The 60948-nt window shown below is 34.1% G+C and overlaps 2 protein-coding genes across 2 annotated transcripts; both read right to left on the reverse strand.

Moving 5' to 3' along the window:
* Positions 1 to 26267: 26267 nt before the first annotated feature.
* On the reverse strand, positions 26268 to 31651 carry LOC128669334 (uncharacterized). Its single transcript, XM_053744094.2, has 3 exons — positions 31110 to 31651; positions 30275 to 30506; positions 26268 to 29120 (listed from the first exon to the last, which is right to left on the reverse strand). Exons 1-3 carry the CDS (start codon positions 31426 to 31428, stop codon positions 28763 to 28765), a joined length of 909 nt encoding a protein of 302 aa, XP_053600069.1. The 5' UTR covers positions 31429 to 31651; the 3' UTR covers positions 26268 to 28762.
* Positions 31652 to 32769: 1118 nt separating this feature from the next.
* On the reverse strand, positions 32770 to 60095 carry LOC128669226 (proton channel OtopLc-like). Its single transcript, XM_064435912.1, is given in 16 exon segments — positions 32770 to 34921; positions 35519 to 35686; positions 36005 to 36242; positions 36706 to 36990; positions 37254 to 37470; positions 38269 to 38448; positions 38529 to 38694; positions 38854 to 39014; positions 39177 to 39291; positions 39973 to 40056; positions 40348 to 40589; positions 40775 to 40959; positions 47102 to 47265; positions 48145 to 48309; positions 59867 to 60052; positions 60054 to 60095. Coding segments are annotated over 16 exon segments (2724 nt in total). The 5' UTR covers positions 60081 to 60095; the 3' UTR covers positions 32770 to 34780.
* Between the last annotated feature and the right edge of the window lie 853 nt (positions 60096 to 60948).

The following is a 60948-nucleotide window of genomic DNA, read 5'->3' on the forward strand; positions in this document are numbered from 1 at the left end:
CGTTACTCCGAAGAACACGGGACATATAAATGAATTTAAGCGAGCAATTTTAACCCGCGCTTCACTTTCGTGGTCATTGAGATCGGCCTCCAAATTGTATCCAGGTTTTATTGTAAAAAATAATATTGTAAGCTTTTACTGGTTGGATTCCTGCTCCATGGAATATTATTAATCCAAGCTTCTCCCCTCAATAAACAGAATGACCACTATAACGGACACTATTTTCTTGTTATTTTTCTTTATAGAATATACTACAAACAAAACATTTTGGTAGGTATATAATTTGTGACAAAAAAATTTTTAAAATCCGTGACAAGTTAGGTGACATTAGGTTATTTTTATTTATTGATAAAAAAGAGAATATAGACAGTCAACTGAATTTTAATAAATCAAAATTCATTATACACACATAAGAGTACGGATATTCCTTGTATCTCCGATGCAAGATAAACTGATTTGCATTCCCCTCATTATTTGACATATCGTCGAGTCCGAAGGTTCACTGCATCGAAACCGAATGACAGATGAGGGAACCTCTCCAAGTAATTATTCGCAGTCACGTCCTCAAGAGCGACATCAACTTTGTACTGAAATTATAATAATATCTACGACACAACAACGCAACAGAATATATAGCAAGATCGTGCTTTCCTGTTACATAAATTTTAATTACATCCTTGCATTAGGACAACGTTTCTGCTTCTATTTATACTTGCTTTTAATTTTGTCTTATTTAACATCTAATTTATTTATAAATTTATTTATATGTTGAATAATAGAACCCCTGACGCTTCTATATAGGGCAGCGTTGAAAATTCAAGGAACACTTCGCTGATATTATTTGTTAACTTTATTGACCGAGCGAGCGAAGCGAGCGAATCTACAATTCTACTTGAAGCAAAAATATTTTTTTGTAAGTGATGAAATTTAAATTGTATGTACCTATCAATAGAATTTTTAAGTCCGTGGAGCATCAAAATCGTAAATGTTCACTCTTTCGTAAAAACTCAGATCTAGTTTAGAGTTTGTTACTAGTTATTTAATTAGTCTTATGTTTATCTTTAGGTATCTCATAAAAAAAATACGTTTTCAAACAAAATATTGTATGTTGTGGCGAAAGTATCATGGGCTGAACTAACATTAAAGTGTCTTTACCATATCTATACATTCAATATACAATCGGAAGAAGTTCCAAAGTAATTTACGAAAAATCCGCTACTTCACTCACACACTCAAAATCGTTCAATACCCAAAACGGCGTGAAACACATTCAACCTTGTTTATCAGTTTCCTGGAATCGCATTTATGTGTCCCGGTCTTACCCGGGGCCTAACTAATCGACTGAAAACTGCACGACTATATGCGATGAAGTGTTCTAGAACTGTACCACTTCTTCAGTTTTGACAGGTTATAAGTAACAAATTTTCCAAAGAAGTTTGACGTCAGGCTGGCAGCCGATCTTTAAATTACAGCCCAATGTTAAAAAATGTAAGGTTATTTTTTTTTACTACCAGAGCAATGCTTTGCATACTTAGGATGATATATATTATTATATCGTAAATGTTTGACATCATTTATGGCTGTCAAAAATTTACTTAAAACTAAGCCTAATGCCAACTTCCAAAGCGCAGGTCAAGAAGAAGCGGCACATCTAACTAAATACACCGCAGCCTTTTTTTTCAAAAATGTCAAATAATAAACGCGAGTCTTAAAACTCTTATAAGTTATTTAATGAATACGGTGACACACGCGCTGCTATGTCGCGTTAGTTGCTCACCTAGAACACCGGTCTCAGGTGCTCGCAAGGAAGTTTTCAATCAAATCAGGAGAAACGAAAGGAAACGTCGACTGCTCCTGACTGATTGACAACATTATGTAACTGAAAAATGTACCTACATTACGTGATGGTACGGGGCGGAACTTCCTCCATTTATCAAAATCGTTTTTGTTAAGTGTCGTTTCGAATTTGCACAGTTTGAGTTCTTTTACTTTAATATCAAGACCGTCAAAGGTGGCATAAACTGAAGAAAGCATGCATCCGTATGGTAGAAAGACGCTGAGAAGAGAAGAGAGAATTTAATATAGATATTAAATTCTCTCTTCTCTTTTCAGCGTCTTTATCCCAGATCTGGGATATAAATACTTCGATTACTATCTATTGTATGAATTTTGACAATTGCCGGAGACTTATGAAGAAATGGAGGAAAGACTGCGTGGGATACAAATAGTACTTTATATAATGCTAAAGTACTTTTGAGCGATAGAGGCTAGTTTAAAGTCATGATGAAATAAATCTGAAGCCAATTTGCTTCGATCAAAGTTTACAATATTGATTTCGATGAATGATGAACAAGTAACTCAAATTTGTTCAATATATTTCTTGATACTTTCAGTAAATAGTCCAAACTTTAAACTAATACGTATGCGTCTACTACAACAGGACGACATTATGCATATAAGTAACATACGCAAATAAAATCTGATATCAGAGCTAGCGATTACATTTTTTTCCACAAAAAAACACACCTATACTTCCCTACATATATGAGTACGTACTACAAATGCAAAGTATATACGCCATTCGTGACCACGTCAAGAAGTTAGGGGCACGGCTTGGCCTGACTAAGTTATTGAGTTGGGACGTGCGGCCAGCCTGCGACTCCCAACTTACCCTCAACTTCTAACTGCCGCTTATTAGAAAAACTTTACAATTGATCGCCATTGCAACCCTAAAATTTATGTGACTCTTTCCATGCTAATCAGTAAGAGAATAGGTTTTGTTTCTGTCAAAGTTACTTTTTTTTACTGTTAAAATATGATGCATAGCAGGAAAGTATCAAATAATTAATTGTTTACTTGGGCCGTTACATATTTGTAAATATTTTGGAATATTATTAATTATTTCAATTAGTTAGAGACTCGACATTAATGGTATAAACTAAATTATTAGTCTGTAGGTCAAAGATGCATACGGTACAACGAGGAAAATACTATTAAAATATATAATACTTATTAAAATATTAGATATGATGCAAAATGATGTAAGAATCGCCAATCTTACATCTTGTTTTTATACCTCTCCATAAGTTGTATTAGATTTTTATTACTTGTTTTAATCACCATAATCTTATACCATCAACATAATTTTTTAACAAATGTACACAATGCAAAAATATATAAATTAGAAGATTAAACAAAATTAATAAAATAATTTAATAATATAACTCCTTCCGCTCATACCTCATGAGCAATTATGTACATAATAATCTGTCTCTCAATACGGGTATGATGCTTTCATTAAATCGCAAATGACAGAGTATTTACAAAATAAATTACCTCCAAGATTTAGAAGGCTCGCGCTGTCAGAGGTCTTTGTGGAATCACAATGGATACTTTACTTGGGATTTGGCGAAAGGCTTTCTGCTTATCAAATATTTACCTGAAGTCCCTGGATCTGCCTAATTTCAATTTGAAGAGTGTCGTAAACCTATGGTTTAATAAGTATTGTAGGGTAATCTTGTGCGTCAAAACTACGAATGTGTAATAATGTAGAAACGATAGTATTGTCATATGTATTTACATTGGTTGTTTCTTTCTGAGTAAAAAATGAAAATTAGGCTAATCTCATAGCATGAAATTTCGTAGCAAACTTCGTCGTAGCACTCACAGCTTCTGCTACGAGTGCTACACAGCTACGCCAAATTTGAAGCAGCAATTGTGGCTTTCGTAGCAATGTATCGTAAGTATAGTAAAGAAATTTATTGCAATTTATTACAACGTTTATCAAACAAAACTCACTCGTAGTAGTTAACCTATGCAATCAGGCTGAGACAACTGTCTAAATGACAACTTCCTAAAACGTCTACTGCAAAATAGACAATTTCCGAAAATGAGAACTTACTATGATGTCGTGTGTGAAAATCTATGTATTAGATTTTTTAAGTATAAGCTCGATATCACATCTGATTTCTCATACATTCACTCCCACAACCAGGCATTTAGCACTCCATCAAGATCAGATCAAAGCAATGAAAACCTAAGCGAAATATACGAGGTTTTCGGTAATAAATTTAGACGACTTGTTTTATAGACAGATCAAATTGCCTCCCGGCACGTTGGAACACCCTCATAAACGTCAGGCAGCATGGACACGGGTCCGGGTTTGGTTTCACACCGTCATTCTGTATTAGAACACAGTATACGAAATCATCTCAGGTACCTTTGGGTCCTCTCGTCAGGACCGAAGAATGTGATTACTCATATAAAGAGGACTTAAGTGGGGCACCAATATTTGCTGTTGTTTATTACAACAACAACAATAAATAAAATGAAGCGGCAGAGGATATTGCTTTATAATAGGTAAGTAAGACACTTTTTTTTTGTAACAAAATCCTATGGTTTTGTTACTGTAGGAATTTTCAGATTTGTAAAAAAGTGTCTTAAGTGTCTAGGTAGTACCTAACAAAACCCTATGGTTATATTAAGTACTACCTAGTATGCAATAAACATGTTAAAAAGTATATATGATAATGCCGTGAAAAATTTGAGCATCATAAAAACAAAAGATCGCGATATTTTTAGAATTAGAATCTCCATTTCAGTTTATAAAACTTGTGTTTGGAGACTCTCTATTTCATAGTTAGACCTGACATGTAACTTAAAGATATACTATTTTACCGTTACACCTATGGCACTCAAGCTATGAGCAAGGAGAAACTACATTGATGCTGTTTGATATACTGAGGGTGGGTTGCACCATCAACTACGACGCCATTTTGTCTAAACTTCAGCGCCGGTTAGAATTAACTTCAAAAAAATGGAATTCACCCTAAAGAATTTTACATACTTAATTTTCTTTCAAAACATTCAATTTTCTTAAGTTTTCTGTCTATATAATAGTCTACACTAGTTATCTACCAATAAAGCGATACTAATAGCGAATTATATTTCAGAATTAAGTAATAGCAAACAAGAAGGTAGCGTAAGTACCCTGAATGAGACGAGTATGATTGCTTTTGCGAACTCATCAGTTCGAGATGGGCAAAAATAAACTCAAACATCTTAGTAGTAAACTTAGATCTACAGAGACTACAGGAGAGTATCTTCCGCGCTTCTAGTTTAGTTGTCATTTTTTTCTCCTATGCACAGATCCTATCAACTAAAACAATGTTTCAAAACGTATCCTGCACGGGTTGCATTTTAGACTGATTACATCCCACGTCCTGCTAGCGGTATACTTTTACCGTTTTATAAAATAGTTAAAGCATACTACAAGCTAAACAATGTTTTGTCACTATAGCATTTTGTCAAATACTGACATTGTCAAAACAAGACAAAATATTATATAACTTTTTTATGAATTAGAGAGCTAAAGTTTATCGGCCAGTGTAAGTGTAGTACCTAAATTGACCTATCAATTCCTGCGTGGCCCGTTCTGATGCGATCCTATTGTTATTCAAGGGCTAATTAACTTGAAGTATACAAATTAGCTGTTTTCCGTCCTCAAGTAAAGCAAATAATTACTGCGCACTTATAAAATTACCGTGGTACTTTGCACCACACTTCAAACGTCTAATCAGCACTAATTAACGCAGGAAGGTTATTCTCGTTTATGCAGTTTTAACCGATTAAATCAAATAGTCCTTAACTATACAATAATACTTAATTAATCTTCTGCGATTTTTATTTCTCCACCAAATAGCGTCTTTCTCGGGCAAACAATCTCGTTCAACCATCGTTCCACGAAAAGTTTTCCAGTACTTACTTATGTGAATATAATTACAATATTTTGTAACCTTTTGCGCCAAGAATAATGGTTTTTGTAACAATATTTTAAGTAAAAATTAATTAATAATAGAACAATATTTATTTAATTAATGAAACATTGATAAAAGTACAAGTCACATTAGTAGATTGTGTTTGCAGTTTACCGAGTATTCTCATGTGTTACTACGAGTTAAAGTGCTCAAATCGATATTTATTTAAATCTGTTTGTTTTCTTATATTTAACAGACTTCTAAAAAGAAGAAAGTTCTCGATTCGTCGCGATCTTTTATCTAAACACATAATCATAATATGTAGGTTGGACAACGTTTTTAATTTTTTTAATGCGGAATTCTTTTTTAATTATATATGTATATGCATAGTCGCTAAACATGTAAACTCTTAACACCAATTACTATGTGCTCATATTTTGTGCAAATATTTACTTTATTTCCAAACAAAAAACACAAAGTAACGGGAAACGCATCTCAGCTGTTAGTGTGGAAATTGCATACTTATCTTGGATCTGTCCGGTACGGCGTCCACTGCAAGCGTTATCTCTCTGTCGGTAAATCTTGTAAGTAGATGTGGCCCCGTGAAATATAGCTGTTGAAATTGCTGGAGTTAGGCCATAAAAGATGGGTGCTTAATCGTTCAGTTTCGATCAAATGGAATTGATATCGCGTGTGTGTTTGATTTTAGTTTCAATTTATTCATTTTATGGTGACATGATCATGATTTTAATTCATATATAGGTTATTTTTGTTCCAATATTCCGATCACGTTTACCTCAGGATGTATAATTATATAGATATTATAATATAGATAAATAAATTCAACACAAACAGATGAGAAAGATTACAATTTTGATTTAAATTCAACTTGGAAAATTAAACCAGAGGTGGACCCAGCACTAAACTCTTGCAGTTTAACCACTGACTGGCAACCAATAACTTATATAATACCTACATTTATATTAGAATTCAATACCATACAATTTGATAGTGTTGTTTAAGTCCAATACTTTCATTTATTGCCCATGACTTCATTACATAGTAAATGATAAAATAGAAAGACAAGTACCTACATAAAATTTAATAAGCCATTTCATGCCCTTCAAAAGTCACATGAACACGCATCCCGCGCATCTCGCAAATGAAATGTAAATACTGGAATGTGGACCACATTCAGGAGCTACTCTGTTTATATTATCAGGAAGGGCGCCTCTTTAATTATCTGAGGCTTTCATAGCATTTGCATATTAGTTGTCTTTTGCGAGCTGCTAGTATTAGATGTTGGCAGTTGTAATGATTCTATGAGTATCAGTCCTTATAGAATTATTGTGAAAATTGAACAATCGGCGCAGTTTTTATAGTTTGATTGCTGAGAAATATGAGCTGGCTACGTTAACCGTAAAGGCATGTTTGGGAATGGAAATTAAAAAACAAAAGAATACCAGCCGGCTGGTATTTTTGCCGGCTGCACTGGTCAGTTAGATATAGATAATTAAAAAGAAATAGTTCTAATTTTTTTAAAGTTTTTAGCTAGGTACCTTTAGTTACATATAAAGATAAATCGATAGAACTGATTAAGTAGGTAATAGTGAATTGCAATACTGTAATGTTGAAGAAACCATTCAACACATTTCGAGAAAAGGAAGGAATTTAATAAAAGATATACAAGCGCAAAGTAAATATAAAGAAAAAAATATTATAAAATAAATCAATAATAATGTTAATTTATCTTTAATTGAAGCACTACACTAACTTATATCTCCTTCCGAGATTAGTTAACGCACTACCCACCTCTGTAAAAAATTTAACTAAAAATATTAAAAATAAACATAAGTCCTACTTTATCGAACAATTGTGTTAGATTGCAACTTACTACTAGGTACTTGTTTTGTTTAAAATTGTCTACGTACGTGGTTCCTATATTACTGTTAAGTGATTAATACAAAATATTTTATACTACTGCTGACGTCGATGCTCACTGTGGACAAACCTCTGTGGTTTTTGTCAGTGTTCTTATATTATGTACTATATATATTTGTTCTTTATATGTGAAATAAATATATTAAAAAAAAACTACACTATTTCACAGGTAAAATAAATAATTTTCCCAGCTATTGAAACTTATAACTTGAAACAAGCGCTTATAATGTTTAAAAGGTTTCCGGTTGTTGTGTTAACGAGAGTATCCTGTGTTTAGCAGAAACACGAGGTTTTGCGGAATAATATTAAAATTCCGTTTGTTTGTAACAAATTGAGGAAACGGAAAGGGCTCCTGTAATGAGATAATAACATTTCCGACGCAGGTGGTCCACGGGACTCTTGCCGGGAACACTAGTGTGTAATATACAAATATTGCATATTTTCCCATGTACGTTGTGCCCCTTTTACTGAGGATGTAAATTGCTCTCGAGGTAAGAATCATCCGTGAGATTAATCTAGATTTTTCATAAGACCAAGTTATCACTGAAAAGCTGCTTAACTTTATAACTATTTGTTTTTAGAAAATCTTAAAGAAGTAAGTTTTTAGAAAATCTTTTTATTTTTTTTATGGATTAGGTAAGTAAGTATATTATGAAAATTAAAATTATAAATATAAAATGTACTGAACACAATAAAATTTTCCTAATCCTTATATCGTAACCTCATCATTTTGAGGGTCGTGATTCATATGTGACAACTTTTTCATCGTTCGCATTAACAAAATAAGTAGTGTAAGTAATTAACAAAGTAATTATTTGGATTTAACTATTTTTTGACGTGCAACCACAACCGCAGCGAAAGACAATATTATTCTAAAGTATTGGCTATGAAAAAATCGTATAAAATCGTATCTAGTTCACTAGTAGTCCTGTATAGACCACCACTTGTTTCCGGTGAAGGAAAACATCGTGAGGAAACCTGCGCTCTAGGTTAATCACCTAGTGAGTGAAAAGGAGAAGGCAATGGCAATCATCCTCCATTTACATTGCCAACAGAGTTGTTATCTGAGTTTCATTCCATTAACGACCACGAACCTCAGCTATAAGGAATACGACTGTAAGGAAGGAAGGAGCTTCCCAATTTAGATTTACCGCCACATTTAAATTACATTGCAACTAAAGTAGGTACACCCATAAAGAGTTGCCAATGCGTTCCTTTGACAAATTGCAGATTGTGGGGGCGCGGCTGTAGGGAAGTTTTTATTAAATTTCTATGTGTATACTTGTCTTCAGATTGTCTCCGCACCTGCCGCTGAATTACGTTCTACGTGTTCGCGCAAAATATAGAATGTACAAAACTAAAGCTAATTACATAACTTAATAATAATATGTGAAATGTATGAATTGTAACTATATAAAATAAACTTTTTTTTAAAATACACTTTTATATTTTCAGTGAAGGAAGTCGTTGTGAGGAAACCGGCTTTATAGTTGGTAATTTATCTGCTCTCATGTGAAATGAAGAAGACAATAGCAAACTGCACAGGAAAACGTTGTGCGTGTTACATTCCACAAAATTGCCAGCTAGAAGAATACTCCAAAAGTTAAATTCAATATTTAAATTGCTCACAATATCCACAAGCAATATCGTAAAAACAAAATATTAATATTATTTAAAAACTTTGTTGCACAAAATTACAAAAAATTATGTTAGCCCTATGTTATTCTCTACCAGTCCACAATACCAAACCTACTAAGGTGGTGGTATGATAAAAATATCTGTGATATTATGTATTTTTGTCGCACATATAAGACTATATGTCTGCACTATTTTCAGTTTACAAATGCCCAGTTGGTGGGGCCGTTAAATCCTAGGTGGGAGCCGTGCAAACGGAATGTGTGTTATAAATAGTGAACGCGGATATAAGTTGTTCAAATCTGCAACTTTATGTTAGTTTTAGACATGAAAGGTTTGTTTAGTTTGTGTTTCAAGGATTAACACAATGTACCTAATGGAGCTTGTCTTCTTTTATTATTGAAATAGGATTATACTGCCCTAATTATAGTTTGTATTTCAATTCACATTTGATTTCGGTAGCTGGATTATGTTTCTCATTATTTCTAATTGAATCAAAGTCAGTCCGTCCAGTAGATTGTGCAGAAATTCATACTTGCCAAACTTCCTTTTAAAAAAAAATTAACATTTTATAATAATAGCAGTGTGTATACGATGTATGATACAAATGTAATGACTTTTGATACCGTCAAAAGTTATTAAATTATAATCGCAACTTGCAATATCCAAAGAAAAAGATGTTACCTTTCAGAAAATGATTACTTTCTTAATTTTCTAGCCCTGGCAAACTGATTACAACTTTCGTATATCATACCAAGTAATGTACCTACACAGATGCAGCCTTTCCTAATGATCCAAGTCGAAATCGAAACCAAAATCCATTAAGGTGGCGTGCAATCTTTTTTGTATGGAAACCTCCGCGGGTAATAGAGAAAGTTTTTCCTTCAGTAATTGTGAGGGCTGGTGCTGGCAATAAATAACCTCTGCTAGGACCCTCTGATTGAACTTGCTAATGAATGGATAAGAAATTCGGGAATCGAAACCTCCAGAAGGGGAGACTTGTTTCCTGAAAAATGAGCCAAGTTTCGCGCCTCCCTGACGTTTCAGTGTGGGATTGATGCGTTCGTCTCACTCTGAAGGTAAATTGAAGACTTTAAGGGCATACTTATCTAACGCAGAAAAACTCATGAAACCCCTAAATTGGATTTTTCTCGCCAGATGTTTTCAAACGGTAAGTAGATAATATTTATTATGTATTTTTATTTCAACAAATAACACAACATTAAATATGAATGTGAACCTATACCTATACTTAAGATAATAAATAATTGATGAGTATTACTTCTTTTAACATATTTATTCTTCTTCATGAGCAGACAACCGTAATAAATCCTTTACGCAATAAAATAACAGAAACTACCAATATCCTAAAATCCACTGCCAATATCTTATCCTCAACTTTCGCATCCATTACGAGATAAGACCAAAAGGTTTACAAGATAAATAAAAGCCTCCAATCTGACATCTGTAAAGAAAACGTCAAAGGGTAAATCCAATGTTGCCATCAATAAATAATTCCGATCAAGATATGCATTAAAAAATGACTCCCCCGTCAAAGGCGGTGTTTTGCTAACAAAGTGAGATCGTGCTCTGTGCTACAATGAGACCCTCAACCCTTGTTTTTATAAGAAACATCTCACTTTCAAAACACTGACCGAACTGATACGCTGGGGAGATCTGACTTTTTGAGCTTTGAGCGAGGGTAATGTACGATTCCTTTTTTGGTCAAAAAAACTATTTGATTTCTAAATTTCACTCAAGTTTGTTGTACTGTATTTACAACTATACTGTGAAGACAGTCCATATAATAAACTTAAACTTTAAACAAACAAAAGTTAAATATCTAAAAATATATCATAATATTTGTTGCATTGTTATATGCGTACTAACACAAATACATACTTACAGAAAAAAACTTTTGTTAGTCACTAGCTTGTACCTTTATATAACAAGTAATGTTTCAATAGACGTTTTAGGTAACGCAAAGCAAATACAAAAGTAACGCAATGACAGCCTCAGGTATTACATGTGTTTCGAAGGGTCTTCTAATAGGGACTACTGAACTGTAACAATGCTTGCTAATAAGGCAAAGCTAACAAATATTTGGTCAAAACAGTTTTGGATAATTCCAAACAACTGTTCAAAACATAAATTAAATTTCCAGAGTAGTGTCATCAGTCAATAAATAATTAATTTGCCATACACATCAAAATATCAGACGTCAGATCCATGTCCTGGAATTGAGCTGTGCATACGTTAAATTTCAATTAGAACTTGAATAACCCTCCGCGTGGTCACGTCGGGTTACAAAAGGACAACGCGAGTGCCCGTTATTCCATACCCGGCCAATTAAATATACCTACCTGGATCATTCTACAATGACCGTAAATGATAAGTCTCTATTTTTTAATATGTGATGACCTACTACCGTTAATAAATTACAGTTAAATTAAAACCGATAAAATCCGTTAAGCCTTTTTGTTCATTAGTTTTGTAATGAATACTTGCCTGTTCAAACCTGGAGCTGCATTTTCTTAGCATGGAATAAAGGGTAAAATATTAGATTTAGTAGTATTTATACTTGACTAGTTTGTAGTAATGGAGTGTATAGGAAGCTAGGGAAATTTGTAAGGAACGTAGCAGGTGGAAAACACCTAGACTCAGTCTACTCCCAAGGGAAACAGGTATGATAACTGTGTAATTAGTAATTATTTACAAAATAATTCTGCCAATCTTATGCATATTGGCTTTGACTATATTACCTATTAGTTGCTAGGTAATCGAAAAAAGTAGATTAATAACATCAATCATAATAATATTGTTTTTGGTGTAACTGTAAAATTGTATGGTACCTACATAATAAGTTTAGTATATAAAAGACCAAAACCATGAAAACATATCCACTGTGGACCGCCAGCGGCGCAGTGACTAGATAAAATTGCATCGGATTAATTTACCTGTTCGATCCTGGTGCTGACAGCCTTTGTGGCGGCACTTCATTATTCCCATAACCTTAGTATGCTTCACATAACGTCAATCCTTTAATCCTGATTACGATTTATCTTTTCTACATATATGATCTAGCTAGAGAAATAAGTTAGGACTTATAGGCGTTTCGTATGACTTCCTTGAGATCATAAGACTACATGGCATAAATATACAACTATTTAACTATCTAGGACCGACTGCACTGGTCGGTGATAAAAACGGCACACTAGGGGTGAGTTGCACTGTCAAATTTGACGTTGATTTTAACCGTTGTGCGTCGGTGACGTTTAGACAAAATGGCGTATCTGCTATGCGTTTTTCTGCGCGCGTGTAAGTTAACGTCAAATTGGACGGTACCCTTGGAGTAACCAATGAAGTCCTACTGTGTGTAGTGATTACAGCTAAACCTAGATCTGGATGATGTAAGCAGTAACCGGCTACACCTAAGCCTAGCCGGCTAAACTTTGGTGTGGCTACAGTTCAGGTTTTATCCGTAACATATGAACGCAAATAAATACATTCCATAATAATTACACAAATAGTTACTTGTAGCTAGTTATAAAGGATCATTTTCTGTTCCCCAAACATCTATTGCCGCAAATACAAGCAATCTGGCAATACAATAGTTTGTTATAACAAGAAACCGGCCATCTTTCCACAAGGAAAATATTGGCCAACTAACGCAATAACGAGCGCTGTTAGTTCGGGACTTGCCAACTTTGTCCAACTATTTTTGTCCATCATAATAGCTAAAGTTTGCGGCGCCGACATCGTACAATCTGCTCGCCATTTTCACTATCCAACTGTCTTTATTTTAGTTAGGCTTCTGTCACACTGGTTGAAGCTTGATAGTGAATCTATACTTTCATCTATCGATACCCATATATCCCTACTAATATTATAAATATAAAAGTGCTCTTTTCACGTTGAATTGATGCAATGAAACAATGTATTACTTAATGTAGAGATATTTGTAAGGGTGGAGACCTTGAAAGTGACTTGCATGAATAGTAAGTAGCCTAAGTCACGCGCCAGCTCTCTAACTATCTCCATACCAAAAATCACCCAAATCGAATCGAATCGACGTGAAAGTAGGACAAAGAATCATAATTTCACATTTAAAATATTAGTATGAAGTTACGGAACTTTGTTAAAAACGGTAGCCTGTAAATACGGAATGTCTGTTCTATCTCTGCACCAAATTTCATTAAAGTCAATTGCCAAAATAAAAATTGTTTGCACTTATCAGCAATCTATATGTACATAGCTTCACAACTTAAGTAATTTTAAGTCAAAATTCATAATGTACCCAAATTGCTGTACTATTTCTGCTTGTTGGAGATTTTAATGGCAATTATCAATATTTGTATATTAAATTTTGATTGCATATTTCTCCAATTAAATTTGGTTTACTATGTCAAAATAACTTATCATTACATAGTATAAAATATAGTAGCTTCCCGCTGTCAGTCCCTATGAATGCTTAGATCTTAAAAACTTGTTAGTAACTGATTTTGATGCGGTTTTTTTTAATGTATACATTGATTCAAGGAAGGTTTATATGTATTTATCATAATATTGCACCCGTGCAAAGCCGGAGAGGGTCGCTAGTACTACATACAAACTTACAAGATCAATAAAAAGAAATCATTTCGGAACAAGCGAATGTTATTTCATCTTCAGAAACTGGTTGGATACCAAAACCACTTACTTCCACACAATTGATCCTCTAACTTATCGGTCTCCGGTAAAAACTGGACATTGTTGTCCTCGTAAAGGATATCGATATATCGATATCGGTATTCCGTAGCTTACGGAACCCATTCCGAGTTATTGTGCAGATCCTATGTTCTTTGGAAAGCGTATATTCAGCCAGAAAATATTATTGAGTTGTTCTGAAAGCATAGAATAACTATAACTGAATAGATAAGAAGTTCATTTACTTAATAAGTCATTCACTTTTGTTCAGTTCTTGACGATTTATCTTGATTTCTACACATATTTCAGTATACTTTGTGTTGTATATGACATTTTGCACTCTATTTTTTGCTAAAAATAAAAATCTACTGAAAAGGAGAAGACTGAATATTTTCATGAAACTGAAAACGTAAGTTGTGTAAATGGTTATCTAAAAATCTTATATTGAAATATTTGACAAATCACAGCTAAACCCACTACTTCAAAAGTCATAGCAAAGTTATAGCATCACTGTCCCAAAAGCGTAGACAGATAAAAGTTCTTTTAAATCTTTAGTAGTAGTCTTCATAAAGTAATAAAGAGAAATGCGTACTAGAAATACATGAGAAGAAAGGGGACAAAGCACTATATATTTTGTCCTTCATCGCGTGCTCTGTTTAGCAACACCTAATCAACCGCTTTGTCTCACAGGCCGGGAACTTATATGGAGATGTTCTCTCTTATTTGCCAATGCTAGCTCGTCTTGTTTAGACTCTTTCCGATACCCTATTAGCTCGGTGTCTTGCTGCACGCACCGATTCTACCCGCGCTCTAACAGAACACATACTAAGTCCATTCGAGAGACTCTGTTTACGATATTGCTGCTTGATGTTCCCGCCACGGCTAGCGGTTTACGTCTCAAATAAAACACTGGCTTTAAATGTAAACTTGTAGGGTTATTGGTTTGTTTACAAACCTGTGGGCGAGTCTCCTTACATGAAAACTTATGGTATAAATTAATCCGTCATAATGAAATACATTTTAAGTAATATACCTAAATATATAAAGTTTACTAGGAATATATATTTATTTATGAAGAGAATCGTCAACATGGGAAGAAAAAGCTCATAAATTATGGGATAAGGCCGGAAATTGGCACCTAGATACTAAGCAGCTGGCCTATAATTTGATGGAAATGAGTATAAGACATTTTCTTAGCACTTCGCAGTGCCAAGGCCTACCCAATCTTCACCATTTATCATGTTGTAAGATACTGGGCAGTATTTACTTGCTATAAACCACAGTGCATATTAATATACAATGTGAAACTGTGTTTGTTTGTTGATTTAACTTCTTTCGCGACAAAACAGAGAATTGAGGTGATTTTTGATGTGGAGATAGTTGAAGAGCTGGCGCATTCCCTTATTTTTAAACTACTTTCTATCGCGAGTGGAGTTGCGGGAAATAACAAATAGGTTGTTATAAATCCAACATACCTGGACCTACAAAACTAGCTAAGACGGATTTCAATGAAACCTCGTACATGGGTAGAATATGTCCAGGAATATTTATAGGTACATCTCAAAAACCCGACAGTAGCGAAGACCCAGAGATTAGCTAGTTTAAACATCTTAAAACTCAATTCCTCAAGCCTCGTCTCGTAATTATGCCCAAGTGCGGTTCATAACCATCAGTCGGCAAGCCATAGAGCCTGATTTATAACCTTGTATCCAGGACCCCCGTCACTCACTTCCAGCAATAAATAATCGTTCCACGCGACAACTCCCTGCGAACGGATATTTGCGACTGTGATCTGAATACCGAGCGAATCGACCTCGCTTCCTGCCGTTTGATGCCTTTGCCACTGAAAAAAAATTATGTTCGATTTATCCAATTCAATTTTGGGGATTTCAGAATAAGATTAGAATTATGTGAGGAAAGGGTTTCGCTTCTTTGGTTGCAAAATAAATTCCGATTTGTCATTTTTATTTTTGTAACTGTAAGGAATAATTGGCAAAATAAGCAAGCAAATTACTTTTAATTTAATGTAACCTATGCATTAAAGTTGATTTAAGATTCTTTACAAATCCATCTCATTATAATTTGCCTAATTTAAAACATTTACCTAATTATATATTTTCCTCAGAATAAATATCTTGAATGAGAAAAGAATACAAAGAGATCTAATAAGCTAACATAAATACACGTTGGTATCAAAAGTATTTTATCCCTCACGATATATTAATTACACGGAATGCGAGAATCTCCAGCAGAATATATTCCAATAATTTTCTTTTATACATAAGGCTCGGCAAATGAGTAATCATTTTTCCATTACTGTGTGGTGAAGACGAGCTTTATATAGGGTTATTCTCTATGTGACTGTGAGCTGAACACATTGAAGACACTCCTTACACAGACACTACTTACGTAGACACGTAACAGTTAAAAGAAAAAATTCTGTTAGCGAATGTACTAATAAGAAAATTGTGTAGTCCAATAGTAATTGTAAAAAAGTTTTTAGTTCAAACATTTAACTCACCCGTGATCAGTTTCGTGTGGTCTATGGTGAATAACCCTGTAAATAAATTGCCTCTGCGTACGCTCATTATTTTCTTTTTACCTGTGATGGTAAATATTTATTTGATTATATTTTTGGTACATACTTACCTAGTTTTCCTAGTTAGTAAAAAATAAAATATTCACGATTTGCTTTGCGATTATTGGGGATAAGGAATTAACAACTTAGCTACTTTGATCATAAATTTTGTTGTTAAATAAACTTCAATATTTTTTTGTCGGCATAACAAATAGGTCCCTAATTCTTGGCTTTTGTTTCTTATGCGATCAAAGGAAAATATACCCAAACAGGAATATTACTAAAAGTCAGTATATAACTCACTACGAAGACCAAACTTTTCCTGAAAATTTACTATATTTTGAACCATTTTTCTGAACTTCCCAGACGTTGTTTTATCGGGAATTTCCACAACTAGTGGTACCTCAATAATCACAAGTACAACCTACTATTTTTCTTCGTCACAACTTTCCGGGAATAAAGGAAAACTTGCTCCAACGGACCACAGGAAAATTATTGCTCTACTTTAGTGGAAATATTTATTTTTGTCATACTTGTGGAATAATTCTGTATGGAATCTGAATTACTATAGGTGTTTCACAATACCTCTTTTATGATTCGAAAATATGACGCTACACAAAATATAACTATAGTTACACATTATATCTGGAATTGTAAGAGAGGTTGAGTGAGAAAGTGCGTGTCGAGCCGCGCGCAATTTTGAGATTCGAAGATTCAAATTCAAATTCAAAATTCTTTATTCAATTTAGGATGATATACATCACTTATTGACGTCAACCATACCTGTGTCTTACCTACACAGGCAGGTATATGTACAGATTTAACTGGCTACTAGGCTGCGGTGGCCACTTCTCATCAGTTGGACTGTATCCATGTTTGTCTGACTTGGTATTAGATATTATTAATACATACTATATTTTTGTTGTAGATATAAAAAGCGGACAAGTGCGAATCGGACTCGCCCATGAAGGGTTCCGTAGCAGCAAATAACATAACATAAAAGTTCTAGTTGATCGCGTTGGTTGAATGAAACGTAAATTGCGGTTTACGATTTATGACGTATAAAAAAAAACTACTTACTAGATCTCATTCAAACCAATTTTCGGTAAAACTTTACATATAGTAATGTATATCATATATTTTTTTTAGTTTTATCTATAATTTCGGAAAAAAGTGGCTATAACATACGGACGGACGGACAGACATGACGAATCTATAAGGGTTCCGCTTTTGTCATTTGGCTACGGAATCCTAAAAAATCATCTTCAACGTCCGCCCATTAGTTTAGTGCTTGTGTAAGAGTTGGAATGAGTGATATTCACTTTTGTATTTTAAAGCTTTTTTAAAATTCTATTTGCTACTATACGTATTCACCTCGACTCGACACTGCACAAGGCGCACAACTTTCATATGAGGATTAGGGAATCCTGAATAGTGCATACCAACATACGGAACCACAAATTTCAAATAGCGAGTCAGTTCAAGCCGCACAGGACAAAGTTATGCCATGTGTAAAATCGAGGGCAAATCTAAGGGGCTTAAAAGCCCTACAAAATGGAAAAGTTAATTTTAATGCATCTCTCCACTATCTCGTTATCCGGATCTGCTCGGGACTCAATGCGAATTTCCTAAAGGGATTGGAATTCTCGCTCGGCTGTATGGAAAGAACTTTCTGGAAGTTTTGACTGGAGTTGTTAGGAGTTCATCGGGGTGTTCAATAGTGATATCGTTTTGAACTGGCGAATCAACGTAGTTAGTGAAGTCAACCTGCCTCTAGCGGTAAGTTCTTCGATCGTACTTCGGAAAACATGGTGATTTTATTTACGCTTTTGAATATGCAAGATGACGTTAGACCTTCTTTAGACCTTCTTAGACCTTAGAAGGTCTCTCAAATCTGTTCAGTCAATTTTAAATGTACATATTTTATTCTACTTTTAAAATAAACCACTGAAATCTTTGTCTAAATTCCAATGCTGGGTAAAAGTCTCTACTTCGCTATTTATATTTAAACAAACCCCACCAGTTTAAACGTGCCACCCCAGGATGATCTGGATGCCACAGAAAATACGCAATTAACTGGAATGCATATTATAGTATTAAAGATAAATTTTATACTTATAAATTGAAACGATACTATAACACAAAGGAAAATAAAGCTGACTACACTTAGATGGATTTGATGCTCACTTTATATTGAGCTATCAAGTCCACCGGCGTGACAACCGCATCAGTTTTATCGCACACAACGTCAGGATCTCGTCAGGACTGTTCCAGAATTTTTCTTAACAACTCATCTCCATATTCTCGTCGTCGGCGCAGTAGGTATGCTAATCTTCCTTGCCATTATTATTTTCTTATTCTGCGCTATCTTCTTTATTCTTCGTATATATTATATCTGCACTAGCTTCTCTACGCAGCCTTGCTCGCCTCTCAATCCCTTAACCGCGATAATATATCATTATAACTACCTACTTAGGTATACTTACTATATAATACTTTGTAACTGAAGTATACCTACAGTACAAAATTCATTTTCGTTATTGAATTCTACTGAGTTTGCGATATTGATTTTACCTAATATAAATAAATATTCGATTCAGAAACTTTCGTCCTAAATATACTAAGCAGCATACCTAGGCGAGCACATAAAGTAAATACTTACCTACGCAGGTATTTATAGAATCTAAGAGTGTTAGGTTACACCAGTCAATTTTGACGTTAACTTTAGCCCGCGCAGAAAAATGCAAAGTATGCCGTTTTGTTTAAACGTCAGCGGTGCGCAATTCAAAGTCCGTGTAAAGTTGACTGGTGCAACTCACCCTAAACAAAGGTAAAGCAATAGGGAAGTTTTACCAGTTCGCCAGAATAAAGAGCGTTCTAATCAAAGTTGGTTGAAACACAAACAAACTGAGCACGTAAACATTGCCACTTTTCAATCTACCCACAGGTGCATATTTTGGATTTTCTTAAAATAATAGTAATAAATTTCATTTTATATTTATGTTTTTGTTATATATAATACGCAACGACATATGCTGAGCGAAGACCATTTTGAACATCGATAAGTGATGTGTACTTACCTACTTAATTCCAATAAAAACTCATATTCGAAATAACTATAGGTACTTTTTTTTCTATTAGAATGTTGAGTAGCTGGCGTCACTTTTACTATTACATTAGAAATACTGATGTTAAATATTTAAGTACTAGTACTACTAAACGTTTGGGAGTCTGTGACTTTGTGAGTTTGTATGTTTGAGGCCGGTAATCTCCGAAACCACCGAGCCGATTTCAAAAATTATTTTACCATTAAAAAGGTACATTATTCAAGATAGCTATAAGCTATATTCTATCTCAAAATTGCCATGGGAACGAAGCTCCGGGCAACATCTAGTTTTACATACATTACGTAATATAAGTACTTGATTTCCACAGCATAACTTTTAATAAGATATTTTTATTCTACAAAATATCCTTTAAATCAATTTTCAAGCAAACATATTTTGATCTTCGATCAGCGTTGCCACCATATTGGTACCTCATTAGCATGAATTCGATTTGACGATCTCACTCAATCAATCTAGATACATACCTAATTAGGTATAATTAATTGATATGGACATCAAATACAAACTATAACTAGAAGTTAAGTAATTTAATTGTTATCCATATCTAAACATAATTAACTTAAATAGTATACTATAATAATCTCTTATAATCACAGGGTTTACCGTACGGTCGTTATTCTTTGTTGATCAACGTTTCCAAACGTTACTCAGCAACAATCATCACATAACAGAAATCACAAAAATTTAAGAAATGTTACCTAATGTTGCCCTGTTGTGTTGTTCAAAAAAGTAACTGCGGGGAGGATGCATGTCATTTTAGCACCTCAACTAAAAACGCAGTGTGACAATTTTCACTAAACTTACAATTTGTGTCATCATCAAACAAAAAAAGAAGGTTTGCCCAATGAGCGTCTACAGTCTGTCAAGAAAATAATGATAATAAATGTCTCATATTGGCTGGCAACACTGGGAGTTTATCAACCAATCTTGACCAAAATGCAATGACAAAAAATGTAGTTCAATAAAAATCATTTTTCTTGACAGACTGTACCTACAATTTGAAGTCAGCCACAACATTAATTTACCCCGTCATGTCAGTCTTCGCGCCGTGTGATCTGCGTCCCCCCATTTTCCGTGGCCGGCGCCGCGCTGCGACCGGACGTGTTTATTTTTCATTTCCGCCCGGGCCGGCCGAGCCCCAGGGCGCCGTGCCCGTCAGCCCTGTGCAGGATTCAAGTAATGAAAACTAGGAGACATAACCTTTACATCTTTAAAATCAATTGTATTGTATTCTTGTAATCATCAAACTTATTACATTTGCACCCTGAAAAAAACAAATTAAATGCAATATCTTCTTGAAGATATAAGTTTTCTTGAAAGTCTAATATTTACTTATGGGTAAATATGACTAAATGGGTAAATATGGCAGCAATGTTATTTAAATAAATGGGACAAAACAGGTTAATAAACAATAAATAAATACTTTCATACTCAAACTTTTATGAAAGGAAAATCGAATGGAAAATTTATAGCTATTCCCGCTTAAGTTTATATTTTATGGCAAGCGATTACAAAACACAGCGAGTATTTGTTGATGAGCTGTGAATGTTGGAATGGGATGAATGTTTACTACTTACGTGTTTTTTTTTCTGAACAGCATGTTTTTATTACAAGGTACCTACCTAATATCGACCTCGACTCTGTAATAAGTTTTTTTGTTCAATAAAAAACCTTTAAAATAAAAAAAAATAACTAATTATTATGTTTTGCAAATCAGACAAAGAAATTTGTTCATTCAATAAAAAACAAGTAGAACAGAAACATGTTTATTTAGTAAACAAAACAAAGATCATTAACGTTTGTACAAAACGATCTCATATACTTAGAAACCTAATTAATATCTGCTGATCTGCATTCAAGTCAAGGTTAAAATTCTACGTGTACAGTCAACAGCAAATATCAACCTATTTACCCAAATTCAATGCAAACTCTCTGCTATTACCGCGCCATAAAGGTATGTACCTACATGCAAGGTTACATGATGTAGATACCTACCGTGTGCTGAAAAATTTACTTTGATAGTTTCATTACTTACTAACACTACTTAATAAGTTAATGTCAAATGTTACAATAATGTATTGGGTGCAGTCAGTACCTACCCATACTCAAGACATTAGTGTAAAATTTGACATTAATTTATAAGTAAGTAATAAAACTATAAAAGTATTTTTTCAGACCACTCCGCTTTCCTCACGCCGTTAACACGTCAAGTGAGCTTTTTTCTAACACAAGTGTCCTTAAGTCTGTGTCACCCCTCGCGGGTCACTCTGCACGTGGATATGTTACACACGTACCCACATAACTTAAATCCTTACACACACTAGTGAAGTTTGAGGACCTACAGTCTGATACATAAGTATAATGTGTTTTACTATTATATACTCGTATGCTACTTACTTACAAAAATTTCTCATGGTCATGGCCGACGCTCCTTATTCATCCATGATTCCTCATGGATCCTAAACATTAAAGTTCTTGGTGACAATGTACGTACAAATACAATAAAAACCTTTAATACTTAATAAAAAATTACATAATAACGTAGAAGCATTTAAAAATATAAAATCTCAGGCCGGAAACACGTTCGAAATTCGAAACTTATAACAACAAATTTCCATAGAAAATGTGTTTGGTTGTCCTTCTTTCGCATCAAAAAGAAGAAATGAACATTTTATTTTAGTTAGAAGGGTGTGTGTCACTGTACACACACATAGGCTTTGTTTCGTCGCGTGCTACAGCTGGTTATCAGTATTTTTATCTGTAAAACGGAAAGCCTGTTATACTTTACTCTAGCTTTTGCCCGCGGCTTCGCCCGCCTTTTCCCACGAGAGCAGTTATTTTTCCGGGATGAAAGGTACCCTATGTCTCCGTACTTCAAACTATATGTATGCAAATTTTCAAGAAGAATGGTCTAGTACCTAGATCGCGCGTGAAGAGATAACAAAAAAACTTACTTTCGCATTTATAATAATAGAGGATATGAGTTTGACTGTACTCCACGAATGTAGTGTAAATTATACACGTTGCTTCATACTGCGGTCCGTTTTAGTTTATTTATTTAGGCTAATGTTGGGGATGATTATCTCATTTCTAACGCGTCATGCATAGGTATGTGCCTACCTATTTCATCATTTTGAAGGGAAATTCGAGAACCTCTTTAAATGTACCTACTTACGTAGGTATGCGAAAATCGAATACCTAGGTGACCAAGAAGTCATCACCATCTTCCAACGTAGTATCATTTAGTATGGATATATTTGAAAGCCTTCGAATAATCACCAAAATAAAAATTTGTTATCTACCCTATTCTCAAAACGTACTACTACAAATAGGCTACTGACTGGCAATCTGCGATACAAATAGCCGAACCAAATCCAGAAGTTGTAAACAGAGCGCTAAGAATGCTAAGCGTGTGCGTGCGATCCGGATCCGATGCGACGGTTCGTTTATCTCAATATCGCAGACGTCGCCCGTACGAGGCTGAAATACGAACGCTGTAAAACAGAGCAATTTGAGCGAGATATCTTTCTTTTCAAATAGGTAGGTACCTAGTCATCGTAGCAACTATTTCTATGGCAGTATATAAAATTATATCGAAATATCTACCATAGTACTTAATACTTCTCAAGTTGGATGGGCAAACCCGCACACTAGCGCCACCATTACATTTAGGTTATTTGTTTTATTTCTTAACGAAAAGAAATCTGTACAAATTTTGCTACTATTACACTAGAGTTACAGGATTGTATTATTATAATTAAATACTTACTATAAAAAACCTTCATCTAGTGCAAGAGAGATTATTCTTTTTTGCTATGTGTAATGTAGACAACCCCGGACAGATATTTTTTGTACGTAGCTAATTTCCTGGATAGGAAAATAAGTGAATTATACACTTCTTTCCATTCATTTTGTATTGTTTGATAAAAAACATACTATGTATACATACCTATGTATTTTCGAGAAAAGTTTTGAAGTATAGTAACAATTGTTAAGCATTACTTAATCATAATAAAACTTATTTCTGAAGTCCTCTATCAAAGGAAATGATATCGTTGGAGAGCGTCGACAAACAAAAAAAGAAACTAAAAAATAAAACATTTTTATTTTAAAACTATATCTTTATTAGAAACAACATTGCTGGTACAGACTTGGCTAGTCCCCTAAAGGAACTCTTTCAGAGCGTAGAAAAAGACAACGGTACAGAAGTAATTTATAAATAAGGAGTACACAGTCCCCGTCATATATTTCCAGTGATTACCAATCAAAACAATTAAGGATTGCTCCGAGAATTGACTAGATCTCACTCATCCTAGATTGAACTCAATTAAATTTCTTTTTTCTTAAGGTGCTCCCACACAGTGTTACAAAATGTTATATAACACTTGCTGTCTTTGACACTCTTTTGTCAAGAATGTGTTTAAGAGATAAATGTTTTATAACATTTCGTTTATTATGTAAACAATCTTACCATGTCTTTTTATGATTTTACAGAAATATCAAAAAAGACATTAGGAATATATTTGTATGGTTAATAAATCTTTTACTTTTGAACAAATATTTATTTTAAACAAAATTCAACTTTACAACACAATATTTATTTTGTGAAAATTATTTATATGTTAGGACTCTGTTAGAAAAAACCGAATGTAGATCTCATGTAGATAAACTATCATCAATCACACTAGCAAATTCCAGTTAATTAAAATACGATATACAGTGATATCGAAGAACATACTATTGATCAATCGATGGTATGGGCACTATCCATAGTATTCTTTTTCGTAAAAAAATATTGGTACAATGACCTCATTCAGAGATATCGATACTACAGCCTAACAATTCTATATTATAGTATAGTTATCTTCAACTATCGATAATGTACCGAAATATTGACTCGTAGACTTTTACCGACTGAAACGATAATAATAATGACATCTCCCAGACAACGTAAGTTTCAACTTAAAAATAAATGACGGGCTTCTGCGAAACATCAATTCAATCATTTCCTAACCACCAACCAAGAAATCCATTCAAGTGTAATACTAGGCCTTAAAATCCAAAGCACCGGCCAATATGAACGAAAGTTTAAAAAAAATAAGTCTATGAACAAAACTTTTGCTTGATAACATTTATTGTATAAAGAGTGATACTGACCGGTACTTCAGCCTATTATAGCCAAATATGAACGAGATCCTTCGTAAAATCAACATTAGCCATAAAAAGCATTCACCATCTGTATTTTAAAGGAATCATTTATGGTGCCTATTTTCAAGTTACATTATTTAATTCTGCGGGGTTATTTGCAATAACATGAAAAAAAAACCCTTTTAAAGAAAAAAAAACGAAATTGTTTCGGATTTCGGAGTGTACTTGATATATTTTCAATTTAACATAGTCCCGTTTTAAAACTTTTCGTAAATCTATACTTGAAAAAAAAATCTGTACAACTTGAAAATATGGCACTAAGCCCTCTTAATCGTCGTCTATACTACCGTCTTCTTCATTTTATGACAGTTTATAAAGAGTGACAGATGCAACTAGTTAGATACAATTCGCAAACAATATGAGGATCTCAAAAATATAATCCATATAATAATTTACTTACTCTCTCTTATTATCACAGTCCAAAGCTTTAGTAGTGATAACCAAACAAGGCCTTACGGAATACAGATTAGATTTAATTTTAAGATTAAATACACAACACCGTTTAATATAATTATATGGAAGGACACATTAAGTAAATTAAAATTTAAGGTTCTTATTTAACTTTGCAACAACAAGATGAGCGCTTTTATTTTTTAATAAAAAATATAATTTGTTTCATAACCATTCATTTTTTGTTAATTTTAAATGCAATTAAATTAGGTTAGATTCTTTATACATAAAATAAAGATCGTCGCGAGCCCCGCCTTAACGGCGACGTATCCCTACCATACACGATCATGAGGCAGAAAACAGTGCTCTGAATTTGGAGTACTATCTTACTTTTGACAGCGTTTAGATTTGACAGCTTCATTCTGATTTTTAGCTTCAGTAGTAATACTGTCAGAATGAAGCTCATTTATGGTGCCGAAATAATTTTAAAAGGGCACCCCATTACTCCGTTTCATACCCCGGCTATACCTATATATATATATATATATATATATGCCATACGGCTACCCCGTTCGTTTTCTATGGGGTTTTACATTGACGTGCAATATCTGTGTTGTCCGGCATTGATCCGTCAACAGACGTAAAAACAACGGAGGACGACGCGACGGAGCAATGGGGCCGCGTTCAAAACGGGCTGAATTTAACATTTGATCAATGATAATACATTATATTGTGATCTTACAAAAAACTTACAGTATTTCAATTCCTTAACAATACTTTCCAATAAAGATGTAAGTATTACCTAGTTTTTAACAGGGATATAAAAAACTTCATGTATCATATCATTCATAAAGTGGTGGAATTCCAGTCGCTTTAAGACATGACTTGGTACGATATACAACAAAAAAGATATATTTATTTGATACAAATTGAAATTAGAATGTATTTTTTCTTTTTCATAATTTTTAAGAATGTAATTATAGTCTTTGTCTACGATCACAAGGAATAATTTTTTTTATATGTTCCCACAATACTACATACATATGCCAGTTGAGCGCGCGACCCAGTCTGTTCGTACACAACCCACATTAAAATACACTTGTTTTAAAAGTTTAAAGAAACAGTTCCTTAAAATACTTAGTGCATTTTAATTGTTCGAGGCTAAGCAGAAACTTAAATATTAATAGTAAAACGTAAGCAATATTAAGTTACAGTCTGTCAAGAAAGTAAAGAAAACACATTATTTGCCATTGCAATACCAAATAGAATGGTCAAGATTGTTTCATAAACAACTAGTGTTGCCAGCCAACAGGAGACAGCGCCATTAATTTCTTCACTTTCTTGACAGACTGTAGTTTTAGTTACGATTTAGGTTAACAATACAATATTATCGAAAAAATAAGTACATTTACATAAGTAACAAACATATGAAAATATAAAATGACAAGTCTATATTATTAAATATATTTGTTTTCACTGATATGTCTCAGTTTAACTGAACAAATGGAGATATTAATTATTTAATTTTTTTTAAAGAAAGGTGTCTTGTAAAGCTAAACGACGCTGAATATATGGAGTCCGTCAAGAAAGTAAACGGATTTTTTGACATTTCAATATTGATGACATTTCAATATTGATGACATTTCAATAACTGTCAAGATTGGTTGATAAACACCCAGTGTTGCCAGACAACAGATGAGCGCCCTCGTTTCATTTCTTCACTTTCTTGACAGACTATATATAATTTTAACCTAAGAAGTCATGTCATGCAATCAATGTAAGAGATTTTTTTGAAAATGGCACTTATTTTAACGACGTCGGCATATGCACATAAAATATATTTTTTGGTCTATAATATTAGTGGACGTGATTCTGATTTATGTACTACCTACAGGGTTATTTTAATTTCACTAGTTTCATAAGTAGTTTTATAAATAAATATCCAAACCGGAACCAAGATTTTGTTGTCAAACATATTGACCATTAGGCCATAGAGTCGTCAGAATATAAATAAATTAATAGAGTTGACCATAGGTGGACTATGCTAGTGAAACGAAAATAACCTGTATGAGATTCAATGGAACCATTCAAACGTGACTATATGGACACAACAATTGGACCAATACTCTAAAAGCAAATGTATTTAGAACAGCGAATAAGAACATTTTAGAGAATATTTGGCAGTATGTACCTAATTAGAACAGGCTTGGTAAATTCGCGCGTTTATTACATGCAAAGGTCAACTATAGTGTAAAGGCACAAATACACTAGACTAGGAAACATGATGCGCAACATATCTTTCTTTCCTTTTCATTACAATTTACACGAGTGAGATCGAATATGAGCTATTTCACTGGAGACAATGGAACAGCGATATGTTGTGCGTCAAAAGACTCCTACTATATTCGTGTCTTAAGGAATGATGGTAAGGAGACAAAATGCAAAAATAAATAATTTTCTCAATTGAATTTACCACATTGTGTTAATTCTATTAACAGTGAGACATTATCAGGTCTTAAAAATAGTTCTTATTTCGAGTTAATAAGAACTACTATAGAAAAACAACCTTACGGTTAATAGTTTAACGTTAGCAGATTTTACACGGGTGTTATCTGAGAACGAATTCGCTGATATTAATAATCGTGTCTCAATGTTTATTACAATAGTAATGTTAGTTTACATTATAGTAGCATGAAAGCTTTTCTATTGAAACACGAATAAGAGACGACTATGATGTTACGTTAATAGAATAGACACCTAGGTTTGGTGTTTTCGAATTTCTAATAAAAAAGCTCATACTGTATGGAAAATCTAGCTATGTACATCTAAACCGCCAAGGCGAACTGCCATTAATGTAGTACCAGCGTTACTAGTACACAATTAGTTCTATTATTAATTCAAATGTATGTTCTCGGCAATACATGAAGGCACGCGTGCTATGTTTCATCGAGCCCGACAGTTTCTGTAATATAATATGTGCCAGACGTGAATATGAGTCAGAATTGGTGGATCTTAGATGATTTTCTTACATTTTACACAACTAAATAGTGTCGGTTTAAAGCGCCAAGTAGACTCACTGCGAACACTGCTAACACGCATGCTCCCGCGCCTTCGTTCACACTAACCAGGTTTTTCTCTTTGTTTCGTATTATTTTGTATCTTCTTCACTCACATTAATATCTCGCTCTATCATTTTTAACGCAGCGAATTCACGCAGCCTATTTGGCGCTTAAAATAAACTGGAAATTTTAACTCACAAATTTATGCAAAATAAATGTACTTATATATAAAAAATACCAACATCGATTAAAACAGTAATAGCTATCATTTAGAAATCGTAGAATAACCACAAAAACAAAATTAAATGCGTATAAAATTTTACAGGCCCTCAATTGGCGACCATGCGGTTACGAATGCATCAACTCCTAACTATGTAGAAATTATAATATGGACTTGTTACCATTATTAGACCAATTCAACATATTATCTAAAGATGCGTCGTCAATGTCTAACAATAGATTGTCTTTGTCATTTTCGATGTTATTTTCTGATGAGTTCGGAAACACGACGTCCTCATCGTGAGTTTGCAAGTTCACGTAGGAAAGTGACTTTTTCTTCTGTTCCAGGTCAAAGATCTCTAAGTCATCTTCTTCATCCTCATCCGACTCCATGGTTAGCGGCACTCGAGACAGCTCCAAGTTATCTCTCCGGTCGTCCGACTGAAGGATACCATATCGGAACTGGTTCGCATCATTTATTCCATGAGTGCTATTCATGTCATTATTCTTGCCCTTTCTCCTGAAAAAGTATAAAATGAAATGTTTTAAATTCTATAAAAATAACATGTGGTTCCTAAAATGCCTGCCGTGAATTTCGATGACGAGACTAAGAGATAAAAAGCCTTGACAGCTGAAATAACAGCATTCACAAAGAGGTTAGTTATCAATCAGGTCGTAAAATTAGAACCGCAACTACTTGTCCAGGTTACATTCACTCTGTTTCATTGAATTCCATCCAGTAGATTTTGCGTGATTGAGTTACGCGTTGACTCTGGGCTTCACAGCGTCACATCACCGGATGAAACTGAGAACACGCAAAGATGAGGGAGAGGAACAAACTTCCTTACTCACATCCAGACTATGGAATTTTTTTACAGTAAATTAATAAGAAGTATAATTCTTATGATTATTTTACATAATAAGGACTTTTGACTTATCACAATGTAAATTTATATGACTTTATGCATTGATAAAAAATTATGTTTACTTTTTGTTATCAATATCCTCAGTTATTCCAATACAGTAAAAGACAATAATTAATAATACAGTAAAAGACAATAAATAATTCAATATACATTGAAAACTGAAAGAATGGAGATATTAGATAATAGGCATATTGACAAAACGGTGTTTCTGTCTTTTCCTGCTGGTTGACTGGAATAGATCCCACCATGGGATAAGTCACTGTGGTTAATGCTAATTAATGTATTTTATTAGGCAAGTAAGTTATTAAAGCAAACTGGCTTCAACAATAAAAATACACAAATAAGAACACATCAACTTATAATGTAATTTAGTCATTACATAGGGAAGTGGTCATTATTTTTAAAAACATATCCAATAGCTACCTTCTACTTTAGTGTACAAGGCCTTCTAGTAATTTATGTTGTAATATTCAATCTAAAGAAAGGGCTATTGACTGGAGATTTTTAAAATTAGCATTTGGCTAGCAAGCTGTCGCTATTTCAGAATCTAAATTCAAACAATATTCCCAATAAGCAGCTAAATATCTCAGGGAAATGGGTGAAAAGGTACTTGGGCTGGTGTACACAATCAGGAAATAATAATTATCAGCTAAACATAGTTTTGTGTCTCTTGACAATTATACCTGTCTATTAAACTTGTAGGTTGCCAGATAAAAAGAACTATATATTTGAAAATATTAGCAAATACCTGTAAAATATTAAATAAGCCACGGCCATAATTCCAAACCCTCCAAAGACGATCAAAGCTCGAGTCAGTACTCCAGGATTGTTTTTATCAGCTGGTATTGTTTTGGCCGCAGTTTCATTGTGCATAGTTTCATTCCCAGGCACCAATGGCATGTCAACTGTTTTATTTATAACTGTTGTATTCTGTGATGCCTTTGAAGTTTTAACAGTCTTGTTGTCAATAGTGCTGTTTCCTGTAGATATTAAGTATAGGTATTTTAGAATTCATGGAATGATAGGACACAATGTGTACCAAGCAATAAAAGTCAGAATTAGGAATTCTTCTGAAAAATAAAGTGAATTCAATACAAACTCAAGTTAGCTATTTTATTATTGATTACAATCATTGTTGGATGGGGAATAATCTGTAAAGAGCCTGAGACTTGTTATAATGGCCAACTAATGGTTAAGAAACTAGCCTGTGATTGCAAGACCTAAGTGTCTATTCTGTTGAGTGTTAAGTTTAACATAATACTGCATTTCAATCATAGTTCTTATTGACATGCAATAAGAACTACTATTAATACACAATAACAAATTACTGTAAGTAGTAACAACACCCCACATCAAGTTTTAATACCAATCTGGCTAAGTTAACAACAACCACTTTCAAAGAAGGATAACATAATGAGAAAACCTATGCAGGTAGGCTGTTTACTCAACTAGCATGAAGTGTCTATACTAGATTTCTAAACACATAATGAATCATGTATCCATTGCATCATAAAGTCAAATTAATTAAGTTCATTGACAATGTAGTTAGGATTTTAAATTAAACTATTAAAATAAAATTGAACCTGGGGCAGGCTTGGAGGTATCTGATCTTGTGTTGTCTATTTTATTGGTTTCATTATTGGACTGGACTGCAACCGGTAGAGGTAAGGTCGAATTTTCATTCGACTTTACGTCACCAGCCTCGTTTAAAACCTTTGGCTCCTGAACTTGCCGTTTTCTTAATTTCATCATTTTGGCTCCATTGTGTAAGGAAGGCCAAAATGAATACGAAAATATTCTGTCCAAGTCATTGCTCACAACCACTTCATTCTCATGAAAACCAATCTTGTTCGACTTCACACAACTCAAAAACAATAACATGAGCCCGCAACGAATTATCATGATTAGATATTTAAATGAAACTGTATATCTAGAATGCCACTCATATATAAAAGCGTATCGTATGAAATTATCAAATAGTGTCTAATTATTCTATTTCTTCACATTTCACCCAAAAAACAATAAGATAACCAAATCCAATAGAACACAGGGCTGACTGAAATGCTGAAACGAGTGAAACAAGCAAGCGCAAAGCACAGCGCAGTACTGTCGTCGCGTTGACACTGTTTGACATTATGTGTGACACTCACTATTTTATTTGACAGTGACATCAACATTTCTCGCCTCACCTGCCACTGGCATTTTATCCTTTATGACCCGTGGAACACCAAAATTATGATGGTGCTCCACGGTTAACTACTTGTATTGTGTGCACTACAAAAATTTTGAATCCTTATCCAAAATCTTATGAATGTCAAAATGACTCAATTTATTTTGCATAGAGGATATCATTTCTTTTTTATAACTCATTCATACCATTTGATACCTTAACTTATAATTTTCGTACCTGCTTATTTTAGATAATATTTGATGTAAATGCTGATTCCGCCATTCTGACATGTCAAGATGGCGGGATCAAGTTGTTACCACAAATCTATTAACCATTTAATTAAACTGTATAGCCTGTGATTTAATACTCTTTTAATATCTCCTGGAAGTCGTAAAACGTTTTTGTAATTGCTTTTTTTTATATATTTTAATTAATTCTACAGCTTTCACGCCTGCTAAATTGTTAAGAGCACAAACTCAAAGTTGAATTAATTTGCCTTTGTTTGGCAGGAGGCGTAGTTCGTCCGTTATATTTTTTGTAAATCCTTATAATAGATCAAGATTTTGTGGCTTAACATATTCATATGCTAAAGTTTACTAGGTAGGTATCCTAAACTTCGCGTTGCGCCATAGTATGGAATATTTTTTATCTATTGAAATAAATGTTTATGATTAATTCTAGTTAGAAGTTTAGGATACCTAGTAAACTTTAGCATTGTAGGTACCTAACATTTGTGATTAAAATTTATATTTTCAATTACTGGTTTTATTGTTACTCTTATTTTATATATTGAGCTTAAAGATATTATTAATTAAAAATATATTTATTTCTGCATCCTACTTTATATTACATCCCAGCACATCACATATTTTAAAATTAATTTGATTTTTTACAAGAAAAAAAAAATTAAGTTAAAAATTTCATTTCAATACGTCTTAGAGAGTTGTAGGATAGGCACCCTCTGAGAATAAATCAAGACTAACCTCGTTTTATTAGGATCCTATTTATGTACCTATAGGTACTTATACCAAAACTTATCTGTGTTATTTTTTGTACTTAAATGAAACAAACAATCACATATATTGTATTATTTGATTTATTCAAATAGACATTTACATAATATTAATCATATATTTTAAAGTAGAATTTCCAAATTTTAATTTTTGGTATCTCTATAATAACACTGATTGAGTATCCACAGTATGATAAATGTTAAACCTAAAGTTACAAACATCGGTACATTTTGTTCCAAACATTTAAGGTACACAGTAAATATCACCTACAAAATTGAACAAGTTAGAAATAGTATAGTTTTTATCAAAGGACTTACTAATAATTTTAATGTTGTTAAAAATATCGGCAGTGATAAAACAAGCCAAACGCCCTCGGTTCTATTTCACGATGCTCATTCGTGTCGACACTAGACACCTTCAATATCAAGTTGCTGATTTTCTGGGTCGCAAATACTTACTAAATTTGCATGAATAAAATTACCATTTCAAATATAAACCAGTCAAAAACTAACTACATTCACTCGAAACTCACGTTGTAAGCACACATTTCGCCCAGACCCCTAGAGCAATAAATTACAAATTACCTTATGTTAATTTACAAAATTAATAAATATTGTAATATAAATAATAGAATATGAGCTATTTTATACAAAATTTATAACACTGAAATGATATCACGTGCTAAACGCGACGTTAGTGACTCCTACATGTAAATAAGTCAGCCTATAAAAATAGATTGCACATAAGACCATTAAGAAAATATTTTGCAGAGAAGTTCTTAACACAATAAAAGGTTCCTTAACTTATTTGTTATAAATATTTATTTTACCGCAAATGCCTTACTCGTCAAAAATCTTTGTTGAGATTACGATAAGTTCAAACATTCCACATGATATCTCTAAGGTGTGTCAACCCTAACTTGAACCCTATGTACCTCGAGTACTCTAAAGTCAATGCTACGTACGAGTACAAAAATGTGCATATAAGTGAGGAGTGTTTAAAGTTTCGATAAATAATGGCCCCTTGCAAACTGAAACGTCCAAAGAATTCTCCCAATCCAAGCTACTCTGCAGCACAAGCAGTATATCTAATCTCGTATTCGTCTATAGTTAAGTACATAGAATTAATGTATTACCTCCACGACCCATCTACTTACCATCTTAACGAACATCGTATTTTAAACTTTTAAATATCTCTACTTGCTTATATTAAATTTATGTTGGCTAATAAATCTTCTGAAACTTTAAATATAGCAATCAATATATTTACTTAAAAAATAAGATTTAACACTTTGAAATAAGTGTGTCGTGAAATTGAATTTTTAATAAGTATCTAAGTATAACTTGCGTTCTGTGGACTTTAATTTTGTCAAAATTGATATTTGCCCCCACTTGAAACAAAGTTGAAATGTAAAAATATTGTCAAATTTTTAATTAAGTCTTAACCCTAAAACCATGGCACACAAATTACCTCTAACAAAGGAGGGAACGCTTCACAACTGGGGATTAACATCTATTATCGAGATTCGATTACATGGTTTTAAAATTCATTCATCAAAATATTTAATCAAGTAGAAATCTGAATAATGAGCAATTTTACGTATGCATTACAAAAAATATGTTGAAAATATTATGTATGTTTTGGTCGCGTTAGTCTCCACAGTCAGTCTTCCAAGAAACATAGATTTGATTGGTGAAACTGTAAAATTAAAATGGAATGTGAAAGGAAAACATGACGTAAAGATAAAAATGAAAAACAAAATAAATAAATCAATGTAGTAATGTAGTATTTCTAGGGTACAATTGTGTGTTATGTTTTGACTAGGTACGCTTTCTCGGACAGATCTATCTTAGCTATACAAATCAGAATGTTACCATCTAAATTCGTCACACGATCCTAGTTATATCTATTTAACGTTTTATAAGTAGGTAGCTGATGATTGTGGAACAAGCAACAAATTCAATTATTTCTAACTACAAAAATTGCTGTCCCGGACAAGGACGAAATTGGTAGTTTCTCCCGAAATCGGGCATACTGAAATTTGACGGCTTTCCCTGTGTCCCGAAGGTGCTCACTCCAGACGCGCTTTGTAGCTAGTCTTCCATATTTCAGCAAGAGTCACAGCCGAGTGGAAACGATGGAAAATGCAAAGGGGCAGAGTGAAACGCTGGACAAGGGACCAGGCGACGAATCCGTAGAAGTCAAGTTGCACCTGAAATTAAAGTATGTATATTGCTATAAAGATTTCACAAACTTTTTGTTAACAAAATATTTTCTCAAAGACAAAGGCAAAGATTATTTATTTGCAGAAACATGAGTTTACATTTTTTTACAATGTGGTGTTAAAAGAACTACTTAATCCTACATGTTTGAGAGGATGCTATGCATGCTATTCGATTTTGTTTTGTGGGATGACCCACGAAACAAAATGGAATAAATAAAAGTAACTAATTAAAAATAGTTCAAATTAAATATAATAACATTTATCAATCAGCAAGGACCTCAGGTGCTTTTTAAATAAATTTAAATTCTGATCTTTAACTTGTTGTGGAATTTTGTTATATATTTTAAGTGCCATACTTATATACAATACTTTTGCTGAGTAATGCCATTTTAGAAAGATGTAAACATAGTCTGCTAATTAAATACATAATTTAAAATACATTTGGCTACCAAATCTATTTTAAATTATGTATTTAATTAAATGAAATTGTAACCATGCCGAAATTAAATAAATTTAATTGGTCAAATTCTTGCTTTATTTATATTCAAAGAAAATTCAGTGTTTTCCATAAATACCAATACGTACCGGGTTAGCAAGAACTTTCTGGGCCTCGAAAGTGTAGATGAGCCACATGGTGACATTGCAGATGAGGAGGAAGGTGACGGCCTGGCGAGCGGGCTTACTTCTCTCTTGTTCTGGGAGGTGGACGCGGCGGCGGGACACGTCGGCGATGAACAGCAGTTGCAGCACCACCTGGAGGTATAGAACAAGAAGGTAATGATTAAGAAATACCTACTCCTGAAAATTTTGAAGGGATATATAGGATAAATTCGGTATACAAAATATCTATGTTTATTATTATTTTTGTAAATTGCTTCATGTTTAAAAGATTTCTTGAATTTCAAAATATCATGTCTATTGTCTATCCAAATAAATCAGTATTTGGCTGTTTAGGGTCTGTCTCTCATTATTGGAAGCATATTTTTATTCATTTTTATATTTTTCTATGGGGAATCAGAAGCTTAAATATTTAGTAAAACAGGCTTATGTTTGAGAATAATACGTATTTACCTGAAGAACGCTAAGGCATCCAGTAATCATGACCAGCAAGTTCGGCTCGTGGGTGAAGGCACCCATTCCACCAGCAATGACGCTGAACACTGCATAGACGAAGAGTCCAAATGCGGACACACGCAGCAAGATGTCGTTCAGATCTGACTGTTCTTCGGAGCGGAACTTCAGAGATTGGACCCTGCGGAGAGGCTCGGTACAGGAGGGAGGGCTCGAACTCCATTTCATTACACGACCACTGGTCGATTAACAGAACAAACCAAAATGGTAACAAAACGGAAGGGTAGTGTTGCAAATACGGAAATTGTGAAGGGTGATTGAAATTAGGTGGTTTAAAGAAACAGCGCGGATTAGTGCGCAAAAGATTTGGAGATATGTGGCGGAGTTTGGAGAGGTGATTGTTACGGTATGGGAACAGGAATGGAAAAACAAAAATAAAAACTAATTAAGAAAAATGAGATAACTAAATTCTACAAACAAAAAGGGTGTAAAATAAATTGTTAAAGCAAAATCTACACAAGTTTTAAAATACGTAGGTACTATTAGTGGTTTAACTTCTAAAATTAGTTACTTGCATGATATAAATATAATAATACATTTTTATATTTTAATTTTCAGTTCTCCACTATAGTAAAATACAGGATGTTAATTTTTTTTATTTTCGTTTAAGCTAGTGATGTGTACCACTAATTTTGACTTACCGTATAAATCCGATCAAAATTGCCAATATAGAGAGCACCATCAGAGCGCAATGAGACACGTCAGCCAAATAAATGGAAAGGCGCTTCAACTCCTGGTGTCTTATCAAAACGAAGAAAAGGATCAAGCAGATCAGTGAGGCGACCAGCAGGAGGAGGCCGCAGAAGAGTCCCTTCGAGGCTCCAGCGCAATCCACTCGGTTGCCACGTTGAGCCGCTGCGAGTGCCGCTGCCCTGCGGGATAGAACAGCCTCCAGACGTCTTTCCAGATCTTCATCGTTGGCCACACTGCAACCAAATGCAGGAATCAGCCATACCAGTTCGCGACTTTGCATTGTCTAGATTTGCTCATGCATGCACTAAATAGTTGCTACTGATTTGATACAATTATTGATGGACGTGCTTTGCATAGGAACATTATGGGTTGATAAAGTCAGTATGTTAATTACAGATGGTTGGTAAAACTCTATATTTAAATTACAATCTAAATTTAATATTTACTGTGTATATAATATGATATATGAATTGAATAGATAGGTATGTATAGTTACCTGGGATAGCGACCAATATGCTTCCACATGACGTAGATGACGGCGGCTCCAATAAGCGAATACTCAATGATGAACGGGTAAAGATAAGGTGCCGAATCAGATACGATAGTGCCCATTATTGGGTTCCTTCCACAGACGGTTGTGTTATCAATATTAGCAATCAATGGAGCTGGATTCAGCGCATCGAATGATTCAAAAATCTCCAAGGAATTGTTAGCTAGAAAGATAAGAGATATTTCAAAGGAAGAACTTCATATAAATCAAAGATATATAACACTTTTTAAAACTAAAATACCTAAACTAACATGCAAGGATATGACAACAAGTAAATACTAACAATATAAATGTGGAAGATATGATATGAGATTGCTATTAATTTACAAAATTATATAGAAAACATCTATAAAACTATGTCAAAAAAATATTATTATATACGGAAGACTATTTGCAAAATAAAAGTGCGATTGCAAATAATGAAACGTGATTCAAAACGACACTCCGACAAACCTGAATGTGGTGGTTCATCTACGCGATATGTATCGACACTATTGCCCCACTCATCTCTATCAGTTACATAAGATCCAGGAGTCGAGGTGGGTGCCAAAGTCGTAGAATACATAGAGTTAACAATGGGTTTGAAAGTCGAAGAGAGCCACTGGAATACTTCCAACATGGCTGTCTGAGTTTGAGTCACTTTTTCTGCCTCCTTCGTTAGTGGTGCAAATGTGGAGGTAGTAGTGAAAGGGTTGTCGTTAGGCCATGAATCGTGAGATTCGTGACCAAAACCCACATTACCATATCCTACAGTGGTTTTTATAGTGTCTATCAGTTTCGATTTGGGAAGATACCCACCACCACCCATGTTATAATATGGTGAAGGAGTGGTCGCTGAAAAATTATTCGGAAAAACTTTAAATGTTAACACATACATGCATATAAAATTAAATGTTTCCACAGGGACACCGTGTTAGTATTAGTAAACATGAGTAATATATTTAATTGAATGTAAACTTACTTGTTGTAGTGGATGTAGTGACGGTAGTAGGGGCAGCAACAGTGGTCGTGACAATGTTTAACATTTGTTCACCAGCTGATTTTGCTGTAGTTATAGCACCTGTTGCTATAGTGGTAGCGGCGGTGGATGCAGCGCCAAACACTTTACCAGAATGTCTCAAGGTATGTTTTCGGATGACTTCTGACAAAGAAATATGTTTTAGAATATTCATACGTAATTGATATAATACCAAAAAAACAATCTTAATACAAATAACTTACTTCCAAGGACTCCTTCACCAGGGATTCCATGTGGATTCTTCACGTGGTAGTCTGTAATTTCTTTCAGAGACTCTAGTACCAACGTTCGAATCCAAACGCAAATATTGGTCGCTACCACGTGCATCAGACCAAAACGAGCAATCACTTTAAATCTATGGATATTTAGCTGAAAAAAAAATAAAACGATATACCGACTTAGATTGATTAAAATTTACGTTTAACTCATCACGCAACCAAGTCTTGCGTGATGTAAACAGACAATACGTCTGTATTGTTTTACAAATTCAAAGTAAGTAGGCGTATTTAAATAAAAATTGATTCTCACCCGTGAGTTCATGAAGATGAAATACATTTGCATAAAAGTAAAAACCATTTGTAGAACAGGGTTGACACCTTTCAAAATGAGATAGCAGGGTGACTCCAGCGGCAATTCAAAGAATGTTCCAAACTCAAGACCATTGTAGATCATTGTACCGAGACCAAATGCTGTAAAAAGGATTAATTATTTAGTTGAACATGTTTATATTACAAGAAAATAAGTCCTGGCAGTCAAACAGAGAAAAGTAAGAAGATTTCAGGAAGCCAAGACAGACAAAGATAGATAATTTATGTTCACAGACTTATATATTAACCTAAGGTTTTACTTACCAATAGCACCAATTCGAAGGAAAAAGCTGCCATGGCTATGGTCGTTTTGGGATGTTTTGCGTCGACGCACCGGTCTCGCCACTGGTCCTGACTCCAATTCCACGATGTCTTGTTGCTGAATAATAATATAATTAGCTATTTGAACGCGAGTTCTGTAAGATTTTTATCATTTTATACCATAGGTCATTGTTGTGCAATATAAGGACTTAAGTCGATTTTCAATTAAAATTGGTAAGTTTTAAGAAGAAGACAGATGCCTTATAAGTAGATAGTAAATACGCCACGACGAATAACAAGGTATTGTTAATATTTGACAGTATACAAAAAATATTTATGCAAAATCTGGATATGAAAATTTAAAAACTTATTTGTTACTTCAGTAGAGGATCCAGGGCAGGATACGTAATTTATCTAAATTTTAGTTATGACTTTAACTAGTAAGTATTCTAATTTTTAGCAGAAAACAACTCACTAAGGTTTAAACAAATTAAATTATTAGTGCTTGCTTTTTACTTCAAACCGACTTTGTTATAACCTAGCCTTAGAAGGGTCAAGCCTTTCTAATCAAATTTATAGACTAGCTGTGTGAATTCTTTCTTACTGAAATCCTAGATCCACTACTGGATTACTAACACACAAACCTGAACATGTGAAAGCAAGATGACAGATAGCAGACAACGACAAAAGCATGTATCAAATGAATGTTCTAAATACAACAGCACATCCAAAGCTCTTCATAATGATAAATATGTAGGTATACGCAAGTGTTGAAGCGAGATGCGTCATGATACCTCACCTGTTCAGGCGCATACAATTGAGCCATTTGAATTTGCAATTGTTGTTGACGAACTTTATCACGCATCTTACGGGGATACACCTCCTGCCCAAATGATATGGAAAAAACAAAAAGTAGGCAGCGTAAACAAAAAGAAATCATGCGGCTTGTTACATCCTTGATGATGACAAATTCAAGTGAGAGGCCAAATTATAAACTTGCGTTCGTGTGCACCAAAATAAAATCATGAATATCAAATAAATTCAAAATTAATGACAAAACAAATACGTGGTTATCTAAAACAGGACGACACGAATAAGCGATGAGAACGTGTAAAATATTAAGAACAATAACGATAATGGATGTGCTGTGTACAGAGATAAATGATGCACTAACCTGAAACTGGCTTTGTTTCTTGGAATCTTTGGTTGCTTTTTCTTTAGCAGCATCCTTTTCCTTGTCTTTGTCTTTAGATTTTCCATCCTTTTTGCCATCTTTCTTAGCATCTTTCGGTTCTTTGCCGTCTTTTCCATCTTTTGCTTCCTTATCTTTGGTTTTCTTTTCTTTTTCTTTTTTCGGCTTCTTCTCTTTTGGCGGTGGTTTTGGTTTTGGAGGGCTGCCACTGCAGCAAGCGCTCTCTAAACAAATAATATTTCAAAATTAAAAACCTATATTAAGATGCTTCTGAAAATAAGGTGTGATGTACTTTATGTTAAGATTTTTTTTTATTACCTTGTTAAAACTTTACGTAATTACTATGTAATTTAGTTTTAAAAACCGCCCATACATAGGTATACATTTTTAATTGTCAACTATCACTTACCTTGGAGTAGGAAGCAGAAGACGTATAACAAAAACAATATGCTCATGCCATATAGGTACGTGAAGAAGCCCTCATAGTAGTAGAGGGGTAAGTTGTGGGTGATGACGTCGCTGATGACGTAAGCAATGCATACCACTACTAAAAGCTTCGCGTAGATGAAACTTGATATGATGAACAGCGATGTTCTGAAATGAAAAAGAAACGCAATGATTTTATAAATGAAGCCTTGAACCAGCTAAATACACAACTAACCATGTGCCGTAAATTGTCCGGAAATATTCTGAGAAATTATCAACAATTTTTTCCGATCAAAATCCCGTAAAATTACCGATGAGAAGTTCTCTTGGAAATATGCGGCATTTTCGAACGAGGGAATTTCGCAGAACCAAGAATCTCTCAACGGTACATCACAATTCACGGTACTATATACAACACCATAGTGCTCGTTCATAATTATCTTTGTTTTATTTTGAGCTAACTATGCTACCGTGCTCTAAACTCCAGATAAGTTTTTGCAAAGTAGTTCAGCCGGATACATAGGTACTTCCATAGATAAAAGAAATATATAAAGGTACTTCTATAGACATATTTAGTATGGTTAAATGTACCTAAGGCTTGTTGAGCTTAATTAATAACTAAAACTGGATTATGGTTTAAGGAAATTTTCATACAGAAATCAATCAGTCTACGAATAATATTTTCATTTATTAGTAATACAAGAATTATTGAACAAATTATTAACTAAAATAAAAATAATTGGCGCGTTTGAATAATAACCCACAGGATGATATTTAAATTTATATTAAATATTAAATTTTAAATTATATCATGTAGTAAATAACTTCATTCGAACATAAACAATTACCTATACTCGAAGTACTTTTGAAGTTATTCTATTATTACTTACGTCCGTCCTGGCTTTACTCAGGTAAAACTATAAAAACTTAGGTATTATACACCTAAAACCTTCCTCAGAAGCAACACTATTAAAAACCCATATCAAAATCTGTTTGCAGCATGTACATAGGGACAGACAGACAGCAAGCGGCTTTGTTTTATACTATGTAGTTATTTATTAATCACCTAAGGAGAGGATTTTTAAAATTTTACTAGCAATAGGTATCCTCATGTGTGTACATGAGGTACCATTGCTAGTAAAATTTATGTATAAACTCACAACAGAGCAACTAAAATATGAAGCTTTTCCTTCATCGCCAGCCGATACGATGGAATTAAGTCAATATTTAGTTTGTCCTTTAAATTGCGCAATTTCTTTTTGATTCTTTCGCAAAATTAGTATACCTTTCTAAGTGTGTAATAGGTCATATATTTATTTAAATTTACAAAATTATTCATAATTTAGATCTGATAATACAGAACAATGAAAGAAACCAGACATACTTCTTCGACGGCTTCGGTTGTACGCATTTGAGTTCCATCTCTTTGTTCGCAGTGTTGTGTTTCTCTGCGATGGCGATGTCGCTACCCTGCTGCCGATGCTGCCCCACCGGTAGAGTCGCCATGTTGTCCACGGTTTCGAGGTCTACCGTGGCCACCTTCACCTCAGCCTCCGTGGGCTGGTGCTTATCCTTCCCCATCACTAACACTTTACGAACGAATGGTCACTAGGCTTGCATAGTAAGGGTCAGGGTTAAGGACGAAGGTTGAGGACAGGGTTCTTTCACAAGGAGTTTCTTTAGCGCAAAAGGCTCCGGAAGTGCGAAGGTGCGGCACAAACCCGAGATTCTGGCTTTTGTGCGCCGAGAGTTGCGCAGTAGCGGATGCTGCGCGACTGATCTCGCAGGGGCGGCAACGACCCTCCCGGCCGCTCCCTATTTTGTATAAATTGCACTTGGAATGGCGAGAGGGTCGTAATTTTTGTACGGTTTGCGATTAGTAGGCTTATTGGAGGGAGAGGGGAATGCATGTTGACTGCACTTTGATGTTTACAAAATACGAGGTGTTACCATCGATATTATTACTTTGAAATCGATAAATAAATATCACAATTAAGATTTCTACTAGCCAGTGTTTCAAGTAACGGCTCGTAAGCGCTACAGATAGTATTATTAACAGATGAATTACGGCTCAAGAAACGCTACCTGCCCCATGCTTTTTTTTATTATTTGCATAGAAGATACAACATCATTACGTAAACACGTAAGTTTGACAAAAATTACGTCCCAATAAATATATAGTTAATTTCCGGATATCAGATTTTGGACAGCCCTAACAAAATTGGCGGCAAGCGGTCGATAGAGGCGCGCTTCTCCCGCCGGGCTTTTGGGAGGCTGCGCGCGCGACCCACTGACCCGGGCCTCTCCCTTCGAAATAGGAGGTAAAGTACCACACGGAGAACCCCCTGGTGACAACCCTAGCTGTGCACATTATTGCCCTTGCAATTAAAAATAAACAGGGAGACTAAGAATAGAATGAATAGCTCACGTGAATGAAGGCGCATGCCCGGGTTCTATGGACAAGATAGGTACCTGCTATGGACGACCTACCGTCTGTAGGTCGATGAACTATAGTGCCTTTGCATCTAGATTTTACGCAAGTTTACACAAAACTTTTATGTGAGTAGATACATCAGTCATGTATTTCATTGCATGTATTGACATAGGTGAGAGTAAAAAGAAACAGCCAACAATACATACATTATGTACCTAGTGTTTTTTTTTTCTAATGAAAAAGTTTAGAAGTGTGTGAGGATACATGTACTTTTCATTCAAAAATGTCCACTGGAGCAAAACCACGGAACGCAGCAAGTTTTTAATAAAGGTCTATTTTTTACATCAAACCGTTTACAATAAAAAATTCATCATTAAATGAAAGCCATAAACATCGTCCCGATTCTTGCACAACTCAGTTTTATTTGCCAACAGTATTTTTATACACAATGGCTATTAATTTGGCTTATAGACTCTGTTTTATTGTAAACATAACATAAAATAATGAACTCAATAGGTCAATGGCTCTTTTTATGACCTCGTTAACTTTACAAGTTTAAGTTTTACCAATATATTAACCTTGTTTTTTATATTTTCGAAGACACTATCGACTATTTAAATTCCTCGTGGCTTAAGTTTTTTTTTCGCAACATGCCCAGATAATACTATGTTATAGCCCACGATCAAATAATGGTCTCTCTTCAGTGACATTACTTTTTAATTAGACAAGTACTTAAATAGTATTAATTTGCCAGAATGTTAGTCGTTCCATTAATACCTAAAGAAGAACAGGGATATTGTTTCTGCAATTAATTAAATTATTTAATTAATTCAGTTCAATGTGAATAATAATATTTCTACAAAAAAAATTTGAAATCATTTATGCAGGGTATTAACGTGTTACTGTGCCATCCAGACAAAAGGTTGCGACATTGCAATTAGTAGTCCACCGCTACCGAGCTTCGTTAAAATCGTCGTATGTATTCTAAGTAGAAACTGCATGGTCTTATTGTGCAATACATATTGTTATTTATCGTTACACTAAACGGCTGCAAGTCACCGAATTATCATTGCATCTGTAACTCAGCTCAATAAGGATGAATAAGGAAACAAAAATAACAATTAAAAAGATTTTGTCCGTTCCGGCTTCGCTCATGTAAAATCGAAATAAATTAACCTTCCTCAGGCAAGATTCACACTAGCTTATAAAAAATTTCGCATTAAAATCCGTTGCGTAGTTATAAATGTACATAGGGACAGGCACCGGGAAGCGACTTTGCAAACTGTGTATGATTGTGATTGTAGGTGAATGAATTCCCATTAAAATCCTTTACAATGTTTTTATATAAATAATCACAGAATTATGCCACCTGCAGAGACGCTCTTTTTAAATAAATATGAGATTATGTATTGCCAAAATGATCACGTTTTACCCATAAACCTTGAGGAAGCCTTATCTAGATATATAAAGTTTTGTAAGCATACCTACGCGTCTTTTTATGGTTAACTCATTGCAAAATTGGTGGACAGTCCAAATGGCTGTCTCGTCTATTGTAATTGAGTCGTCAAACAATAGAACATATTGCTGAAGCCAAAATTTTGAAATGCGCCGATGGAGTCTCATTGACGCATTTTTTGACCTTGAGTCTTCCTCAAGCTTGCATCAAAATATTTCTTAATATAATTTTCTGAATATTTATTTGGATTTAATTGGTCACAGAATGTTTTGTTAATAAGATAGACATAAGAAAGTACATAAGCACTTACGTGTTGAATAAGAAAGGATGACTTTAATATAAAGACATATAAAAGCATTCCAGAAAAAATCATGCTTTCTCAAACATGTATAAATGAGTCAAATATATGTTTTGTTCCCTATTTATAAAAACTACAACCTTTAATGTATATAATTTAGATTACTTCAGTCATGTAAATAACAAACTATCTAACGGCATCCTTCCATTATAAAGGGATATCCACATCCGATGCCACATCGGGCGAGTGCCTCTTGACCGCACTAAGGACCTTGCTCCACCATCAGCGATAAGCAAAAAGTTGGCTGATTTTATATATATACATTTTTTTGTTGTAGATTATATAGGTATAGATTTTGAAGTTAGCTTTTAAATGTATACTGTAATTCCCAAGGAAGGTTTAGGTATATAATTTATTATGGTTTTACTCGTGCAAAGCCGGGACGGGCCGCTAATACCTAATAAGAAAGAAGTCATTAAGATTACGTGGAAATCTATCATAGTCTCTGATGGTCCCTCCCTCACTTCAAGAAACAGGCGTGACACAAGAATTATAATGTAAGAAATTAGAAAATTATAATACACATAAATAAATAACACATTTTCAAATGTGTTCGATGAAAATCTTTGGAATATACTTACTTACTATCTGTTTAATTTTATGTTGTTCTGCATTCAAAATGTATCAATAATAACAGATACCTATCGGGAAGTAGCTTTACTCCGTGGTGAAACAACTTCCTGAAAGGACCTTAAGCCTTAACAAACGAATACCAACATTACGACGAAGGATTCAAGATCTATAGTACCATATATGCAATAAACACGTAGGTAGCCTTATTCAGGAGAATCAATGTAGGTATGCGTACCATAATCGATAGTCCATCCATGCGACATGGAAGCGCTTTGATTATACCTTTCTCGGTCCCCTTTATTTATTTTTAAGTTGGCCATTGGAGCTTTTTTATATAGCCACGTGTCATTATACTTCATCAACTAAATAAACCGTCAATGACCTAATTAGCTGGCAACGAGAATGTGGCTTGATTGTCATTAGTTGCCCCTGTTCCACAATAAAACATTGGTTTTTAAAGTTGAATCAGCATTCGGTCCAACATGATGATATGATATCTATTATCATGTACCTAGATTTATATTGAACCGAATTCCTTGATTCAACTTTAAAAAACAATATTTGCATTTTAACTTGTTACGCAGGAGAGTTGGCTTCATTGTGAAAATGCGAATCATTTTGTTAAATCATTGGAATAAAGTTCCTGCAATCCATAAAATGATATTATATCGCGATATTTGCAAAGAAGATCGTAAATAATTCATTGACCACTTCTGAAGTTATACGTTACATTTATTCATGTCGACTATGGCCTCCCAAGTATGATTGTATTTCAATATTGTTATTGGAGTGTTAGGTGTAAACGATTTAGCAGTTGTCAAATTATCATAAGCTGAACTGTTTACTACTTTATTTTAAATTTAGTCCTCAGAGTCAACACTCGAGTCTAGACAACCGCGCAATTCATTGAATTGGTTTAGTGCCGCTTCCAACTAATAGTAAAATCTTAATTACTGCCCGTTTTCATGACTATTTGTGCCAACCAATTCCCATTAAGTTATAATTATTTTGTACCGACCAATTGACTCAAAATCACCGTGAACATAAATACAGTAATATTTCGTGGTTGAGTTTTCAGTAGGATCATAATAAAAGTTATGGTTCAAGTTAATATGAGTTGCAGCTGGAATTGTTCCTGGGTTAATTCTGACTGCGCCCTGCAACCCTGTTCCGCATTTGTACGACCATATAAACGTTGTGTAACGGGTTATTGTGGGCTATCAAACGAATAGGAATTTCATTGTTCCATCGAGACACGTCGTTGTGCCCTAGGACTACGTTTATCATCTTTGTGCCGTTATTTAAATTGATTACTTTTTCTAAAACTATAATGAATGTGGTTTGAAAACATATTAAAATTATTGCACATTTTACGAACAACTAAATTGATTATTCAATTGAATAAAATAAGTTTCTGTTTAGAATTTACTGCTTATTAGTACTTAACACTGATTGGACAGTATTATTAATCGCAAGTGTAGTAACTTACTTGGCATTCTTGGGAGTAGTCTCAGGCTGACAACAAGCCCGATACCGAAGCACTGCCTCAGAAGGAGTCAGGGCGTCGGTCTCGTCTGCCGGCGCCTCGCACTCCTCAGCTACGAGGGGCGCACGCGCCGGCGACGTGTGTGATCCATACCCGTCGGAATTCAGCTGAAACATACTGCTTTTTAGAACATTGTTCTAACACAGATCTATTTTAATTGTTAATGTAAATACCTGTACAAACGAACAATATACAGTCATTCATTGCAAACTCGCCGCTATTAGCGCGTCATGCATGGTAACTTGATATGATGTTGACTGTATCTGATTAGGTACAGTCAACTTACCTAATAAATCTAGTTACCTTGCAACTCTATAACGGCTACTAAATAAGTATTTTTTTCAAATATTACATTTTTGACACAAGCTTTTATTGTTGTCAGATATGTAATATTGCAATCAATGTGTTATTTCAAAATTAGTAGATAAATATTTTAAACAATATATACCTCAGTACCGCAGTTTATATATATATATTCTATATATATTCTAGCTAGATAGAATAAGGGGCTAATAGGGCTAGATGATAACTATGTGCAAGACTATCTAGGTGCATCACAACACAATTACCATGTCAGGTGAACACTGTATTCAATTTTAACTGTCACCAATCAACCAATCATTGAAATCTAGAAAAACAAATCCATTTTTAAGGTAAGTGCAAGTACCACAATCATTTAAAATATTTACATACTTCTATTTTTTACATGTAGATCTAAGTTTGTGATTTTAATAACATTTATAACCCAAAGATAAAATTTAATTAAAATTAATCTCAACGCGTATCAAACTTTAACTTGAGGCATTCAACATTTTAGTCAAATTGTGCAACCACAAATTATAATTTAAATCAAATGATTACCCATGAAACGGTACAATAAATACCAACAATATAATAATATCACCTTCAAGCTACAAACGACTAACAACTCCTTTTCAGATGACAGTCAAAATGGAATGCAAAAATGAAAATGGGGGTGAGCTCACTTTGACGATGGTGCCGACCTGGTCTGGCGGGGGCTCCAACGCCCTGGGCACCTCGCGGAGTTCTCGGGACTCCGCCCCTTCTACTGGCGCGCCCAGCAGACGCTCCTTCATCTCGTGGATGTAAGGGCAACGCTGCATCGCGATGTAGAACTCGCGAACGCGCACCTGTAACAAGATTTTTTTTCATTTAAGGCATCCACATCAAACTCATATCCAGCACGTGGCTAAATTGTCTGGAATTTTTAAGTATGTTATACTGCCGTCGCCGAATTCGGTGTGCACGGGCCTCTCTATGACAATACAATAATATTATTAACATGATTCTTAAAATGCAACTAGGATTGACTCTCAAAGAGGAAACTTTGTTATTATATGATTAACAGCTAGGTACGCGTAATACGGGAAAGGCTACGCAACAAAATATTCGAACATTCGTTGATTCCATTTTCCTTTCTCCATCCAAGTATTTCAAATAGTGTACCTATATAAAACTAATTGAGTTAAGTTTATTCGAAGAATTTCCGCTCCATTACCGACTACAGATTGCTCAGCACGTGCCCAGGTGATTGCTGATCATATCTCAAATCGTCAGAATAACGGCAGCATTCGATCTCTTGAAGTTATCTCTTATCGATATAAAGTATCCGGGATTCTTGACAAGAAGACTTGGAAGTAAGAAACCATTATATCATTGTAAATTATATTCTCTATAGAAATGCAGTCAAGTATTAGAAGTTTTTCATGTTTTTTTTTATATCTTTACTACTTACTCCTTAATAGTATTTACGACTTTTTGTAAGTAGTAAATGCAAGAGTAAATATTTATTTATAACTATTTGGTAGTTATTTTGCCAAAGCAAACTTAGCAAGGAACATTATTTAACCGAAATTTTATTGTAAATGATAGGTACAATAAAAAATATAGACTTTCTGTACATTTAAAATAGAACCTGTTGATACTAGACGACATTAAAAACAGAATATCACAATTTCATGTGTTGGTAATAATAGGCACTTATTTCTTGTAAACAAAATAAATAAAAATATAACCTAATATTAGGTCGATAGCCCATTCAAGTTATGGAAATGACTCGTAAATTTCCTTTTACTACATCGCCAAATGCATATTAAATGTAAGATTAATCTGTCAATATGAATAGTAAGGTACTCCTTACAAAAGCTCAGAGAACAGCTTCAATAAAGCTTTACAGTCCACACGTAAGAACCAGCGGCGGATTTAAAAAATTGCACTCAGTCAGTTATGAGTGAAAGCCGTAAGGTTAATTTATATGCAACTAGCGGCCCATACTCAGCTTCGATTAGGAAAAAACGTAACAAAATATACACCTTAACTTTCCTCGGGAATCACATTAACTATTGGTGAAAACCATATGAAAATCCGTGTAATAGTTTTTGAGTCAACGGGAACAAATGGACAGACAGACGCGGCAGAATACTGTTTTACACTATGTAAAGATACCTACAAGAATATAGAAGCGCTATTTTGGAAAATCATACAAATTCAAAATACTCTCTGATCATGATCTTGAAATGTATTTTTGTAACACATTCTCTATTAAATTTGCCACTCCCTAAAATCTGCCGCCCTGATACTACCTACTCAGTTAACTAGTAAATCCACCACTGGCAAGAACAGAATTATGAGCGACTCTGCCCAGTAAGTGGCTGTCCATTACGGGCTTATAGAAAATCATATAAGGGACGCGGACGCGACGTAAGGAAACGTGTTCTGAATAGGAATCGTAGGCCATTCAGTTATTGTGCCGTGTGAGGACAAATATACACAATTATTAAAATTGGATTTTCATAGTGGAAACATTCTTTTTTTTTATTAGGGATTTGGAGGGAGAACGTAAACCAAGAATTTGCATTCACGGATCAGTTGAAAGAAATGACTAAGGTCTTATATCACTCTTATCGGCATCATCATCATCATTATCTGCAGCCCTCCGTGACCCACTGCTGGACATAGGCCACCTTCCGTCTACGCCTTCGTTTCTTTGTTCGATAGTAGAGGATAGATATAATTTTTAAGTTCGTGTTCTAGATCCCCAATGTATGCTACATTAAAGGACCTACATATAAAATGTTTATTGTAAGGGTTTATTGTAAAAGTTATTGCAAACAACCAAAATCTAACAGGTACTCAAGATCTAGTTCCGGTACTTAGGTATTAGAGAGTAAGTTAGTTAATATTGATTTGGTAGTTAACATTTCTTCTGAACTTATCTCAAGCTGTTACAAAGTAGGTATTACACCAAACCTACATATATTAACGACATTAGAAAAGTTTACGACTAGTAGTATTGGTATTAATAGCAGAGTAGTGGACGGGACGTGCGTGCAAACATCGATGTCGAACCGACTGCAACAAACAAACCATCAATGCCACCACTAATGGATTATGTATTTAGCCCGACCTTCTCTTGTACAAACAAGTACAATTAACAAACAAGTGAAAATAATTACTGAATTCCTTAGAAGAAAGCTGTAACTGGCATTCCATTGTTATTATTCTTGTCCAGAAATTAAGTAGTAATTAGAAAAAGAAGTATAGTAATTAAATTACCACACCTATAGATGCTACTATCTGATAGATACAAATGTAAAAAGTATTATGCCAAATTTATATGGTTCTTGACTTGAATAAATCATAAAAAACATAATAAAAAATTCAGTATTTAAACTCAAAGAACTTTCGATCTATCAAGGAAATACTAGTCGTCATCATTAATCATCATCATCTCCGGCCCGTCATTCCATAATCTTTCTTCCTCAACCGGACCTCGATCCTGCGCGATATATGTAAAATAATAAAGAAAGAATGTTTATCCTATCTCTATTTATAAAACAATTCAGTCCTTCAGTCCTACTAGTTTCCATATTCCACCCGCTTTCTCTTTTCCAATGTTCTCCTGCATAGGGGAATACACAAGAACACCCTAAAACACATGTAAATAAATCCTTGCCGTGCTCAAGTGATGACAATGATGTATGGGACGGCTTTTCATGTATTGTGCAATATGACAGGATACTGTTATATCTTGATCATCAAGAAATATTTCATTTCGGTATTTACTTAGGTAAATGCTTAAAATTGTATAGTCGTTTTCGTTTGGTTACAACAACGCGACCGTGACCTACTTTTAGTTACGAATCTGATACTTCCTCTTTGGAAAATTACGCGTTTGAAAATTTTGCTAATGTATTTTCAAGGACGGATACTAGACAAATTACTTACGCTTGGTTTCATTTAAATTCGGTATCTACTTATTTTATTATTGCACAAAATTACAAAATGTATGTACAAAAGATGGACTTAAAACCCCATGACATTATCTAATAGTCAACCATCAGGCCAAAGAGATATTGATGATAATAAAAAGTTACTCTCGCTTCAGATAACACTGATAATTGTTCAAAACTTTTACGAATTTTATTGAAATAGAGAAACTCAAATACCGTATGTATTTGAGTTTCTCTACTACGTTACGTGATAAATAACAAATTCTTTTTTTTTTTGCTAATTTTATTTATAAGTACTACATAATAACTGTAAAACTACTCTCTTATCTCCTGTGCTACAATTCCTGCACTTGGAATGATATAATGTTGGTCACCAACGACGCTAAGACGCAACACTTTTCTTGAGAAATACAAAACTCGGTTGAGAATTTCAATACGTAATGAAGAACTATGACTGTAACATATTTCCGCCAAGAAAAGAATAATAATTGAAGAGGATAAGTGACAAAACGAGTTTTTGTCTTTTCCACGTGACAGCCAGTCTCACGGAAAAGAGTCTCGAAAGCGGGCTAAATGCAGAGCCGGATTAACCAAGACAGAATTCGCACTAAGGGCCCCATGAAGACGTGTACAAATTGTATTTTTTATGTAAGCAATAGTGTACATAGAACATTAAGGAATTGTATAGACAATGGTAAATTAAATTCTTTACTATATCATTAATTTTAGTTTTAAGTGTGTAAGAGTATCTTTATCTTTTAAGCAATGAAAGATTTCGTATTGTATAATGTAGGTATTTTATCCTAAAAGGTCATAAAAAGTTAAGCATCAGACAAGTGATGATGCTGATGATATTTCTCACATCCCTTTATTCACTTGAAGGACTATGATTTTTAAGGACGGAATTACGACTCCAAGAATTGCTTTGCCTTAGGGCCCCGTCGGATAATGCGGCCCTGGCTGTATGTACTCGTATGTTTTTTGTCGAGAGAAACGTTTCTATTATGAGGGAAAATACTAGCACAAGCTGGTCTAGCTGTATTCCTTGCCCATTTATGGCCGAACTGTCACATATGTGAACCCTAATAAATATATATCACTTGGCCAATGATTCTGATATAATATGTGGCAAATGCTAGATGAACTTAGATGGTCACTAAGTAATGGTCGTTAAAAGTAAAGTTTTAAAAACACCATGTTCTTGCAAATCTCTACTATTGGCAAAATAGTTGTCTGTTTGACGTCCAAATAGACTTCTGTAATGATTGCGAGTCTTCGCTATTTTTACCTAGTGAGGTGTGATACTCCTTATGTATATTCCTTATACACAACTGTATAAGGAATATACAGTTGTGGTACTATAAGGAACGTGTTCCGATGACATGATTTGTAACCATGCAAATTACAGACATCCGTTGAGGATTTTTTTCTCTCATACTCGATATACTTATTTACTCATTGCTACTAAGCTACATGATGATACACATATAATTACATAGCTAAGTACTCTAGCCAAGTGATTAGATGTGTATGACATATTATAGATACAATATGTACATCTAAGAAGGATACAGGACTCGGTAATAATTTTATATATGAAATGGTTGGGCTTCACAATGCTTTTGACCGCTTCACAAGAGTTCAGCGTAACTAGTAGGACTACAGGACATGTAGAATCGATTCCAGTTCCAAGTAAATAGCTCCAAGAAAGTGGGTCAACAATCAATAACACAAACGTAGCGTAGTAGGTACGAGCATAAGTATAAAACACAATAAATAGCATCCTGGGGTTTTGCTAACTAGTAACATTTTGGCTTTTATTCAAAAATAATTATGTATTGTACCAAATTGTATTCACCCTGCCTCAAATAGTAGAACTATCATGTCATAATTGTTAAAAAACTCTTATCAGTGGAGCTCCTTCTCTCTCATAAGAGCTTTCTCTCTTCGTCCTTACATAACAATTTATTTGTTTTATGTCTTTGTCTCCCTGGTCCATTTTTAGTAAATTCGCATTTAGGTCGCATTTAGGTAGCTTATCTGAATATCTTGTTTAGATGATTGTTTCTGTTACTGACAGAGAGATTATTTAAGTGTCTCTTGAATATAAGTCAAATCATAAGTATCAAATGTTAGGTTGATATTTAGTCATTTGTTAAGGAATTCGTGAATTCTAGTAATTCTTAAATATCAAAACTTTTGACTTTTATTTCATTACTGACAACAATATTTTATTGTGCAAATTTATTTCATAATACTTTGGTTACTTACTCAAATTGTATGCAAAAACAATTTATCTATACATTTGCAAATATATAGTAATATTGACAAATATATAGTAATTGACAATGGTAAAACAAAACTATTGTATACTCTTAGATTTACTATTGTGACATTTGTTCTTAGTTTGATCTTACTAATCCAGGTCACATATCAAAATAAAAGCAACTTTAACAATCGTTCGAAACCAATGACTAATTTATATTTTTAGATACTTTACGACCAACCTCTAGCTATCCGCAAAGCGTTAAGTATATTAAACGGATACTATAAATAAAATTAGGTATGCCCAGATTGTATGCAATCTAGGTTAGTTGTGAAGGTACAACGTGTTCTAATGAAGCTGTAGTCGGCCACAATGTAAACAACAACGGCAGTAATACGCAAGTACCTTTAATTCAAGACTATAGTGGTCTGGACAATAGCCGTCGACAATGTATTTTTCAGCCAACATCGCCTGAGCCGTGCGCTCTTTTTCATCCAGTTGATTTGGATCAAATACCACCAATTTTCCACTTTGATTGTAGTACAAATTTTCAATCTATCATACTGACCTAGCAACCTAAATCGACATTTATAATGTAGGTTTTGATTACCAGTGAAATACAAAGTGTTAACAAACTACTTGCATACCTTCTCTCTTTTGTTGTTGTGTCTACTATTATAGTAGATACAACAACAAAATGGCACAACATTTTTTGAAGCAAAAGTTGGAACTAACGTTTAGTTCCTATCACAACGCATAATTATAATAGAATGTGTGAAAAATGTTGGATTTGTAGTGGATAGCATGCTCCTCTTTATTTATTTATATTTGCATACCTATATTCGGTAAAACATGTAGGTTTAATTAATTCATTTTGACATCAATTTGTATATTTGTACTCATGTTTTTGGCAAATAAATGTTTTCTTTCTTTATTTCTTTCTTTCAATGTCTGTTTTAATGTGGTGTACTGGAGCTCCCCACAAATTGGCTAATATTTTTTTCAATCAAACACACCGCAAATAGCACAAAGCCGAACGGAAGTTTAACTAGGTTTCCAATATATGATGCAAGAGACACAAACAGAACATCCATACCGATGCTTCGGGGAAATTAATATTATATCTGTTAATATTTCATCAGTCAGTTAACATAATACCATAACATCACCGATATATGTTTGCGGCTTCAACGGGTGAAAATTATTTACTACGTGTGGGTACGTGTGCTTTTAGTTTAACATAACAATGATTTGTGCCGATTGCGGCTGCAACTGCTGAAAATTATTTCTGTGGTAAGTGTACTTCTTTTTTTTTTATTGTTGATTTATGGTTTTACATATATCCGATCCAGTGATTATTTTAATTTTATTTGCATTCACTTCGAAATTAACAATTAATTTTTTTTACAATTAGATTTTTTTTCTACGTTTTGTAAGCAATACGCTATAGAAAATTTCAAAGCATAAATACTGTCAACATTTTGGTGTTCAATAATTTATTTTAAAAATGAAGTGGATTTCACCAATGCATTTACAGACCGACAAATTGATGACAGTGCCTGATAATATAAATCACGTTGTACATCCAACTGCAGGTCAAGTTATTTTGCATAGATCTATATGATGCCGTAGTAAAAGTGAATTTTCAATGAATCTAGTTGTTTTGATGTGTTGTTGCCTGTACCGATGGATCGAAGCCCGCAACATTAGCATAATAACAAGATCGAATACGCCATAATTTGTGTGCGCGATCACGACCCATAATGTTCGTGAATTGTTGCTCGGATGCATCGGAATCCAAAGATTTTCAAAGGGCTTTTCAAACAACTCTGTTTTGTTCAACATTTTATGCGCTATGACTTCTGTTCCTATGATTCACTGGTATTAAATTAATTAATGGGTCTGCTATGCTATTGATTTTTTAACATGTCGATGTTCCTGAGTTAGTTTTAAGGATTTGCAACACATTTAATATTCTAGGAAACGATTCAGCTATAACTTCATCTAAACTTTGACTAAAAATGCAAGTATCATCTGGCATCATCCATTAGGCACTTAAATACCTTACATTTCATACTAATGGCAAATGTATGTGTAGACATTTTAACATTTCTTATGTAGTAAATACTAAAAAAATATGACATTATAAAAGTCAATAATACATACTTTTTATATTGTACCTTACAAATAACATTTATGAAACCGGATCCTATAAGATTGGATGAAATAATACATTAGATACAAATAATAATCCGTTTTGTCCTTTTTCTTCAGATTGAATTTGTCATGACATCATGCTGAAGCCACACTTGAGCATGACGACATCTTCGAGAAAAGCTCCCCTAAACATTTCGAGAGTAGTAATCTAATTCTAAATGGGTAAGTAATATTATTATATGTTGAAATATTTCCGACATTGAACACATCAAATAGGGTGGCCTGTTATTTTTTTTTTATTCTATTTTGAGAATCTAATGTTTTGCTAACAAAGGAGCTAATAAATTTATGGTCAGGAGTTGGTCGACAACTAAAGTGGAGACAGAATGACTATTCGCTCGTTTGGTATGACTAATATTACTATAGATGTTGAAGATGAGAAAAATAAATCTTTATAGGTTTTTCTGAACCTAACACAATTACCTGTTTTTAGATCGTAAACAGTTTCCTAATGAACCTATAACGCATTTTTTATATCGCATTGGACAAAGATATTTGTATTATAAATATCAGACTATAATTTTTAAGTAACTATATTCTTCTCATGTTAACTATAATTTCTAAAGGATTATTGTCTTTTGTCTTTATTATTTTTTTAGAAAGAAAGAAAAACTTTTACTTCTTTAGCTGTAGTAATTTGAGCAACAGTAAATCTTCGTCAAGATTAAAAGAAACAATTCCAGTTTTAGGAGCGGTGTAACGTGCGTCCTACTTTCAAGCTGGTACCATACCAACGCTACAGCTACCGACAGTCTTCCATCAGATTGCGTTTGTTTATGATTTTACTCATTGCTGACTTCCTAGTTTGTAATGGTCTCAACGCTTTAGATATATTTCCACGTATTTAAAACTATTTTAAAATATTTAAAACTATTGTATGAGACCGTGTTGTTGTTCATCTGATTTTTACAGATTGTGATAGTCAGAATTGGATATTTGTCCGTTTATTTAACATCTAACATATACAACACGTACATAGATATTTCAATGGATCTTCTAACATCCTATGAAAGTCTTATTGAGATCATTAGGGTTATTTAGTCAGGTTTATATGAGACTAACCACCATGTTGTATTACTGACAATAACAACCATCTATGTTTCTCTAGCAAACATGTTTTCTATAATGTTCTAGACTAAAACTATAATTAGAACAATTTATATCTACAGTTTTGCTTTGAGTAATAAAGTTTTAATGTTTTATATGCAACGGGCTTTAAAAAAGTCCTGTAATCTGAAGCCTTTCATCACGTCCAGTAAAAATAGCCCTGGAACTGGGAGCGACTTGTTTGAACTTTAAACGCATTACTTCAAAGGGTGAAGTCGGTTATGTAATTCTATTTATAGCTCGAGTGACAATGTATCCTGTCACCTGGATTTCATTAATTACGGAGAAATAATACCAAGCGCATCATATCTACGATCTTCATTAGGTTTATAGCAGGGTAAATATATATACAATACAAATCTTTGATACAAAGTTAATAATGTTAACGTGTATGACAATTAAATAATGCAGGAAACAATGCTACGTATTATATATACATATTTTCATAACTTTCTTATTATTCATTGTGTTCCATTGCCTTTGAAGAAATGATTGAGCTCTTAAAAGCTTTTAAGGGATTTAAAACCGAAATCCACTGAATATTGAAGCAAATATTGTAAGCCGAGAAATATGTTTTTACACGTGCCTGTTGTTCGTACTTCATGTTAGTTGATTTGCTATGTAAAATGGTTCAGCGTAGATTTTCATAAGAATGTTATACTTTAGATGTTATACCTTGTAATTGAGTCAAAAGGGGCTGATGATAATTAATTAAGTAATCTATTTTTATTTACACGAGACGATGATAACGCCAAAAAAATTCATAAAAAACTTTCATTCGTTGCAGCTCATTAATTGTCTTCAAATATTTTATATTCGTTGTTAAGAATTTAGTAACCAATATATTGTGAAAAGCTATAGAAAATCGATTAAATCGAGTTAACGATATCCGAGCTTGACGAGTTTTCATCGCTTCGTTCGCTGCTCATTAACATCGTAAACGTGTTAAGGTTGGCGGGAAATTTATCTTCAGGCTAAATTTTGGTTAATTTTGCACCAGACTCTGCTATATGCCATGGACGGACAGCTATAGCTGTTATATACATTTATAGGTAGACGGCTAGTCTAGACTGTAGCATCAAACAACCCTTTGCAGTTCGGACAGAATATTGCATGAGTATTCAGGTAGAATGACCTTTACAGGGTTAACTTTTTGACTAGATTGTTTTGACAACATATCACGTCAATAAGGAAGTAGTAGTAAATAATTTTGTTTTTTATATCGTTAATTTTTGGAACTGATTGATTGGATTTGATCGGATTCGATTCTAAAATATTTTTGATAGCCTACCCTGCATGGAAAAGGATATTAGCATCTTGAACTTGCTACTGAATGCAGTGTCTACACTCTCGTGTGGTATTATGGTGAATAAATATATGAAATAACAAATGTAATTGCATAAATGGAAGTAGTAGTGGTAATTAAGTCAGAGAGCCGAGATTAAGTCCTCATTCCAAAGTGGCTCGAACCCCACCAAATGGCGCTATTAAATACCCATCATTTTCATATAACTGCAGCATGGGAACGCAGACAGGATGTGTTTTGATTGAAATGAATTGACCACCATCCAATGCCGCTTGCTTTTCAACATCGATCATGATTTTGTGTAATTATTTTTGCGTCGGAAATAGTTTGTCATCGTTATGCGAGACAAGACAACTAATAGATGCTAATCCACTTAGTCAAGCTGCGCAACGTGTAATTAGATATTCAATTAGGATATTCGGTAAAAATAAAAATCATTATATATATTTCACGATAAAATCAGTATGTAAGGAAATATCATATATTAGTAGGAAATAACAACCAATCACCTAATAAATAATATAGATTGTAAAAACTCTTAACGCTGTTTTACAATGCAGCTTATATAATACGAAATCGTGATTTAACACTCAAAATAAAACATTGATTGACAAACAACACTTGACAGCAAAAGCTACGGTATAAAGTAACAATAATACCCGTGTAAAATCACACCAATCATGAGTAAATACACTCAACAGCTACCACACATCTCGTTGCCAAGATTGGCACTTATGTCCATTTAGACGTGCAGCAATCAAGTTCTACAGAAGCTGCTTGATTAGTGTTTACATTATCTACACCTTGACGCATTATGTATTTACTATTGTAATTCTGTAATCGATATTGAGCGTCATCAATGATCATTCGGAAGATGATCTCAACGTAGCTATTATTTTGGAACATGACATCTTTCTTGGCGGGATTGCGCTTGGTTCTAGTGAATTACCACAATCTAAATTCAGTTTAAGACGCGTATGTAGGTCAAAACTAAGAATTTTCTCTGCTGAGATGATGCTAGATTTCATTGTATATATTTCATGTGGTGGGATAAATTAATCGTAACTATGTTTTTCTTAATTTTAGAGTCCTTATTCCATTACGTATTCCATTACACCTACCTATAACTTAATGATTATAAGTTACCTGAACAAATAGTGTTATTTTTATAAAAGAACAATTGAAATAGAATCTTTTCAAATACTTTTAAAGATGAAGCTGAGTCATGAATCCATTAAATACCAAGAATTATCATGAGATAAAGTTGGGAAAACACCATGTGGTGTCGTCGATCTTTTCAAAAGTTCTCAAAGTCGAAGTTTATTTTAAAAAAATATGCTCTTTACAATCATATAATTGTAAATAAATCAAATAAGAAAATATGAAATAAATTAGAGCAATGACATTACGGTCTTAAGTGAGTAGTAACTTTGACATTTGGAGCGCACGAGGAAATGACTACCTACAGTGTCAAAAGTCATCCGATTGGGCGGTAGCAAATCTGGTACAAGTGCCCAAAATTGTGTTTTTTGGCTGCACTATATAGTAAGGTCACCAACCTTTTGACACTGAAAATCAGTCACGGTGGCACAATCGCCGTCCGCGGTCGATTCGGAAAAAGTGACGCCGCGGCGGCCGCGGCGCGTGCCGGCGTGCGCCAGGGCGCAGGCGTCGCAGGGCGTGCTTCGGCGCGCGGCCGGTCGCGCTCGCAGGCCGAGACTGCCAGAGTTCGCGCGTTTTCCCTCCCGCGCTTTCCCGGCGGCGTGCGCACATCAAGCCTGCATTGTTCTGCAAATAGCGAGCGGGCGAGGGCTGGGCCGCTATTCAACTGAGATGAGCGCGCCTTTCAGCGATACTGGCAACACTAGCTCTCCACCGCAGATGGCCAACTTCGCTTCACAAAAAAACAGTTTAGCTCCGTTGCACAATCACAGGTTTCATTACGGCGGCGTGCGCCACGAGAATGCCCAACATCCTATATGTAGACTAAAAATGGGCGGCATCAAAATATTGCCAAGCTGAGAGTTTTACAGCGATTGCTTTGTAAATGTTAACGCTTTGTTTTTAAACCGAACTGAAGAAAACGTACAAAGAAAACATTTTTGTTTGATAAACGATTACGTTACTTTTTTTTATTTTCAGAGTTGCAAAAACAAAAAAATCATACAATTGAAAAAAAATGTTCAAGTAGATTCGATGGACCTTTCAAGACCAAAGTTTTTACCTAAAACTAAAAGCTTCGTCAATAAAACGAGTATTTGCAGAAAAAAACATTATGAAAAACATGCAATGTTAAAAAATCTCTTTGCACTGTACTAAAGGTAGGCACTGTACTAAAACACCAACAACAAAGTACATGGGTAATGAAAAACAAAGAAAAGTATAGCATAACTACGACATACAATGCATACATACATTACTGCCCCTCCTATACAGGGTGGATTAAGACCACTGCACATATACCATACCCAACTATAAACAAACGGGAGTATTATGTTCCCGGTTGTAAGTAAACGCATTATCATGCAATGGGGCCATGACGACTACTGGTACGGCCATAGTTATAAGAAAAATAATGGGTACGGCAAAAACTGGATTTAAAAAAACAGGTGATGAAAAACGGAGATCTTTTTGTATAGGT

Source organism: Plodia interpunctella, chromosome 4, assembly GCF_027563975.2.
Source record: "Plodia interpunctella isolate USDA-ARS_2022_Savannah chromosome 4, ilPloInte3.2, whole genome shotgun sequence".
In the NCBI taxonomy this organism is placed as follows: Eukaryota; Metazoa; Arthropoda; class Insecta; order Lepidoptera; family Pyralidae; genus Plodia; species Plodia interpunctella.

Bases quoted from the DNA above. Each gene is read 5' to 3' on its own strand.
- LOC128669334 (XM_053744094.2), bottom strand. From the start codon at position 31,428: ATGATAATTCGTTGCGGGCTCATGTTATTGTTTTTGAGTTGTGTGAAG. The intron at 30,507-31,109 runs GTTCAATTTTAT...TAATATCTACAG, and splicing joins TACCTCCAAGCCTGCCCCAG to GAAACAGCACTATTGACAAC. The intron at 29,121-30,274 runs GTATTTGCTAAT...ATACTTTTTCAG, and splicing joins GCTTATTTAATATTTTACAG to GAGAAAGGGCAAGAATAATG.